At 47.5% G+C, this 57808-nt stretch overlaps 4 protein-coding genes and 1 long non-coding RNA gene across 11 annotated transcripts; 2 read left to right on the top strand and 3 right to left on the bottom strand.

Annotated features, from left to right (window-relative positions):
- Window positions 1-5332: 5332 nt before the first annotated feature.
- On the bottom strand, window positions 5333-11625 carry Spef1 (sperm flagellar 1). The gene is made up of 7 exons (XM_026385801.2): window positions 8953-11625; window positions 7690-7801; window positions 6957-7113; window positions 6719-6758; window positions 6534-6594; window positions 6213-6336; window positions 5333-6093 (listed from the first exon to the last, which is right to left on the bottom strand). Exons 1-7 carry the CDS (start codon window positions 9059-9061, stop codon window positions 5986-5988), a joined length of 711 nt encoding a protein of 236 aa, XP_026241586.2. The 5' UTR covers window positions 9062-11625; the 3' UTR covers window positions 5333-5985.
- A 79-nt stretch (window positions 11626-11704) lies between these two features.
- On the bottom strand, window positions 11705-14373 carry Cenpb (centromere protein B). Its single transcript, XM_026385800.2, has one exon. It carries the CDS (start codon window positions 14336-14338, stop codon window positions 12506-12508), a length of 1833 nt encoding a protein of 610 aa, XP_026241585.1. The 5' UTR covers window positions 14339-14373; the 3' UTR covers window positions 11705-12505.
- Window positions 14374-14785: 412 nt separating this feature from the next.
- On the top strand, window positions 14786-31604 carry Cdc25b (cell division cycle 25B). Of its 3 annotated transcripts, XM_026385789.2 has the most exons (16): window positions 22176-22707; window positions 23598-23707; window positions 24337-24388; window positions 26112-26153; window positions 26295-26331; window positions 26549-26671; window positions 26786-26908; window positions 27071-27202; window positions 27637-27717; window positions 27820-27996; window positions 28164-28259; window positions 28784-28846; window positions 28994-29092; window positions 29303-29436; window positions 30079-30190; window positions 30334-31604. In XM_026385789.2, the coding sequence occupies exons 1-16, from the start codon at window positions 22508-22510 to the stop codon at window positions 30472-30474; spliced, it is 1722 nt and encodes a 573-aa protein (XP_026241574.2). In that variant the 5' UTR covers window positions 22176-22507; the 3' UTR covers window positions 30475-31604. The 3 variants fall into 3 exon arrangements, with proteins under 3 accessions (XP_026241575.2, XP_026241574.2, XP_026241573.2); XM_026385790.2 differs by lacking the exon at window positions 22176-22707 and adding an exon at window positions 14786-14986 and having other exon boundaries at window positions 26549-26908; XM_026385788.2 differs by having other exon boundaries at window positions 26549-26908.
- Window positions 26579-45773, bottom strand: LOC113180665 (uncharacterized). 4 transcript variants are annotated; one of them, XR_013343697.1, is made up of 4 exons: window positions 45688-45773; window positions 44940-45177; window positions 28839-29064; window positions 26581-26651 (listed from the first exon to the last, which is right to left on the bottom strand). It is a non-coding gene; the product is annotated as an uncharacterized LOC113180665 (long non-coding RNA). The 4 variants fall into 4 exon arrangements; XR_003300498.2 differs by lacking the exon at window positions 28839-29064 and having other exon boundaries at window positions 26579-26651; XR_003300497.2 differs by lacking the exons at window positions 26581-26651; window positions 28839-29064 and adding an exon at window positions 36531-38176.
- A 229-nt stretch (window positions 45774-46002) lies between these two features.
- Ap5s1 (adaptor related protein complex 5 subunit sigma 1) lies at window positions 46003-50137 on the top strand. 2 transcript variants are annotated; one of them, XM_026385792.2, is made up of 3 exons: window positions 46003-46091; window positions 47437-47628; window positions 49042-50137. In XM_026385792.2, the coding sequence occupies exons 2-3, from the start codon at window positions 47453-47455 to the stop codon at window positions 49466-49468; spliced, it is 603 nt and encodes a 200-aa protein (XP_026241577.1). In that variant the 5' UTR covers window positions 46003-46091; window positions 47437-47452; the 3' UTR covers window positions 49469-50137. The 2 variants fall into 2 exon arrangements, with proteins under 2 accessions (XP_026241577.1, XP_026241578.1); XM_026385793.2 differs by lacking the exon at window positions 46003-46091 and adding an exon at window positions 46667-46735.
- The last annotated feature ends 7671 nt before the right edge of the window (window positions 50138-57808 follow it).

Here is a 57808-nt window from a genome sequence, read left to right as displayed (position 1 = left end):
CACAGTCTTCCAGCTCAGACTTTGGGAGTTTTCCACATTGTGATCTCAGCTCATCCATTCCTTCCCACTCGCTACCAATTCCCACCCTTCCTTCCCAATATCTACCCCCCCCCATCCCTGCAATATATTCTTTTTTTTTTTTTTCCAACTTGGCAGACAGTGGGCCCAGAGTAGTCTGCAGATGTATTTTGTTTAACCTACATGAGGCTTTAAAAATAATTCTTCCCCCCTCCCCCTTCCTCCTTCCCTTTCTTGCAAAAGAATCTGATTTCCAGACTTCTTTTGAAATAATAACATGGAGTCATTACAGCCTGGCACCAAATTCTGATGCTGAGTGGTAGTTACCACTTTAGGACACATCAATTTACCATAAATCCTATCAATCTCTATTTCTCATGTTTATTTTAACTCCTGGGTCTATGCCGACATTTGATTTCATGAATCCTTCCCCTCCTATGGTACCTCCCACCTGAAAAGTCATGTCTAGTATAGTAGACTCTCCCAAACACAGACTAGCTGCTCCCTACTGCCTGGGGCCATTTCCTAATTGTCAACTCCTTTCAACAAATATTTACTGAATGTATGATGGGCAAGTTACTGTGCCAGGTTCTGTGAAATGGAAGGTATCCCCAGCTTAGTGGGGAGGGACACCACATAAAAACAACTGTGGTCTCCTTTTCCTGCCAAACAATCCTCATACTTCCAGACCCTGGACTGTCTGGATAACTGGGAGGATCTACAATACAGACTTGCCCATGCTGGAGATACTACATGCTCCTGGGGAAGGTCACACAGTTCCAGAAAGTCTTCAGAAGAAAGCAAAACTTTTGGTGCCAGAAGGAAGTTAGGGTAGAAGTTACATGGCTGCACCATCTCTGCCCAATGAGCCTGTGTACCAAAAGAGGCCCTGCCAACGTCAGAGTGGTATCCAGGTCTGAGGGCTTCCTGTGCATAGAGTGTTAACTGAACTAAATAACTCTGAAAAGGAAAGCCACAGGCCCCTACCAGGCTCCCTAGAGATGGAGACAGTATGGGAAGGAACTAGGAGCAACTCCAGGTTAGAAGAACAGATGAAGAACATGGAAAACACCCACTCCAGCTCCAAACAGTAATTCTGGATGATGGGATGGGGGAATCAAACCCAGGGCCTCACACATGCTAGACAAGTACTCTATCACTGTTCACTGTTATGGTTTAGATGTTAGGTATCCTCCAAAAGCTCATGTGTGAGACAATGCAAGAGAATTTAGAGATTAAATGATTGGAACATGTGAGGTTTAACCTAATCAGTTAATTAATCCCCTGATAGGATTAACTTGGGGGTGACTGTAGGCAGATAGGTTGTGGCTGAAGGAGGTGGGCCCCTGGGGATGTGCCTTTGTAATTTTATCTCTGCTTCCTGGTGCCATGTTCCCAGCTGCTTTCCTTTGCCACACACTTCCATCACGGTGTTCTGCCTCATCCCAAACTCTGAGGAATTGAATAAATCATCTATGGACTAAGACCTCTGAAACTGTGAGTACCAAATAAATTTTCCTCCTCTAAAATTGTTCTTGTCAGGTCTTTTGGTCACAGAACAAAAAAGCTGACTAAAACAATCACTAAGCTCTATACCCAGCCTGACTCTTATTATTTTTAATAAAAAAACTGTGTCCTCTTTTGAAAGCTACTTGGCAGATTCTAATAAAATTGATATATGCCCACTTTTACACAGTAATTCCTCTCTTAATTATATACCAGAATACATCTATACACATATTCATGGTTGCATTTATAATAGCCCCAGACTAGAAATAACCAAATGTATATCAATAATAAAATGAATAGATAAATTGCACTATATTTGTACAATGATATATTACCAACATCATACTGAATACATGCAACAACAGGGATAATTCTCACAATATTGAACAAAAGAACAAAAAAATAATATATTCGGGCTGGGGATATAGCTCAAGCCGTAGCGTGCTTGCCTGGCACGCTCGGGGCACTGGGTTTGATCCTCAGCACCACATAAAAATAAAATAAAGATGTTGTGTCCACTGAAAGCTAGAAAATAAATATTTTTTAAAAAAGTTTAAAAATAATAATAATATATTGTATAGCCTAGTACATGTCTTTTAGTGAATGTATGTGTGCATTTCTCTTGCGTATTTATCTAGAAATGGAATTGCTGGGACATAACTGTGTTGTTTTATAATATGTCAATTTAGCTAGAGTAAACTGTTTCAAAAATTCTCTTTAATATATGTTTCCAATTAAGGTGGGCCATGTGGGCCATGACAGACATTTTTGCATGAGATTTGAAGAATGAAAGGAAAGCAGCAACAATACCAAATTTGAGGGGCTGGGGATGTGGCTCAAGCGGTAACCCGCTCGCCAGGCATGCGCGGGGTGCTGGGTTCGATCCTCAGCACCACATAAAAATAAAATAAAGATGCTGTGTCCACCAAAAACTGAAAAATAAATATTAAAAAAAACAATACCGAATTTGACATTTGCAAGCTCCAAGCAGGAGCTTTGTCGCCCACACACATTGTTGCTGATCTGCAGCTTTACCTCATTGACATGGGATAGCAGTTAGGCCTGCAACTTAACACCTTCCCTGGGTCCTCTTTCACTTCTCTGACTCCTGGGCCAGATGACAAAGGGGGCCAGCTGCTTTTGCAGTTTATTCACATCCAGATTAGAGGCAGTGAGAACTGACATGAGTTCCAGTTTGTCCTCAAGCCTTCCAGCTTATGCTTGTGGATTCCAGTGTGTTCTTTCATTCCCCTGCCTTATATTCATCTTCCCATCGGCCTTCTTGTAGACTTTAAGCTTCAGAATTAGGTGCAAAAACAAAAGTGTTACAGAGATTGGAGACTCTTTAAACAACTTCCACAATTATCTAGTCAAATCCCTATAAGAAATCCCTTCTACTACTGATTAAACCATAAATACAGATGCATAGGCATCTGTAGAAACTGCCAACAAACATTTCTGAAATGTAATTCTTGACACTCCCATTAGCAGAGTATGAGAGTTCTAGTTGCTTCACATCTTCATCAACATAAAAATTAGCATTTAATTTATAAAAATACTACACCATGCAAGTCAAAGCATGGCAACAGGCCACCAGTCTTCAGCCTCTACTATGAGCCATGTCCTTCTGCAGGACAATCTCATAGTATCAAGATTACAAATGCATATATTTTTAACCAACCAATCCTGTTTCTAGAATTTATCATACATATATACTCATGTACAATACTAAATATACTAATATATAAGATTATTCATTGTTGCATTATTATTAATATCAAAAGCCTGGAAATAAATGCTTTCTGAAGTAGAGGACTGACAAAGTAAATTTAGGATAGACAATAGAACTTTTTCTTTTTTTTTTTTTTTTTTTTTTTGTACTGAGGATTGAACCCAACCCAGGGGGATGCTCTACCACTGACCTACAACCACAGCCATTTTTATTTTTTTATTTTGAGATACAATCTTTTTTTTGTTTTTTAAATTTGTTCTAATTGGTTATATGTGCATTTTGACACGTGAAATAGGGTCTTGCTGGCCTCAAACCTGCAATCCTCCTGTCTCAGCCTCCTGAGTCATTGGGGTTATAGGTGTGTACCACTGCATTCAATTTAAATAACAAATTCTGGATACTCTTTTCATGCCTTTCTCTCCCACAGGATTGTGAACACTATTTTATACTTTTCTTGGTGTTCCTGGCATTTGGCACATCATATGCACTCAATAAACATTTGGGGAATCAATCAATGAATTAACCAGGGAAATTAGAATTAGTGGGGGTCAGAAATGGGAGAGACAGCATTGGCTGTCCAAGGGGAATTTTGGGAATGAGAGAGATATTTAAAGAAGAGTTATAGAGCTATAATGTAAGATGTAATCTACTTTAATATCCCCAAGAGACATTTAGCAAAATCCTCCAATTGCTTCTGGGATTTGATTTGTGGGTCATGGGAGATATGACTATGGGTTGGTACAGTCTCAGGTATGTCTGATAACGGGTGGAGGGGTCTCAAGGAAGAAGAGCCTCCTAGACCCAGCCCAACCTTTGTCATGGAGAGGCCAACAGATTCTTTAGGGCACAACCCAGTCACCGAACTTGTATTCTAGGGCCACTGTGCTCCTGCTAAGCAGAACCATAATCTGCCCAACTGATGTTTCCTCAGATTCTTCATATAAGCTATGACTACTAGTATCACATATAGGAGCCTATACATACGGTTAAGTGAATGGAAGTTTTAGAGAATGGAACTCTGGAAATCTAATGTTGACTAAAAAGAGTGTTAGAACTGTGGTCAGTGTGTGGGAGAAGCTAGTGGTTTGATCCTCAGCACCACATACAAATAAAGATGTTGTGTCTGCCGAAAACTAAAGAAAAATAAATATTAAAAAATTCTCTGTCTTTAAAAAATAAATAAATGTGTTGTTTTAAATCTCTAGAGGCAATTTATTATATGGTGATAACTAATACAGGTTATTTTTTATTGTTGCCATTGGAGCATTGCTATGAATATTGCTGTAACTTATCTCTGAGAACACAGAACACAACAGTTTTAAGTTTCCCCTGGGGATGCGCCTAGGAATGGAATTGCTATAACTCAGGATTTACAAATGTTCCACATTATTGGTAGTCAGCAAATCATCAGAGTTAAGGTCATACCAAGGCCCTGGTGTCTTGGTCAGTGTTGGGAATAAAGTTGGCCTCAGTCCATAGAACTTGGGCAGTGTGTGCACAGTCAGGAATCATACAGAAAGCCAAGATAAGGGGTCAGTCCATGGGCAGTTGAGGGCAAGGGTGTGGCCACAGTTGGGGAGAATCTGAGGCCTGGGTTTAGGGTTGGGTTTGGACAAAGTTGCAGGACACTGTGAAGGTATACATTTGGGGGTCCATTTAAGCCAGGATTAGAAATCAGGCTGTTATAGTTCACAAAAACTGACCCTTGGGCTGGGGATGTGGCTCAAGTGGTAGCTCGCTCGCCTGGCATGTGCGGAGCGCTGGGTTCGATCCTCAGCACCACATAAAAATAAAGATGTTGAGTACACCAAAACTAAAAAATAAATATTAAAAAATTCTCCTTAAAAAACCAAAAACCTGACCCTTGGTGATCTCTTCAATATACCAAGCAGTGAGTACACGGGACCCACCACCCATAAGATGAGACCCATTCTGGGTTCATGACACTTTCACTGAAGGGGGATACAGGGTGGCAGAGTGGAGGACAAGGTGGGGGTGGAGATTTGCTGCCTTCAGGGATCCAGGCAGAAAGATAAAGCAGGCACAGGAAAGAAAGCACAACACCACCTTTAATGAGGGCAGCCCTGTCACAGACACACCCCAGGCACACCCGACAGTACCCAATGGGCTGGGAGGGAGACTGCTATAGGTACCCACGGATGTGTCTCCTATTTCTGGCTATTCCCACTCATCACGCCTTCCTCTCCAGCTGCTTCGGTCTCCAGCCTCGAGATGGGTCCCAGGTGAGCACCCAGGAGGGGCATGGGAGCCACTCGGTTTCTAGGGGCAATTTCCCGTGTGTCTGAGGCCATGGAGAACTAGTCTGGATGAAGACATCGCTGGCCTCAGAGCTGGGCGGTGACCTGGGTCTGGGGGTGTGGACTGAACCAAGAGACGACTTCTTAGGGCCCAACACCTGGAGTTCCAAGGCGGGACCCCAGGTGTTGGGCACTGCTTTGGTGGGCACGCTGGGTCTCCGCACGTGGCTTCTGGGCTCTGGAAAGCGGTCCATTCTCCTGGCCCGGGTGGAGTGTAAGGAGGCGGCTCAGTCGCGAACTTCGGTTCCTAGGGCTCCAGTCCTAACGCCCCTATGCTCACTCCCATCCCCAGGGAGAGAGGCACAAGGGCTGAGCAGCTGGCTCCGCCCTCCCAATCTTGCGTCTGCTGTTGGGTGGGTGGGTCGAGACGTCTGGGCTCTGACCCATAGTGGGACGTTCAGGCGCAGCTCACCGCTGCTTGCGCTCCGCCTGCTGGAGCCTCCGGGAAAGGTCCTCGATGCGCACGTTCTTGAGCTGAAGCAGGTGCTCCAGGCGCCTCACCTTCATCTGCAGGACCTGGGTGGGCGTCGCACACAAATCAAACCTAGCCACTGGCTGTCCTGCCCCGACTCTGCAGCCCCTAACCCCCTAAGGCTTCCCAGTGCGCCCTCACCTACACGGTCTCCTGCCCTCACCTGCACGGTCTCTTGCGAGGCCAACAGCTCCTGCTCCTTTTCAGCAATCTGAAGGACGAAGCTTGGGTCGCCCTGCAGCGCCTGGCTATACCCAGGAGGCCGGGGCGCCAGCAGCCGCCCCATCCTGAGGTAGGAAGCATCTTAGCGGAGGCCTGGACCTTGGGCTCCACCCTCACCCTTCCAGTGTATTGGGCCGGGCGTTCACTATCCCCCTTCTCCCCTTTTCCCCCTCCCCACCTTTCCACACCCAATCACCGTCCCCCAGCCCGAGTGGGGAGATTACCCAGCCTGTTGAGATCATACTGCTTCCAGCTTCTTTACCTGAGCTGCTCTCCTCCTTGGGGTTCTGGTGCACCTTCCCCTCGTGTTTTCTGGGATACATCTGAGACAAGGCAAATGGAGGAGTGACATTGCTGTAGCTCTATTTTGTTTCCCCCTCCGATTCTGCAAGCCATAGGAAGGTCAGGAAGACCTTTCTGAGAAGAAAGGAGGAAAGGCCACCTTACCCACATCCAAGTAGCCACTGCCATCAGTGGGAGGCAGCTCCTGAAAGAATCCCAGTGGTCCACTGTGAGTCTCAGCTCACCCATCCCCCCAAAAGCCCCCTAGGCCCTTCCCCAGTTCCCCAGATCAGGTCTTTTGGCCAGGCACCCCTCCCCCACACTCATCGCAAAGGCGATGCTTCTCCCTGCCTGGGAACCTCTCCTCCCCAAAGCATTTGGAGAGATTCGAGCTGGGTGCCACCTGTAAGGAACCGGAGCCCTGCTTCCTGCGCCTTTGCCGCTCCTCCAGGCGCTGCTTCAGCGGGATGAGTACCAACTCCACCACACCCGGGGCACACTGAGCAATCTTGCGCATTACGTCGTCTGGTACCGAAAAGTTCAGTTTGTTTAGCACCTTCCTACAGGATAGACATAGGGATGGTGGACTGGGTCCTGTGGGGAATGAAATCAAAGTAGTGGAGAAGGGGCGGGGCACGGTTGTCTTAGTCCTGAGTGTGCAGCCCAGGGGGAGTAGAAGGGCTTGCCATCTGAGCCTCACCCTCCCCTGCCCGAGATTGGGTGTCCCAAGGTTCTTTGTCTCCTTCCCAATAGAAAAGTTCCTTGATTTTATTACCAGATGAATTCTGTCGTGTTAGCCCTCAAAACCCTACCGTCAAAACAGTCCCAGCCTGGACAGTTAAGAGCAGAGTAAGTGAACATTCTTCTTAAGATATTAAAAGTGAGGGTTGGGTTTGTGGCTCAGTGGTAGAGCACTTGTGTGAGGCACTGGGTTCAATTCTTAGAACCGCATATAAACAAACAAACAAAATATATATCAACAACTAAAATATATTTTTAAAAGAAATTAAAAGTGCAGAGATCATAAACAATAACAACAAACCCCATAGGAGATGAAGAGGCTGGGGCAGCTTTCCTGGGAACTCAGGCAGGTTGGGGCTGAAGAGTTCCACTCCTGCATCCTAGTATTGTTTTACCTGTTCAGGTGACCCCAGTTGCTGAGCTTCTGCTGGAGAGAGTTTGCAGGGACATAATTGTGCATCTCCACCATCTTTGGGAAATAAAATTTGATGACCTCTGCCACCAGGACTGTGGGAGTAACCGTGAAAGCAGACATGGAAGATGGGGGGATGAATAAGGGAGAAGAGGGTGGGAGAAGAGAAGGGAGGGATAGAAAAAGCAGCAGAGTGATTGAACCCAGTGGGGAGGAAGATGCAGAAAAGGGAAGGATAATAGGGAGGGAAACAAAGAAGAGACAAAGATCATCAGTCAGATTTAAGATTCAGCTGCATTCCTTTTCCGTTAACTCAGAGCATAGGAAAACTCAGAATAAGTCTCTTAAGAGCTCTTCAGGAGGATGGGGCCTTACCCTAGGAATTCACATGGACACACATACTGTAACACCAAAGTTCCAGAGAGAATCACAGACTCATACAAGCAGAGACATGTGATAAGATCCCACTACAGATATATATGTAGGGCAGAATGTATAGACATGCAAGACAAAAACACAAGTCAGCCTAGTGCAGTGGCACATGCCTGTAATTCTAGCAGCTTGGGAGGCTGAGGCAGGAGGATCACGAGTTCAAAGCCAACCTCAGCAACTCAGTGAGACCCTATCTCTAAGTAAAATATTAAAAAGGGGGATGTGGCTCAGTGGTTAAGTGCCTCTGGATTCAACCCTCAGTACAAAACAAAACAAAACCAAAAACAAGTAAAAAAAAAAAAAAACCCACAAGCCAGATACACATAGGTGCACATGTAGAATACACATGTAAGTACAGAGTCACATATGTACATGGCCTCCTCAAATATGTACATATAAAATGCATATTCCATCCTGAAACCCCAGAAGACATTACTGGAATTTATAATTTCTGTGACTGTGACTACATAATCTCATTGAAACACATACACTGCACAAATACATACATAGATACGTATCTTAGTCATCAAAGTCCCTGGAGGGAGTCACACACACACACACACACACACACACAAACTATGTGCACACCAGATAGAACAGGTGGACATACACATAGACACACATTGTTCACACATAGAAACAAATAGAAAACACACACAAGGGTACTCTTCCACAGTTGAAGTCCCAGGAGGTAGATCTCACCCATATACACACACACCACAGTTACCCAAATATCAAAAATACAGTAAGCACACAGATCCCTTACACACGTCCATACAGGTCAGAATATGCAGAAACACACAGGAGCGCACACCTCCATCACTGAAGTCCCGGGAGAGGTTTCTCTTGGGCCTGGACAGAGGGATGTTGTCTACCCATAGGTACAGCTGGTGCAGCGCTTCTTCATCCACACTGCTCGCCATCGGGGCCCAGCAAGGTCAAGCCGTTCCAATCGTGCAGCGTCCAGACCCAGCCTCACGACCCCTCAAACGCTTCCTCTCTCGCCACTGCGGGCGTCCGGACCTGCCTCTGCCTCCCTAGCCCAAAGACTTACGTCCCATCTGGGAGCAGCCATATTGTTTTCTGAAACCATGGCAACCATTGCCGACTCGCCTTGAAGCAGGGCCTTCTGGGAGTTGTAGTTTTTTCCAGCTACCCTTTCCTGGGCTCCAGAGTTGTAAAGAGTTAGGTGTCCTTATCTTCCCTTTTTCTCCAAAAAGGCATCACCTCTACACCCATACCACCTGCTGACCCATTCTGAGATCTGCCAAAGCCGAACAGGCCCCCAGAACCCTGGCACCAGTATCCCCAGGGCTGGGATCCTCTTTATGTGCCCTTTAGCTATCAGTCCTAAATGAAGGAAAGCATTGCCATAATAATAATCACCTCCATTTGGGAGTACTGTTAATAATCTGCTACCCATATGAGCTGTGAGATTGACTTCTGTGTGACAGTGCTCCCTTGCTGGCTCCCTCCCAAAGTTCTGTACTCAAAGGGCCACTGCCACTTCCTCATCCCACCAGTGTTCTGGAGGGACATTTAATAGGTAACCAAAACTCCCAGAGAAAGCACAGAGTTCAAAGTCAGTACCTTAAGCAAGTCATTCAACTCCATCACCCTATTTGCTCCTTTGTGAAATGGGGACAGTTCTCACCTACTTGTGTGTGTGTGGGGGTAATGAATAGGAAAGAACTTATAAAATGGAAAGATGTTAACATTTACAAAAGACCTGTATTTGTATGTAATTGGGGGTAATGGGAGTTGGTTACAGGTACAGAAGCAAGAGCTACATCTATCTGCATTCCTCATCTTTCAAAGAGCTATTCAACCATGGATTGGCAATTGATTTTAGTAAACAGCTCCACTTCAAACGCAACCCTACAAGAGTTAGGAAGATGGATCCCTCATTAATGAATAGGTACAGGGTAGCAGTAAAGGAGTACTTCTAGGGTCAGCCTGGGGAGAAAGCTTCCTTCTAACACAAGTGTGGCTTTGGGTATATCACCAAACCTCTCTATGCCTATTTGTCATGGTTTTTCCTATCTTGTGGGCACTTTGGAAAGTGTTTAAGCCTGATACACTGTAAGGCCCTATTAGTATCAGCAGTATGATCACTAATGAGATCATCTCAGTTCCAGCAAGAGGTGTTCTTGTTGACAAAAAACAGCTGGAAGTGATTTGCCTAGTTAGTACTTGAAGTAAGGGACCTGAGTTGGCCAGGGTCACTTGGGGAGAACACCACTGTTCCCTCCTACTCACTCCAGAGCACATGGGATGTGTGTGTGTGTTGGGGGGGTAGGTTGGGCTTGATTTTGGCTCCCTGGTCTCCTCCTCCAGAGTTCAGATAAAGGAATGGGGGTGATGCCAACGGATAATCTCAAGTCCTTTTTGTTGTCACTATGTTTCAAAGCCTTCAAGGCCTGGAGGGGAGTGCCAAAAGTGCAGAAGGCCAAAAGTGGAAGTCATTCCACCTTCTTGTTTTAAAGTGATGCACAATGGCCTTGCCTTTCTGGGAGGAACCACACCCAGTGCAGGCAAAGAATATCCCCCACCCAACATTCCAGGGTAGGGAGAAGAGGAACTTGGTAGCAAAGGGGTGGTGAGGGGTTGGGAGGAAACCAGAGGTGAAGTGCCAGTCCCAGGCAGGGTGGGAAAACCGGTTTGAGCCCCAGAGCTGCCTGCCCTACTCAGGCTCAGGCCCTCCCCTGGCTGGAACCTCTGGGGCCTGAGGGCTTCAATGAGGAAGGGTTATGGAGAAAAGTACTGGGCCCTGAAAACAGGAGGTGTAGGACAGAAAAGGGCCTGTCCTTACTTTTGGACAGGGGAGCCCCTGGAGGGCACTGCATCAACTTCTTGGTGGTACAATTTGCTCCTAGAAAATTTCACCTTCCTCCTACCACTGTCTGCAAAGGTGGCCACCAGGTTTGCAGAGGGCCATTAATGAAAGGCCTTAACCAGGTGCCACCAGCATGCCTATATCCCAACTACTCAGGAGAGTATAGCAGTAGGATCACTTGAACCAGGAGTTTGAGAGCAGCCTGGGAAAGACCTCAAAAAACAAAACATCTCTCTAAGGCACCAAAGGCAAATCAAAGGGTTCTCCATATGCCCCTCCAAACTCCAACTTGACCCACAAGAGCTGTCCCAACAAACTTTCTGTTCTAGTCCAACTCTTGCAAGGATCTTCTTTAACCAGCCCTGGTGGGTCTAGTCCTCAGGTGCATATTGTCTGATTTAGCCCGACAGACTATTGGCTCCCTCTTTCCTGCCCCCAGCCAAGAAACCAAGAGCTTTTCTCTAACCCCAAAGCAGTGCAGGTGTAGGCTTCCTCAAATCTACCCTTAGATGGGTACACTGAAGACCCCTTCTTTCCCAAGTCTCTATAAATAACTCTTAGACATGGATGTTGACAGCTCCTGCTGCCCCTCATCCCAATCAGGGCCACCCACCCTCTCAACCCTTGCTTCTATGTCCCACCAGAGAGAGCAAGGACCAAAGGGAAGAGGGAAAGCATGTGTCCCCCAAGACAGACGCAAGCCCAGACCATGAAGGATGCACCCTTGGCTGTTAAAACGTTCACCCCCACAAAAGGGGAGTGGACAGATTTATTGAATTCAAACTGGGAAAGGAGCAGCTGGATGGCTGGACTCTGGGCCCAGCCCCAGGCCCCTCTGCCCAGGATGGGGCCCTGCCAGAGAGGGATGAGAGGCACAGGGCCTGCAGCTGCCCACAGGGGAGGTACCCAGTATCACTCCCCTGAAGGGCCTCTTGGAAACCTCCAATCTGAAAAGAAAACCAAGGGCCAAAGTCACAAGGACTGGGCCAAAGGAAGGGATTAGGGAGGTGGAAAGCAGGCAGAGGCAAGCTTAGGAGCCTGCCATGAGTTAGACTGTGCTTCTTGAGGCGGCCCAGGGATGGGGGTGGGGCTGCCAGCCTTGTGGGGACCCAGGCTGGACCTTCCTCTGGAGCCCTTCCCAGAATGGCTTTGAGGTCCCCCCCACCGAAGACCTGGTGTGGACGGCAGGGGGAGAGGCACTCTCCGGCCGGGAGCTTCCAGGGCCCATCCCTGGCTGCCACTATGGTCTAGTTCACTGATGGCACGGTGTGGTAGCACCGGACAGCTCCCCACTCACCCCACCTGGTCCCCTAGCCCAGGGGCAAATGGGGAGGAAAGGATTTTGAGAAAGAGGCAATAAGCAGGCAGTGAGGCAGACCTCAGCCCCTGGGCCTATCTCAGGGCCAGGGAAACATTACTAAAGGCCCTGGGGCTCCCCCCTTCTGGCTCCATCCACAGTGGTTGCACAGAGTTCTCTGCCCCAGGACTGGTGCTGCCCTTCTGGGTCAGGCAATGGCTATGCCCAGGGGGCTCAGCTTTGATGTCCAAGACCCCGAACTCCCGCCTGCCTGGCGTGGTTCTTCCTAGTCACGTGGACCAGATCATGTTCCAAGTGGAGGATGTGGCTCTGCACACGGTCATCAATGGGGAAGGAGGTCAGGTACCTCTTGACCATGGCAAAGTAAGCCATGGCCTCCCCAAAGCTGGGTACAGGCACCTCATCACTATCCTCATCATCATCTTCGTCATCTTCATCCTCCTCATCCTCATCCTCATCTTCCTCCTCTTCCTCACTATCTGACTCTGAGTCCTCCCCACCTTCCAAGAAATGGAGGGTAGGGCACTGTGCCTCCTCCTGGGCACTGTAACCCCCAAAGCTGCCTCCAGCCTCCACTACTCCCTGGGCCCAGTCCTCGGCCTCCAAGCCCTCAGAAGAGCTTTCCTCCTCTTCCTCCTCTTCTTCATCACTATCATCAACATCACCCTCCTCCTCTACCTCCTCTTCCTCCCCCAACTCCTCTCCTTCTCCTCCTTCCTCCTCCTCCTCCCCTTCTTCTTCTTCCTCCTCCTCCTCCTCTTCCCCTTCACCCTCCTCCTCCTCTTCTTCTTCCTCCTCTTCTTCTTCCTCCTCCTCCTCTTCCTCTTCTTCTCCCTCACTCTTGAGGGAAGTGGTGATGGTGGCATTAGGGCCACCTCCAAAACCAGCCTCCCGAAAACAGGTGGCTATGTCCGAAGGCTCCACTGCCTGCCACGCTGCAGCCACAAAGTGCAGGGCCTCCATGAGGCCCAGCTGCAGGCCTGAGCGATCCTGGCCCTCTAGGGCGGCCATGGCCTTGAGCAGCATAGCCTGGCGATAGTGGCCTTTCACCTGTTGGACCACTCCTCGCTCCAAGGGATGCACAGTGCCCGGAGGGAAGAAGGCCAGCTGCACGTGCCTCAGGCCTGAAGTGTCCAGGGACTGGGCAGCCAAGCGGCCTGCCAGCAGCAGGACCCGGCGAGACTCTGCAGCCATTCGGGTGTCCAGGGCTTTCAAGTACTTGGCCAGTGCCTGGGTGGTGACACCACCCTTAGAGTTGGCAGTGTAGTCGCAGGGCAGGCCACCTTGTCCCGCACGAGGCTTAGCTGATTTGCCGGCCACCAAAGGGGGTAGCTTCTCGCTGCCATCGGCATTGGCGCACAGCAAGACGCTTAAGCGCTGGGTGGCTTGGCGCGCCCTTCCATCGCCTCCGCACAGCCCCGCCGCCTGGTCGGGCAGAAAGTCATACCAAAGACTGGTCTCGGTGGCGCTGAACACGTCCTGGGAGGCGTATCCCTCGGCCACAGACGGCGGTTGCTCCTCCCGGGCGCGCCAGCCAGGCGTACTCCCACCACTGCCCTCCGAGGGCACAGCAGCCGGGCTGGCAGGTGCTGCTGGGGTCCGGGGAGCACTGTTTCGTCCCCGGGCACGGGCCACACCACTGCAGGACACCACACCATGGCGCCGGCGGAAGCGGTCCAGCCAGCCGTTGGAGGCAGTGAAGTCGTCCATGCCCAGCTCCTCGGCTATACGCAGAGCCTTCTCCTTGAGGATGATGCCCTTGACGGGCAGGCCAGCGGCGCGGATCTGCTGGAACCAGGCTATGAGCAATCCCTCCAGCTTGTCATAGGGGGACAGCTTGTTGGTCTTGCGGCAGGTGGAGGCCACACCGTACTTGCGCTCCGACGCCAGGATGGCGCGCTTGTTCTTCAGGATGGTGCTCAGCGTGGACGGCGGGATGTTGAAGCGCCGCGCGATCTCGCCCTTGCGCAGGTCCGGGTTCTCCTCCACCTCCTGGATGATCCGCGACTTCTCCCGGAACGTCAGCTGCCGCCGCTTGGGGCCCATCCCGGCGCGCCCCCCGCCCCGGGGCCCGGCACCGCCGCCGCCGCCCCGGGGCGGGGGGCCCGGGCCCGCGGCGGGGGGCACTTGGCGGCCTCTCCCGCGCGCCCCGCCCGAGACAAAGCGGCTCGCGGGGCGGCGGGCGGGGTGGTGACCCGGCCGGGCCGGGGGCACCTCCTGGGGCGGCGCCGGGCGGCTGGCGGCAGGCGACGAGCACGGGTGAGAGTGGGAGGCGCGGGCGCGGAAGGCAGGAAGTGCCGCGACGCGGGGATCTGAGAGCGCGGCGATCGGGGCGGAGCACACGGAGCGGGATCTCGCGGGAAGCGCGGGGACGCCCGGCGCCGCCTCCCGGTCCTCCGTGCCCATCCCCTTCCCGCCGCCCCGGACCTGCCACCGGGGGCGCTGCGGCCTGCGGGACCGGCCAGTGCTCGGGCCTCCGGGTGACCCGCCGGTAACCGCACAGGCGGTGACGCGCTGCGCTGCCACTGCTCTCGGTGGAGAGCGATTTGCTGCATAAAAAGCAAAATAACTCCTCCCGTCGCCTTAGGTTTAGGGTGAAAATGACCCTCATTTTTTTTTTCGGAAATTGAAAAATACCCGAAGCTAAAAATCGCTAAAATCGCTTTTCACACCAGCACCTGGAGAGATGCGCAGGTAACATTTTGATACATTTCCTTGCAATCTTTTCTCTAGGCACAGTTTTTTTTTGTTTTGTTTTGTTTTTAATGGATAAAACGCATCATGCTATCTAGAACGTATATCTGGCATCTGTTTTATCTAGAATCTAATGATGATAATTTTACCATATCGAACATGCTTTTCTAACGGTTGTATATAGTTCTAAGTGTGGATGAGCACTAACCCACTTAACCCATTGTTACACACTTAGGTTATATGTATAGACAACACCATAGTTTTGTTTGATGATCCTAATGATATTTTAAAAGATCTAGTAATCCCACACTGTAAAGATAAATACTGATAATAACTCAGTGTTTCGCTGCCTGGGCTTTTCCACGCACATAGCTATACATGTACCTTTGCACCTATAGAAATAATGTCTTGAATATACATAAGCATTTACACACATAAATCCATGAAACCTCCTCCTCCAGCACCAAAATACATAAAAATGATGAGTTCTTAAAACAAGTTCATTGCAGTGTTTTAAAACCTGGGGTAGAACAGCAACCCAAGGAGACAGGTTGAGAACCTGAGACTGGATGAAGGTTCCAGTGAGTGGGTGTAGACAAGAAAAGAGGACCAAAGACAGTGCCCTGGGTGCTACAAGGTTAAGGGGGTGCAAGAAAGGACCATCAAAAGAAGCATATGGAGCTGTTGAAGCCACAGGGGGAAATGGTCTGAAAACCAAGGGAAGAAAATACAACTTATTAGGATTTGAGTCTTGTGGATTTTTTTATTAATTTATTTTTTTAAATTTAATTTAATTTTTTTAACTGAGGATTTAACCCAGGGATCCCCAGCCCCCCCCCTTTTGTATGTGTGTGTGTGGGGGGGGGATTGAACCCAGGGCCTTGTGCATGTGGAGCAAATACTCTACCAACTGAGCTATATCCCCAGCCTTCTTTTTTTGTTTTTTATTTTGAGACAGAGCCTTGCTAAATTGCTGAGGCTGGCCTTGAACTTGATGATTATCCTGCCTCAGCTTCCCAAATTATTGGGATTATAGGTGTGCACCACCATGCCTAGCTGTGAATTTTCTAGTTCTATCCTTTGCCTATATTTCTTGTGTTTGTCTTTCTTTTTTTAACATTTAGTTTTTAGTTATAGGTATACACAATAACTTTATTTTATTATTTTTACGTGGTGCTGAGAACCGAACCCAGTGCCTCACGAATGCTAGGCAAGCACTCTACCTCTGAGCCATAATCCCAGCTCCAATCTTTCTTTTCTTTTTCTTCTTTCTTTATGTGTGCAGGTACATGTGTGTGCTAGTAATCAAACCCAGAGCCTTGTGCATTGCTAAGCCCATATTGTACCACTGAGCTATGTTCCCAGCCATTTTTCTTTACTTTTAGGAGCTCTTCATATGTTCTGACATAAATTGTTTTTGTTGTTGTTTTCCCCTCCTGGGGATTAAATCCAGGAGTACTCTACTACTGGGCTATATCTAGAGCCCTTTTTATTTTTTTATAGTAAGACAGGGTCTGTCTGGCCTGGAATTTGTGATCCTCCTGCCTCAGCTTCTTAAATTGCTAGGATTATAGGTTTATGTCACCACACCTGGTTTATGTATATTGTTTTGTGGTTTTGTTTGTTTGTTTAGGGGGATAGTGGGGACTGAACTCAGGCACTCAGCTACTGAGCCACATCCCCAGCTCTATTTTGTGTTTTATTTAGAGACAGGGTCCCACTGAGTTGCTTAGTGCTTTGCAGTTGCAGAGGCTGGTTTTGAACTTGAGATGCTCCTGCCGTAGCCTCTTGATCCACTGGGATTAGGCGTGCGCCACCGTGCCCAGCTGTATATTATTATTAATGGGACACATTTGGTATAATATTTTGTAGCTCATATTGTGAACATATTTGCATGTTAACAAATATCAACATAGGTGAATTTCATGCTTCTTTTACTCTAGGAAAACTTTGTTTAAAATACCATTTTCCAAACTAGGTATGGTGGCACATGCCTGTAGTCTCAGTGACTTGGGAGGCTGAGGAAGGAGGATCACAAATTTGAGGCTAACCTCAGCAATTTAGCAAGGCCCTAACCGATTTAGTGAGACCTTATCTTAAAATTAAAAATAAAGCTGGGAGTGGTAGAACATGCCTGTAATCCCAGCAGTTTCGGAGGCTGGAGCAGGAGAAACTCAGATTCAAAGCCAGCCTCAGCAACTGCTAAGCAACTCAGGGATACCCTGTCTCTAAACAAAATGCACGGTAGGGCTGGGGATGTGACTCAGAGGTCAAGTGCCCCTGAGTTTAATCCCCAGTACCAAAAAATTAAAAAGGGCTGGGGATGTGGTTCAGTGGTAGATCATCCTTAGGTTCAATCCTCAGTACCAAATAAATAAAATCTCAAAAATTTTTAAATGCCATTTTCAGGAGCCCAATATGTAATCATCCAATATTTGACATTTTGCATATTGAGCCCATCAGACGTCAAGCATCAGGCATCCCTGCTCAACTGCCTTTTAAGTACTGAGGATTGAACCCAGAGGTGCTCAACCACTGAGCTACAGCCCCAGTTGTTCAGTTGTTTGTGGGTTTTTTGTTTTGTTTTGTTTTTTGTTTTGTTTTGTACTAGGGATTGAACCCATGGCAAGCACTCTACCAACCAAGCTGTATCCCCAGCCCCCCCCTCCAGTTATTTTTATTTTAGGGTCTTTCTAAGTTGCTAAGGCTGGCCTTGAACTTCAATCCTCCTGCCTCAGTCTTGGAAGTGCCCATTCTCTTTAAAGGCTGCAGATACTAAAAATACAGAGAAGCTACCTTTCATATTGAAACACAATGACTCAATACACATACTTCCATGTATACTTTTATCCTCTTCTGAAATGAAATCTTTACAAATGGATTATTAAGGTCAGAGACCAACCTTGATCTTGACCTATGCAAGATGCCTGGAGACTGGAATAGGTGAATGACTTGGTCCCTATTCTTTGGTAGCTCACTCAGTTTAAGGAGATAAGTAAGATGCAGGAAAATGGAAAAGGAGATTTTAATATATACGCTGTTTCTCTCAGTAGTAGCCCCATCTTAGGAATTTATTCTATAGATAGGCAGCATCCAGGCACCAACAGATGTACTTGCTGTTAATCATTGTCAAAGCCAATAACCTAAATGTTCAGCATTAGGGACTTGAGTAAGCATAGGCCATATGGTACTCATATGGATCCATCTCTAAGTGAAGTGAAGAAAGAAATGTATGGAACAATGTTTCATATATTGTTTTTGTAGTTTTAAAAATACAGGCATACACATGCTTGTAAATGTATATTCCTGCATTGTTCATTAACCCATGTGGCTATGGAGCCCTTGAAATGTGGCAAGTTCAAGTTGAGAAATGCTGTGAGTGTAAAATGCACATTGGATTTTGAAGATATCCAGGTTTTAAAGCTATCCATTGGATTTTGAAACTGTCAAAAAAGTATGTAAAATATCTCATTAATAATTTTATTGACATGTTGCCAGTTTCAAAGTAGTCTCCTGTGTTTCTTTTTATTTTTTATTTATTTAATTTTTTTTGCAATGTTGAGGATTGACCCCAAGGCCTTGGGCATGCTAGGTAAGCACTTTACCACTGAACCATATCTCCTATTTCCTTTTTTTTTTTGATTGTTTATTTTTGTTTTGTAGCAGGGATTGAACCCAGGGCACTCAAGCACTAAGTTACATCCCCAACCCTTTTTATATTTTATTTTGAGACAGGACCTCTCTAAGTTGCTGAGGCTGGCCTGGAACTTTCAATCCTCCTACCTCTGCCTCCCAAGCTGCTGGGATTACAGGCATGGGCTACCATGCCCAGCATTTTATTATTTTTTTTAAATGTTGTTATTACTAGAAAATTTTAAATCCTATATGTGGCTCACATTCATGCCTGCTATTACATTTCTACTGGCTATAAACTATCTTCTGTAAAATATGTAACGCATTTATAATAGTAGCTGCCTGTGGGGAGGGGTCCTGAACATTGGTCCTGCTTCACTGTCTTTTTGTAACATTTAAATATTCAACTTTGTTTGAATTTGTGGTGCCATGGTAACCATTTTGGAGGGGCAGGGATACCCAGGATTGAACTCAAGGGCTCTCAGCCACTGAGCTGTATTCTCAGTCTTATTATGTATTTTATTTAGAGACAGGGTCTCACTGAGTTGCTTAGCCCCTCCCCATTGCTGAAGCTGGCTTTGAACTTGCAATCCTCCTGCCTCAGTCTCCTGAGCCTCTAGGATTACCTAAAACCCTTTAACATAGCTGGGTGTGGCTGCCCATGCCTGTAATCCCAGCAACTCAGAAACCTGAGGAAGAAATATCACAAGTGGGAGGCCAGACTGGCAATACTGTCTAAAAATAAAAGTGACTCAGGAGGCTGAGAAAGGAGGATCACAAGTTTGAGGCCAGCCTCAGTAACTTAGCAAGGCTTTAAGTAACTTAGTAAGACCCTGTCTCAAAAAATTAAATAAATAAAAAGCTCTGGGAATGTGGCTCAGTGGTAAAATCCCCTCTGGGTTCAATCCCCAGTACCAAAATAAATAATTAACTAATTAAAAGAAGTGCTGGAGGTGTAACTTGGTGGTAGAGCACTTGTCTAGCATGTGGGAGACCCTGGGTTTGATCTCCAACACACACACACAACAACAACAACAACAACAACAAAACATTAAACATGCCATTAGCCATGACAGAAAAATCCACAGGGAGGGGAAGTCCCACAAAGGTGAAGCTGTGTGGTAGCTGGCTTGGAGAAACAGAAGGGATTATGGAAATAAGAAGTTTATGCACCAATGAAAAAATAGGGGAAAACTTTATAAAATAGTATCATAGAGATACTACATCTCATTAAAGTTGCATGTTACTATCAAAAGTAACTGACAAGCCTAAAAATGCTTTATTTGGTAGCATTCGTTACAAATTAAAACAACAACAAAAGAAGTATGTTTGCTCCTCTTCTGCCCAGGCCCCAGGGGTCACATCAGATGCTCTTGAATGAGTTTACAGTTTGATGTGCTTAGTGCCAGGGTATTTGCTTCCATGGGGAGATGGAGCCTTCCATAGCCCACAGGTGTCCTGAACAGAATATGGCTAGATTTGGTCCTGTTACTATGCTGGTTGAAAATATTTCTTTTAACTTAATTTTATGGACTGGTTTTTGTTTTAACTGAGCACATACTCCATGATCTAATTGGCAAAAGGAGATTCAGCTGGACACACAGAGCTGACATGCAGGCCTCCACCTGTGGGATGTCAAAGGATTCCTGAGATTTTCAGAATCCACACAGCAGGTGGTTTCCTCTTCAAATACCCTGTGGGGATTTGTGTGGGAGGGGGTGGGGAGGTGGAGACCTGCTGTGTTGACTCTCTAATTGCAACCCTCAGAGCTGTTACACTGCCAGTCTTTGGAGTAGAAGCTGTCCAAGAGAGTGGAGCATTCCCGTCCACTAATGTAGATAGGAGCTAGCTTCTAGAAGCTAGGTTTCTAGCTTGAGTCCCAGGGAGAATGAAGGGGGCGGGGGCAGCTATCCCTGCCTGCCTCAGCAGTATAGCTCCTGGCACAGCAAAGGAACTGATATTGAGAAGTTCCCAGTTCCCACCTTGGTTGCTCCTCTCACAGGCTAGGATCTTTCTTTCTCCTTTCCTCTCATATTTGCTGACCACCTGGTGCCCGCCCTCCCTTTTGTCACCCCCACCCAGTGTCCTAGGACAAATAGTTGGGATTGCTAGGGAAAGTGCTTTCCTGCTTTCCTGAGCTGTGCCCCGTCCCAGCCAGGAGCCTCTCTTCCCTGGGGAGATAGGATGCAAAATCTAGCTTTTGAGTGTAGCCCTCCCAGCTCCTTCCAGGGAAATAGGCTTGGCTGGAAGGTGATTAGATAATTAGAAGATGATCATTGTAAACTAATGACAAATTCAGCCTCCCTCCTCATCAAAGAAACTCCAATTAAACAATATGGTGTCATTGACACCAAATTAGCCAAGTCATCAGTGGGAATGAGATACTTCTTTGGTCGCTGACAACCCCCCAAATTCCAGAGGCAGAAATCCAGGCCTAAACAGGTTCGGTGGCACACGCCTGTAATCCCAGCTACTGGGGAGGCTGAGGCAGGGGGATAGTGAGTTCAAAGCCAGCCTCAGCTACATAGCGAGATCTTGCCTCAAAATAAAAAAATAAATTGGGCTAGGTTGTGGTTCAATGATTAAGCGTCCCTGGATTAAATCCCCGGTACCAAAACCAAAAAAAAAAAAAAAAAAAAAAAAAAAAACTCTGGGACTGGGGCTGTGGCTCAGAGGTAGAGCACTCGCCTAGCACGTGTGAGGCCTTGGGTTCAATCCTCAGCACCACCTAAAAATAAATAAAATAAAGGTATTATGTCCAACTACAACTAAAAAACAAAATATTTTTTTAAAAAAGAAAAAACTGTGAATGGTATTTATGAATATAATGCACTCCACTACTGTCATGTATGTAAGAAATAAATTAAATAAGAAAAAAAAAATGAAAGAAATCCATGCCTAGGCCAACTGTGGCGTTGCCAGGAAAAACTTGGGTCACATCCAACCTGGCGGCCTCCGCTCCTCAGTTCCGGTGAATTTGTGGTGCCCTGTAACCCTTTGCGGGGGGGGGGGGGAGGGGGACGGGTACGGGGAATAGAACTCAGGGGAAAGGGGGCTGGGCCTGGGAATTACGTTCTGCGGCTGCTTGGCACTGAACGTTGCGTGGACAGGTAGGCTACTGGGGTCAGAGGCTCCTGGGAGGGAGCATATCCTGGCTCCACCTGCCCAACCTTGTGACCTTGAAAAAATTAATGAACTTCTCCATATCTCAACGCTTCTGTCGGTAAAATAGTACCGGGAACGCGGACGCGCAGCACAGCTGTGTTTGGCAAACTTCCCTGGAGCCAGGTGGAGCATCTCAAGGTCCCTACCGGGTGGTCGTGCGCAATGTTACACCTCGGGGGGTCTTCCTGATGCCCCCCCCCCCGGAGGTCTTGGCTTCCTCTGGGGTATGTTGCTCCAAATCAAGTTCCAAGAGGTGGAATTCTGGAAATTAGAATCCTGGTGCCAGGGATTGGGGATGAGTGGGCGTGGCATAACCCCCAATTCCTGTGCCTGGGAAGTGGGCGGGCTGGGCTTGTCCAGTCTAGGCGATGCTCACCCGGCGGGCCCCGCCCTCGGTCCCGCCTTCCTCTGACCGGCGCCCCCATTGGTGGCGTCGGGCGGCGCGGCCGCTGTTATTTTTCGAATATATAAGGAGGTGGAAGTGGCAGCTGCAACGAGAGGTTTCCCCGGCTGCAGCCTGAGTCCCGCGTCCCTCCACCCCTCCCCACCCTCCCCGCATCCCTTTCCCCTTGGGCTCCCTCGCTCCCGGTCCCTTTGCTCTTCCTCCCTCCCTCCCTTACTCCCACCCCGGCCCGCTCCCTCCCTGGCCCCGGCCAGCTGTGCTGGGCTTCTGTTGGTCGCCTTGACCGGGCCCTGCAGCCAGCTTTTGCCTGCCCCGCCGCGATGGAGGTGCCCCAGCCCGAGCCTGCGCCAAGCTCGGCTCCTAATCCTGCCGGCGTACGCGAGAGCGCCCAGCGCCCAGGCCACCTCCCGGGCCTCTGGCTGGGGACTCATGGTCTCCTGGAGTCCCCGGAGCTTGCGGTCTCTAAGTCTCCAGTCACCACCCTGACCCAGACCATGCACAATCTCGCCGGGCTCGGCAGGTAGGACGCCCTGAGAAAGCCGGGCGTGGAAATGAAGGAGGCCAGGACTAGGATCCTGGGACACTGGGCACGGGAGCCCAATCTAAGAGGTGGAGTGGGGAGGCTTCCCGACAGAGCAGAGGCACCCTTGCCCCGGCTTCAGGAGTCCAGGGCAAGGGCATTGAGACAGAGACTGTGGCTTACACCCTCCAGGTGACCTGATGTGGACCCTTTTTCCCCTCCCCCTCCCTCGTTTCGTCTCTACCACGCTGTCTCCCTAATCACTGCCCCAACAGCCACCATTTTGCCCCAGGCAGGGAATCTAATTCCGGGCCTAGAGGGGGAACCTGAGGGTGGCATAGCTGTGGACCCTCTGTTCCCTGCACCACCCCATTCTGCCCCCAGGGTTAGTGATTAAAGAAGGATCCTGCTCCCTAAGACAGTGTGTAGGGAGGCAGGAGGGTGCTGGTTGAGATGCCGGCAGCAATAGAGACCTAGGTCTTGGCCCTCCTTCCTGGAAGGAGCATGAATGGATGTGATTCTGAGAGCTAGGGAAGCTACTCTCTAGCTACTTTGCTGTCTCCCTCTCCGACCCCTCTGGGCCCCAAGCCCAGCCTCCTTGCTCTTGTCCCTGGATTGATTCATCTCTCCCTGCACCTTGGAGAATTTTTCCTAAAACAATCAATCCAGACAAGACAATTAATAGATTGAGCCTTGCTGATCTGAGAGGAGGGGTAGACCTGATGGGATCACCTCCCACAAGTTCTTCTCTCAGTGAAGGGGCTCCCTGGGACATTGTAGAGGCTGGATGGGCCCTTCAGAGGTGGTGGGATGCGGGAATAGGGGCCGACCAGCCCTTGAGTTCTACATATTTATCTTTCTCCTTTCCTGGGTCCCTTCTCCCTCCCCAGCGAGAACCCAAAGAGTCTGCCCTTTCGAAGCCGGCTGACACACCTATCCCTGTCAAGGCGGGGATCTGAATCTTCCCTGTCATCAGAGTCCTCTGAATTTTCTGACGCAGGTGAGACCCAGGGTCCCTGGGGAGGTCCCCAAGTACCAGGAGAGTGGGGGAACTGCTTGGGCCTCTTGACTTCCCTGCCCTTCAGATTAACATCCTTCCTACAACCTGAAAGGCCTAGCAACCTCCCCTAACCTGCCCACAAAGTTGGAAGACATACCTCTGATGAGGCTCACCACACCCAGTGCATTCTGTGGAGAGGGTAAGAGGGTGGGGCCCTCTGCGGAAGGTGAGATCTTACCTATTTAAAACCAGGCGCCGAAGTCTCTAAACCGCAGCCCCACCTGGAAGGCATTTACAGTTGAAAGTTGGTCTTTTAGAGCATTCTCTTATAGTCTGGAATGTTTTTCTAAAAAGCTGTTGTGTCTTCCAAAGTATTTTAAACCAATTTAAGAAAAATGCTTAGAAAAATATACGTAGAGGAGTTTCCATAGCGAACAGGGAGCCAAGCCCTGTGCCTTTTGATGGATAGTGTGTCACCCTCCGGAGCAGTGGGTAGGTTTTTGTTTCATTGTTTAAAATAAAGTGTCCAGATTTAAAATAGAAACACGTTTATTTTTCTCTTCTTTGGATGCTGTGGGGAAAGTATACAGAAAATACTACTTTCAGATCAAGGTGTTCTGTCCCCTTAGGTCTCTGCATGGATTCCCCCAGCCCTATGGACCCCCAGATGGCAGAACAGACGTGAGTAGAGAAGTGGGGTGGATCCCTACTACCAAGGACTCACCACTTACTTTTGGGAATCCTAGTTCTACTAAACTCAGTGGAGAGGCCAGGGAAAGTAGTCAGATCCCTCAACATTTGTCTGGGGCTAGTTGACCTTCCCAGACCTTGCTCCCTGTTTCAGGGAAGGGTCTGCTCTTATGGAAACCAGATGAGAGTGGGCTCAGGAATGGTAGGCAAAGCGTTCCCTGGGAGCAGAAGATGGCTCCCACTAGCCAAGTCTGTTTTTCAGTCCAAGCCCATATGTCCCCTTTGTTTGCCCATACATATTATATGTGTGTGTTTGAGAAATACCCACTAATTCAAAACTTTAATTTGCTTTAGGCCAAGTTGCACACTGTTGGCTGCAGACTGATTTGGCCCTTGGCCCATTAGCAATCTCTAGTTTCATGACACACTTTACTCTCTGTCCAAACCCTGGAAGTCAAGAGAGCTGGTGGTCTCTGCTCTGGACGAATACCTCTCCCTTTGTTAGGGGTTGTGAGTAGTGCCTTCCAGAAGACAGCTGTTCCCATCCAGCTGTTAAGGCACAGGCAGGTGAAGCAGCTGCCAACCATTAGTAGGGGCAGCTGGGTATCCCCAGCCTGAGCCGGGGTACTGTGGCTTTGGGTTTAGGGCAGTGACTGTTTCCTCCCTTAGCTTTTGATCCGACTGGGCGGGGTACAGGGTTTGTTCACAAACAGGAAACAGAATTGAGTGGGGGTGGAGGGCAACACAGAGCTGCCCTTGCCTTACCCCTAAGGACTAGGTGCAAACTGGAAATGAAGCCGATTAATTGGTCATCCTGATGCCAAGTTGGCTGAGCACAGCCCTCTCATGAGGGGACAGGGACACCCCTTGATATTTTGGCCCAGAGTCCCTCCCCCCCTGCACCTGCCTTGACAGTTAGTTTCTCAGAAAGAAGCTGCTGTGTGTGTGAGTGTGCACGCACAGATGCACAGAGTTCCCCATGGCAGGTGGTCTCCAGTAACATAGCTGGGGGGCGGGGCCTATATACAGAAGCTTATGCTTTAGCTTCAAAAGGAACATCTGTTGGAATTCCTTGCCTGCTGGCCTCTTCTAAGGCAGGAGGAGGGGGTGGAACAGAGGCTGGGTCCTGGAAAATTCCATAGGAGGGAGGAAAGGATGTGACCCTGTACATTTGTCACTAGGGGGTCTGCTGTGGCAGACTGGGGCTGGTCCAGGGGGCCATTAAAGCAGGCCCCTGTCCTGGAAGGAGCCAGACCAGCTCCTCACTGGGGGAGGAGAGCCCAGCCTTGCTGGCATCCACCCCTGACTAAACTCACATTGCTGGATGCCCATGGCCGTCATCATGGGGTGGATGGATGCCTTCCCTGGCAGCCATATGGCCCCACTTAGGTGATTTGCATACAGGTGGAAGGCTTGTATGCAGGCTGGCGAGACTGTTGCCTTGGTGATATCTCAATGACCCTGTGACCTGCCCCAGCTGTCTCCTTCATTGCTTGTCTTTGGGCCCTCTTCCATTCAGGGAAGCCTTTAAAATTCCAGGCTGCCTCTCATCTCCCCTTCCTCAATACCTGGGCCCCACTGACAGTGGGCCTCTTCCTCCCCCTCCCTTTGCTCTGGCCTGAGCCCTGGTCCTTGGGCCTTATAATTTGTGGCCTAGTGCTGGGCGTAGGTGATGGGATGTAGAGGAAGATGGGCCACATCTTCTGTCTTCTAGGTTTGAGCAGGCCATCCAAGCAGCCAGCCGGATTATTCGAAAGTAAGTGTCCCTCACCCTCTCTGCCCATGACAGGCTGGCCCCCAGGGATGTCAAGGGATCTAGGGGAGGGATGTCTTCCCTGCCTTTAGTCCCTGTCCCCAGGGACTTTTAGCTGTGACTTTTCCCTGTTTCCTTCTGCAGTGAGCAGTTTTCTATCAGACGTTTCCAGTCCTTGCCGGTAAGTGTCCTCTGAGACCCAACAGAAAACATAGGGGTGCTGACTGGGTAGGGGCACAGGCATCCCAGGGCTACCTCCCAGTTGGTTGGGGAACATGGGGTTTCATATGTGGCTGAGCAGGCCAGGGGAGTTGGAGGAGGGGCAGAAGAGAATAGAGTCTAGGCTGGTGGCCAAGAAATGCAGCCTTCAGTATCTGCTGCCCTTCCTGGCTTCCTAGGCACGGCTGCTGGGCCACAGCCCTGTGTTACGGAACATCACCAACTCCCAAGCACTGGAAAGCTGGAGGAAGAGTGAGGCAGGTGACAGAGCTGCCGGCAGTCCTGGGGAAGACAAAGAAAATGTGAGCTGCTTCTGGAAGGCCCAAGTGGGAAACCTCCAGGGAAAGAAGGGGGCATGCATGCCTGGTGGTTCTCTGGCATCCGGTGATGCCCCTCCTCTTGCATCTCGCCCACAGAATGGATTTGTCTTCAAGATGCCATGGAAGCCCACACATCCCAGCCCTGCCCATACTCTGGCACAGTGGGCCAGCCGCAGAGAGGCCTTTACCCAGAGGCCAAGCTCAGCCCCTGACCTGATGGTACATAAGGAGAGCTGACCCTTTGGAGGGACCTTAGGATGTAGCTTGGGGGAAGGAAAGGGTAGCATGGGACCCCCCTAGGCACTGAGAAGGAAGGGGTTGAGGACTGATTCTGGTCCTCCCCACCACTGAGTAGCCTGTGCGTGTTTGTCACTCTGGCAGTGTCTTACCCCTGAGCATAAGATGGAAGTAGAGGAGCCCAGCCCCTTGGCTCAGTCCTGCTCTCTGACCCCTGCTGAGGCATCTACTGAGGAAGATGATGGATTTGTGGACATTCTGGAGAGTGACTTAAAGGTAAACAGTCTTGGCCTGTCAGGTCCCTACCTCTCTCCCTGGGATGGCCCAAAAGAGAGGCTCTGAGCCCCAGCAGCAAGCAACATGACTTCATTTCAATGTCAGAAGAAGTATTTGAGGTAACTGAGTCACAGTCTGATCTCTGGCCAATCAGAGAAGGGCAAGTGACTGGTGCCACAGTGGAGGGGAAGCTGGGCAGGGTGAAGGGACGTGCGCAGCTCAGTACAAGCCCCAACAGCAAGTAGGTCCCTGCAGCTCTGGGGGTTTGGGGGGGTGGGGGTGCTGCTCTGGGTAGAGAAGCTTAGCAGGGTCTGGGAGGGCTGCTGGCCTGGTGTTTGCTGAGGGGACAGAGAAAGTTGTGCTGGAGGATTCAGGCCTGAGGGGTTTGACTTGTGCCTGTAGTTGTGACCATGTCCTTGCTGATTTGACCTTAGGATGATGAAGCAGTTCCCCCAGGCATGGAGAGCCTCATTAGTGCCCCATTGGTCAAGACCTTGGATAAGGAAGAAGAACAGGTATGCCTCTGGGGTGGCCCCCTCTGGGGTGGCCCTGCCCTCTGGGTAGAATTTGGGATTAGGGATTGAATATTCTGACCCCTGACCTGCCACCCTTGCCAGGACCTCATCATGTTCAGCAAGTGCCAGCGGCTCTTCCGCTCTCCATCCATGCCCTGCAGTGTGATCCGACCCATCCTTAAGAGGCTAGAGCGGCCCCAGGACAGGGACATGCCTGTCCAAAATAAGCGGAGGAGGAGTGTGAACCCCCTGGAGGAGGAGCAGCAGCCTGAGGAACCTGTGAGTGCCTTTCTCCTGGGACTGGGCTGTCACTATCACCTTGATGTTCCACTCACTTGGTCGTTCATGGCAGAGGGTAAGGTACAGCTGGTATTCTGGGCATGGTAGCACCGAGAGAACAGATAGCCTCATCCTTGACCCCTGCATCCTTCTGCCTTGCCTCTTAGAAAGCCCGTGTCCTCCGCTCAAAGTCCCTGTGCCATGATGAGATCGAAAACATCCTGGACAGTGACCATCGTGGGCTAATCGGAGATTACTCCAAGGTACCAGCACAGCATGGGGCCCTCAGGAGGCTTACCCTATTACTAATTGGGGACCCCTGCCCCTGGAGCTACTTCTGTTCCTCCTCTCTCCCCAGGGACTCTCTTTTCTTTGTCCTTTGTTATCTTTGCATCCTATGTTCCCATGCAGACTTCTCCCTCTGGCTCTTCTTGGTCTCCTGACTTTACCCAGATCTGTCTAGGCATCCATTGTACCTCAGCCTTGGAGAACATTTCCCACCTTATATCCATGTCGCCCCTCCTCCTGCCTCACTCCTGGACATGGTAGGCCTATGGGGCAGGAAGCAGAAAGTTCATGTTTTCTATTCCCTCCTTCACTTCCCCTTGGAAGGTTGTTCTCTGGTTATCAGCCCCAGGAGGTGCCTTTGGGTTGCTATGGGAACCAGAACTGAATTTGAAGGCCAAAGCAGGTGTGACCTCTGGACTTGGGAACAAAGCTCCCTTCCTTTTCAGGCTCCTGCTTTTACCAATTTTACTTTCTCCTTTCTTTTATCCCTTCCCTTCAGGCCTTCCTTCTACAGACTGTGGATGGCAAACACCAAGACCTCAAATATATCTCACCCGAAACGGTAAGCAGGGTTGAGTCATTTTCCAGGGGCCTTTTGGACTACTGTTGGCTGTGACCTCCTCTGGGGATGGGCTACATGTATGGACCAACAAAAGGGCGAGGCCAGTCCCTGGCTGCCAGCCTGACCTTCTGATGGCGCCACCTGCAGATGGTAGCCCTGTTGACCGGAAAATTCAGCAACATTGTGGAGAAGTTTGTGATTGTGGACTGCAGATATCCCTATGAATATGAAGGAGGGCACATCAAGGTGAGGTGGGACACTGGGCAAAGGCCTGAGGACCCCACGTGGCTCAGGCACCCTACTGCAAGGCTCAACCAGTAGAGGGCCCATGTGTGCCTTCTCATGGTAGGGAACTTGCCCAAGAAAGATGGGGTCACCTATCTGGGAACAGCAAGGGGGAGGGGGTCTGCCTCCCAGGTGCAGGGCTGTGGCCTCACCCCTAGCATCTCTTGACAGACTGCTGTGAATTTGCCTCTGGAACGGGATGCTGAGACCTTTCTGCTGCAGCACCCCATCATGCCCTGTAACCTGGACAAGAGAATCATCCTCATTTTCCACTGTGAATTCTCATCTGAGCGTGGGCCCCGCATGTGAGTCCCAGCTTTGTCTGCCCAGCCTGCTAGTGCCTGCCCTTGGCCTTTCCTGCCCAGGCTTGTAGGTGCTGGAGCTGTTGGAATGGCCAGAGGGGTGAGCCAAGCCTTTCAGCCTGTGTCTCTGGTCCTTTGCTAGTCTGTTTCAGGAGCCCTGAATATATCTCTTGACTTGTGTCCACTCATCACCTCTCTGCTTCCTCTTTCCTGGGCTAGGCCACAGATTTCTCTACTGAATATTGTGCAACTGCTCTCTGGAAATAGAGCTTACCACCTCCCTCCTGCCATCACCCCAGCCTCTTCTTTGCCCAATAAAGACCAGCAGACTTATCCTCTACTGGCTGATATTCCTGTGCTCAAAAACTTGTATGTGGGCTGGGGCTGGGGCTTGAGCTCAGTGGCAGACCACTTGCCTAGCATGTGTGAGGCATTGGGTTCAAGTCTTAGCACCACATAAAAATAAAATAAAGGTTACAAAATTTTAAAAACAAAACCTTCTGTGGCTTTCCCAAGGCCTTCAAAGGAACAATTTTTTCTTGAATATTTCCAAACAAAGTATAAAGATGAGGGAACAAGTCCTCTCATCTAGACCCCACCACATGGCCAGCTCTGATCCCCCCATCCCCCACTGTAATGTTCCAGGTGCCGATTTATCAGGGAACGAGACCGTGCAGCCAATGACTACCCCAGCCTGTACTACCCGGAGATGTATATCCTCAAAGGCGGCTACAAGGAATTTTTCCCACAGCACCCGGTACATGAATGGGGGTGGCTACATCCTCTGGGTGATAGACTGCAGGGAAAAGGCTTGGCCAGGTCATAGTCCTAAGAGAAGGAGAAGGAAGGGCTGGCTTCCCCTTTCCTCCAAATTGACAGACCCCTTCCATCCTGCCCTAGAACTTCTGTGAACCCCAGAACTACCGGCCCATGAATCACGAGGCCTTCAAGGAGGAGCTGAGGACCTTCCGCCTGAAGACACGCAGCTGGGCTGGGGAGCGAAGCCGGAGGGAGCTCTGTAGCCGGCTGCAAGATCAGTGAGGAACCGGTGCCAGTCCTGCCACCATCCTGGCCCTGTGAGGCCCTGGTGCCTATTGTACCATGGGCCTTCTAGAGGCCTCAGGTGCTATCCAAGGGAAAGACAGCATGGGTGTCCCGTCTGTCTGCCCCTGTCCCTGATTTCCCTTGTCTCACTCCAGTCATTTTCCATACTCTGGTGATAACACCACCCCTGGAAGACCCCAGCCTGGTGGGTTAAAACCAGGTCAGAGGAAATATTTTGTGTTCAGCAGGAACCTTTTTGCTTTTCTTCCTTCCTGTTTGGGTCAACTCTTTTGTCTTCCTGGTCCAGAAAAGTCCCTTTATGTATGTCAGCTGAGGCTGTTGGGAGAGCCTTGCCCCTGAGGACAAGGATGGGCCAGGGCTGCCCCTGCCTCTGCAAGAATCATGGGTGTGTCTGCACGTTGCCCCTTTCTTTTTCCTGTCCCTCTGTCCAAGCACCTCCAGTGTAAACATAAGCTCTTACTCTTTCCTGTTGCAGTATTACCTGCGTGCTTGATTTGTTTGTCTAACTTTTACCTGTCCCAGGACACAATCACTGGCTGTGTAGTCTCCCCCTGTCCAGTTGGGGTTAGAGATTCAAACAGCAGTTACCCCCTGGTCCTGGCTTTTGTTGCCCCAGAAAGGGATGTTATTATCTTTGGAAGTTCCTGAGGAAGGGGCTAAGGCCTGAATCGGGAACCTACTGGAGGCCCCAATGCTGTGAATCCTAAGGCCTGACTGGTCAGAACTTGCTGCTGTCCTGTCATGGATGGATGGATGGATGGATGGACTGTGGGTGGGTGGATGGCCATGAATGCATGGTGCCTTGCACACACATGTGCATATAAATTGAGTGGAAGCATTTTGGTGAACATGCTAGCCTGTGGCAGGAATGTATATGTGAACAAAAAGTCTTTACAATTCATTTGGAAATATTCAAGAAAAAATTGTTCAAGAAAAAATGTGGAAGCAGCTAAACCAAGGACTGAGCAACCTCTGGATTCTGAATCTCAAAGTGGGGGAAGGGTTGTGCTTGAAGGCCCCATGAGACATCTGTTAAGGCCTTGGTTCAATAAAGCACTGAGCAAGTTAAGAAAGCAGCACTGTGATCTCTGGAGCCCTTGACAAAACCAAAGCTGACCACAGTGGTGGGACTGGGGCAGGGAGCAGGCCAGCAGAGGCTGGAAGGCTTTCTAGTAAGGTATCTCAAGTTCCCTTTCCGTCTTCTCTTGAAGTCTTCGATTTCTTGTATCAAAGACACTCCTGCCAGAACTTTCCCCTCTCCCCTCATCTGACTACCCAAGCATTTCCGAGCTTACCTTCCCTAAACCCTACACCCAATGGTAAGAGTGAGTGACCCCAGCATGCCTCAAGAACTGTCAATGGGATGGGCTGGAGTTGTGGCTCAGTGGTAGAGCATTTGCCAAGCATGTGTGAGGTACTGGGTTCAATCCTCAGCGCCACATAAAAAAAAAGTGGATGAAATAAAGGTATTGTGTCCATCTACAACTAAATAAAAATTTAAAAAATCATTGTCAATGGGAGCCAGGTGCAATGGGGCATGCCTGTAATCCCATTGACTTAGAAGGCTAAGGCAGGAGGATCATAAGTTCAAAGCCAGCCTCCGAAGTTTAGTGAGGTCCTAAGCAATCCAGTGAAATCCTGTCTAAAAATAAAAAAGGCTGGGATGTGGCTCAGTGGTTAAACACCCCTTGGTTCAATCCCCGGTATCAACAAAAAAATTGTCCGTGGGGCTGGGTGTGGTGGTACACACCTGAAATCCTGGCTACGGCAGAGGCAGGAGGATCACATGTTTAAGAGCAGCTTCAGCAATTTAGTGAGGCCCTTTCTCAAAAAGGGCTGGGGATGTAGCTCTGATAAAGCACCCCTAAGTTCAATTCCCAGTAAGGAGGAAATAAAAAGAAATTGTCAGCAGGACCAGGTACAGTGACATACACCTGTAATCCCAGTGACTTCAGAGGTGGAGGTAGGATTGCCAAACTCGAGGCCAATCTGGGCAAGTGAGACCCTGTCTCAAAATGAAAAGCTGAGAGTTCTGGGCATCGTCATACTGAGACTTGCTTGCTCCACCCTCCCCCCTGGTTTCATAGGAAGGCAGCTGGACGCAGGTCGCATAGCAGATAAGCAGATCAGGCATTCCAGCCTGCCCAGGATTCTCACCCTTCACCTCTCACCTTGGTCCTAGCAGCCAATGGGGCTGGAGGGCTGACCTGACCTGTCACTTGTGAATGTCCTCTTCCTGCATTATCCAGATCAGGATACCTGAACAGGAAGGAGCATGGACCCAATATCTACAGCCCCCCAGGCCTGTGCCAGGTGCTGATGTCGGTGGCCACTTCTGTCCCCCTGAGCCACCATCAGAGTCATAGCGGCAGTCATGAGACACTTAGTAAGATGCAAACGCTTTTAGACTTATAGCCTCTTCAGCCTCCCTGGAGGACATTTAGCTCATTTTGCCAGAGAGGTGGGAGGTGGCCTCAGAGAGACACTTAGACAAGTCAGGAGAAAAAGTCCCCCAAGAGAAGCCCAAAGTGGGTTCTGGCATCCACCTTGAGGGAGGCAGGGACCTGGATCTGGGCAAAGGGCGCTGTGGGTTTGCCTCTTGGCTTTTGACTCAGGCCAGGACCTGCTTCCTATGGAAACTTCAGGACACCAGGAAGAGTGCCCCATCTCCCTTCCCCCATCAGGGAAGCTTTAACTTTCTTCCTGGATGCTCTTAAAGAGAAACAGATCAGGCAGGGAGGCTGTTTAAAATCCTGGGCTGCCAGCCAGTTTTGAAGGTTGTTTTGCTGGGGCCAGGGCGGGGCAGGAATTCCAGCCTGCCAGGAGCCCAGGAGCAGCCACGTGCTGTGCATTCACATGGTTAAAGAGCTGTGTGGAGTTGGGCACTAGCACAGGGAGCTGGGCGTTGCTGGCCCAGACAAGGCAGCAGGCACCAGTCGGATCTAGGGGGGGTGGGCATGGGGGAAAGAATTTCCATCTGATTCATGGTCTGAGCTGCACACTCAGTCACTTTTTTTTGCAATGACAATGTTTAAGGACACTTTTATTTTTTTAAAGGAAGAATATCCAGCATTTCCTCAAAATCACACATCATCAGCATAGACTCTGGACCTGAAGAACCAACCACCACGTGGGGTAAGGTTATTTCTAGCATTTTAGGAGGTCCCTCATGTTCTTCCCATGACTCTCACTCCATAGGTAATTCCTATTGTGACCTCTATCATGGTAGTTTGGTTTAATGAAATCATAGAGTTAGTACTCTTCTGATTTTTTTTTTCATTTGGCCTAATGATTTTGATGTTCATCATGTTCTCATTTAGTGAGAATTTGTTGCTAAGTAGTTCATGATATGGATATGTATCCTTTAATTGGATTAATTCATTCTACTCTTTTTTCTTTTGTATTTATTTATTTATGGGACTGGGGATCCAACCCAGGGTCTCACACATGCTGGATAAGTGCTCTACCAACTGAACTATATCCCAAGACCTCTTCTGTTTTGAAATGTTTTTTTAAAAAAATTAAAGTATAGTGGGGGCTGGGGATGTGGCTCAAGCGGTAGCGCGCTCGACTGGCATGCGTGCAGCCCGGGTTTGATCCTCAGCACCACATACCAACAAAGATGTTGTGTTCACCAAATACTAAAAAAATAAATATTAAAAAAAATTCTCTCTCTCCCTCTTTCTCACTCTCTCTCACTCTTTCTTTAAAAAAAAAAAAATAGGGCTGGAGATGTGGCTCAGCGGTAGCGCGCTCGCCTGGCATGCGTGCGGCCCGGGTTTGATCCTCAGCACCACATACCAACAAAGATGTTGTGTCTGCCAAGAACTAAAAAATAAATATTAAAAAAAAAAAAAGAGCCCTTTCTTCTAAAAAAAATAAAGTATAGCTTGATGTAGTGGCATGTACCTGTAGTCCAAGCTACTCAGGAGGCTGAGGCGGAGGGATTGCTTGAGCCCAGTGTTTCAAGGCTGGCCTGGGAGTTCTGGGCATCGTCATACTGAGACGATGCAACATAGACATATCTCAAAGAAAAAAAGCAAATACAAAAAAAGGAGGAGGAGGAGGAGAAAGAGAATAGGGAGGAGAAGGAGGAGGAAACACACATACACACAAACACACAAACACAAACACACACACACACACACTCCCTGTCTTTTGCCATGTGATGCCCAGCACTGCCTCAGGACTTTGCTAATAAGAAGACTATCACCAGATGTGGCCACTGACCTTGGACCAGAACCATGAACAAAATAAACAAAAAAAAAAAAAGAAAAAGAAAAAAAATTAGCTGGGCACAGTGGCACACTCCATAATCAGTAATCACAGTGATTTGGGAGGCTGAGGCAGGACAATGGGCAGTTTGAAGCTACCCTTGGCAACTTAGGGAGACTTTGTTACAAAATGAAAAATAAAGAGAGTTGAAATGTAGCTCAGAGGTAGAGAACATCTAGGTTCAATTCCCAGTACTGGGGAAAAAAAAGTGATTAATATGTAGTAAAATTCACCCTTTTGAGCATATAGTTCTGTGAGATTTGTTTTTGTATTTTTGTTTGTTTGATAGTGGAGATTAAACCCAGAGGTGATTTACCACTGAGCTACATCTGCAGTCCTTTTTATTTGATTTTGAAACAAGATTTTGCTAAGTTGCTTAGAGCCTTGCTAAATTGCTGAGGCTGGCCTCAAACTTGTGATCCTCTTGCCTCAGCCTCCTGAGTCACAGGGATTACAGGTGTGTGCCACTGTGCCCAGATAGTTCTGTAAGTTTTGACGAGTGCATACAGTTCTGTATTCACAACCACAATCAGGACATGCAGAACACAGTGGGGCACTCCTGTAATCCCAGCAATTTGGGTGGCTGAGGCAGAAGGATCCTTGGCAACTTAGTGAGGATCCTTGTCTCAAAACTAAAAATAAAAAGGACTGCAGATGTAGCTCAGTGGTAAAGCACTGGTAGAATGCCCCAGTACTGGGGGGAGGAAAAAGAAAAGATATGGAACACATTCATCCTACCCTATTGGAAATTGAAAATAGTGCTGGGAGCATACCAAGAAGTACAAGCTGTTCAGCTTCAGTACTTTCCACACAGTTCTCCAAGGTCCTTACACCAACTCACCTTCCCACCAACAATTTCTAAGAGTCTTGTTCCACATTCTTGTCAAAATTGGCAAATTGTAGCTGGGCACAGTGGTACATGCCTATAATCCCAGTGACCTGGGAGGCCAAAGTAGGATGATCACAAGTTCAAAGCCAGCCTCAGCAACTTAGTAAGGCTCTAAGCAACTTAGCAAGACCCTGTTTCAAAAAAAAAAATTAAAATGGGCTGGGAATGTGGCTCAGTGGTTAAATGTTCCTGGTTTCAATCCCTGGTACCAAAATTTTTTAAAAACAAATTTTAAAAAGAACGAAAACATTTTAAAAATTGGCAAATTATAATTTCTATCTCTTAACAGAGAATGTGAATTCTGTATATAGCAAAGAACTCTGGCAAATGTTGAGTGCTGAACCCATATACTATTATGTGGCCTCAGCAGGTGTTTGAGTGATGCAGATTCAGTCTTTTTCTGACTCCTATATTGAAAAATGAGACAATATTTGCCTTAGTCTTGATTTTTTTTTTTTTTGAAGATACTGAGGATGGAATCCAAGGGTACTCTATCTCTGAGTGAGATAGAGATATCTTCCAAGCCCCCCCCCCTTTTTTTTATTGTTGGTTGTTCAAAACATTACATAGTTCTTGATATATCATATTTCACATTTTGATTCAAGCGGGTTATGAACTCCCATTTTACCCCGTATACAGCTTGCAGAATCACATCAGTTACACTGCCATTGATTTACATATTGATATACTCATGTCTGTTGTATTCTGCTGCCTTTCCTATCCTCTACTATCCCCCCTCCCCTCCCCTCCCCTCTTCTCTCTCTACCCCCACTACTGAAATTCATTCCTCCCCCTTGTATTGTTTTTCCCTTTCCCCTCACTTCCTCTTGTATGTAATTTTGTATAACCCTGAGGGTCTCCTTCCATTTCCATGCAATTTCCCTTCTCTCTCCCTTTCCCTCCCACCTCTCATCCTTGTTTAATGTTGGTCTTCTTCTCGTGCTCTTCTTCCCTAGTCTTTTCTTAGTTACTCTCCTTATATCAAAGAAGACATTTGGCATTTGTTTTTTAGGGCTTGGCTAGCTTCGCTTCAGATAGAGCCCTAATATCCAGAGTATATAAAGAACTCAGAAAATTAGACAATAAGATAACAAATAACCCAATCAACAAATGGGCCAAGGACTTGAACAGACACTTCTCAGAGGAGGACATACAATCAATCAACAAGTACATGAAAAAATGCTCACCATCTCTAGTAGTCAGAGAAATGCAAATCAAAACCACCCTAAGATACCATCTCACTCCAGTAAGATTGGCAGCCATTATGAAGTCAAACAACAATAAGTGCTGGCGAGGATGTGGGGAAAAGGGTACACTTGTACATTGTTGGTGGGACTGCTAATTGGTGCAGCCAATTTGGAAAGCAGTATGGAGATTTCTTGGAAAGCTGGGAATGGAACCACCATTTGACCCAGCTATTCCCCTGCTCGGTCTATTCCCTAAAGACCTAAAAAGAGCATGCTACAGGGACACTGCTACATCGATGTTCATAGCAGCACAATTCACAATAGCAAGACTGTGGAACCAACCTAAACGCCCTTCAATAGACGAATGGATAAAAAAAATGTGGCATTTATACACAATGGAGTATTACTCTGCATTAAAAAATGACAAAATCATAGAATTTGGTGGGAAATGGATGGCATTAGAGCAGATTATGCCAAGCCCCCTTTTTATTTTTTTAAGACAGGGTCTCACTAAATTTCTGAAGTTAGCCACAAATTTGCAATCCTCCTGCCTCAGCCTCTCTAGTAACTGGGATTACAGGCCTATGCCACCATGACTTGCTTTGATTTTTTTCTGTCAATTCAGATTCTTTAAACATCAGTGATTTAAGCCGAACATGGTAGTACATGCTTGGAATCCCAGGTGCTCAGGAGGCTGAGGCAGGAGGATGGTGGGTTCAAAGCCAGCCTCAGCAAAAGTGAGACACTAAGCAACTCCATGAGTCCCTGTCTCTAAATAAAATAGAAAATAGGGCTGGGGATGTAGCTCAGGGGTTGAGTGCCCCTGAGCTCAATCCCTAGTATCAAAAAACAAAAGCAAAGACAAACAAACAAAAACACCCGAATCAGTGACTTAGCCAGGTGTGGTGGCACATGCCTATAATCCCAGCAACTTGGAAGGCTGAGAGGATCACAAGTTCAAAGCCAGCCTCAGCCATTTAGCAAGGCCCTAAGCAATTTAGTGAGATCCTGTAGCTAAATAAAATTTTAAAAGGGCTGGGGATGTGGCTCAGTATGGTTTTTTTTTTTTTTTTCAAAAAAAATTTTTTTCCAACAAAAAGGAGAAAAAAATCAGTGACTCTCTATAGAGTTAATTAGCTCTGTGTTAACTGGCTTGAGTCCTCTGTTGACAACAGCCCATGACAATCTAGAAAGCATGATTTCTGTAAGGTCTTCATCCCTGTTCCCTGAAATTGAACAGAAGGACATCCTTCTTTCCACAGGCAATAAAGCTGTTGGTGTGGTGCAAAAAGAAGTTTAGATGGGAAGGTCCATAGACACGTAGAATCTGGAATTAATCAGGAAAAGACAATTGAGTAATGATGGAGAAGTGGCTGCTTTGCAGCTGTCAAAGTCATGCCTGGAGAGAATGTTGGATGATGTGAGAGTATTCACAATGTAGTGCTCAAAGAAGACAGTTGATTATGGGACAGAAGGTAAGAAGCATCCCCACCCTCCCCACACAGGAGTCTGTGTGGCTGCCAAGGAGTGTAGGGAGGGTGGCCCCAGCCCCACCCCACCCGCATTGGCATGTACCCCCCAAGGGGGGTGACCACAGCTGCCAGGCTCTGAGTCAGTGAGGCCTGGGGCAGCGGGGAGGGAAAGGGGCCTCACGTGGCTGGGCCCACACTGCCTCGTGGAGCCTCTGGCTTTCAGCCCTGCAGGAAGCGTGGCTGTTTGAAAGGACGAATCACACATAGCCTAGTCCTCCTGGGGCCCAGCCAAGGCCACTTCCCTGAAAGGAGGGATGCATGGGGGAGGAGGGGTGTTCCTGTGTTGAAAATGGGAGTACCAGGAAAGAAGGCCATCCAATCCAATCCTGGAGTGGAAAGCAGCTCCCAGGGTTGAGTTGTAGAGAATTAGCCGAGTTGGGGTTGGGGAAGGGTTAATGACCTTACAGAGATCTGTGGGAAGAGGGACTGAGTCAGATCTTGTGGTAACCATGACCGGATATGGGAGAAGGAGACACACAGGGGAAGTGCAAGGGGCAGGCTGAAATCTATTGATATGTACACGTCCCACGATGCCACGTGCAATATCAGGAAAGTTACTTAATCTCACTGGGCCCCTACTTCCTCATCTGTAAAATGGGGATAATAAAGACTGTATTTCAAAGGGTTGCAAACTGGATCTAATGGTTTGGTGTAAATAAAGCACTCAGAACAGGGCCTGCCTACAAGTGCCACAGGAGAGTCTGCTACAGCTGTTACTACACACGAAGGGCCAGTGTAGAAAGTAAAAAAAGATCGGGATGGTTAAAAGGAACAGCCTAATTAATTTAATTAAAGGGGCTGTTGTGGAGGGTCCCTCCCCTTCCTGCACATGAACAGGTCCCTGGGTATGGGTTATAGGAGAAAGCCCACCTACAGTGTGCAGAGGCAGGCAGCGTGGGCTCCAGTCTGGGTAGAAGCTATGGATGGATGTTTGGGGGAGACAGAGGATGGGAAAACTTGTGAGAGACCTGTAGGAGGCTCTTAGCACAGGGTGATGCCAACTCTGAGACGGCTCAGGGAGGTGGGGTAGAGGGAGGCACAAGTCTTGTCTGACTTTTGGGCAGCCAAAATCCACCCAATATTGAGCCTGTCTTGATTCTCAAAAAAGAACACCCCCTCCTCCTCTTAGTTTCTCATAGTTTCTGCCTTGGTCTTTGAGAAATGCTAGTCACCTTTAACATGGAGTCAGTCAAAAAGTCTACTGCCTGGCCAGGCACGACAGCACACACTTGTAGTCCCAGTGGCTCGGGAGGCTGAGACAGGAGGATGGCAAGTTCAAAGCCAGCTTCAGCAACAGCAAGGCACTAAGCAACTCAATGAAACCCTGTCTCGGGCTGGGGATGTGGCTCAAGCGGTAGCACGCTCGACTGGCATGCGTGTGGCCCGGGTTCGATCCTCAGCACCGCATACCAACAAAGATGTTGTGTCCGCCAAGAAGTAGAAAATAAATATTAAAAATTCTCTCTCTCTCTCTCTCTCCTCTTTAAAAAAAAAAAAAAAGAAACCCTGTCTCTAAATAAAATAGAAAATAGGGCTGGGGATGTGGCTCAGTGGCCAAGTGCCAGGGTGCAACCCCTAGTACCAGGAAAAAAAAAAAGAAAAAGAACTAACAGGGCTGCCAGGTGGGGGTGCACACCTGTAATTGCAGCAACTCGGGAAGCCAAGGCAGGAGGATCACAAGTTCAAAACTAGTCCCACCAACTTGGCAAAGCCCCTAGGCAACTTAGTAAGACCCTGTCTCAAGATAAAAAATAAAAAGGGCTAGGGATGTGGCTCAGTGATTAAGCACCCTTGGGTTCAATCCCCAGTACCAAAACAAACCAAAAAATCAAAATAAAAGATAAAAATGGGTGGGAGATGTAACTCAGTGGTAAAAGTACCATTGGGTTCAATTCTCAATACTAGGAAAAAAAAAGGAGGGAGTAGAAATGAGCCAACTGGGGGCTGGGGATGTGGCTCGAGCGGTAGCGCGCTCGAGTGGCATGCGTGTAGCCTGGGTTCGATCCTCAGCACCACATACAAACAAAGATGTTGTGTCCGCCAAAACCTAAAAAATAAAAATTAAAAAGTTCTCTCCCTCTCTCTCTCTTTAAAAAAAAAAGAAAAAGAAAAAGAAAAAAAAGAAAGAAAGAAATGAGCCTACTGGACCTGGAAGTTGGTTCTGATGTCTGGGAAAGGCAGCAGAGATTATCAAGCCTGACTGTCTATCAGCTAATCAAGACCCAGCTTGAGTAGATGAAGAGTATAATTCATTTTCCCAATTGAGTCAATTCAGTCCCTGCATAGGTATCCTAGCAGCTCAGTAGTGGGTGCCAAGTATGATTCAAATAGGAAAGCCCCAGGCCACCGGCAGGTCTCACCCCTACGTGGGTGTAGGGCAGTGGAGTGTGGGAATAAAGGGGTTGGGGGAAGGGCAGGGCTTGAGGCAATTCCCCAACTCAGAGAACCACTGAGAGAGTAAGGCTAGGTAAGGGGGCATCTAAGTTGTGAGTGCCTCTGCTCACTGTCAAGAGAGGGAAGGGCCCCAGATGGGTTGTTTCCTTCTTGATTTTCAGCATGCTTTATTAAATTGTACTTTTGTTCCTTCTCACCTTCTCTGTCACATACGTACCTGATCCTGTATACTGGCTTTGCCTCAGATTCTAGGCTAACCACTCTAAAAGGAACCTGTAGCCCACTGCTACAACCCTCAGTCTCCACTGTGTTGTCCTCAGGACGGGTCTTGTAACCCCAGGACTCCCAGCCTGTATCCTGCCCCTGTCCCCTGCTTCTGAGCTGCTACCAGACCTAGAAAAGCCCACCTGTCTTTCCAATGCTAATCAATGCCCTTATCTGCCTCTGGATTAAGGGTTGTCAACATGTACTGATCTATTGAGTACCCATTAAGACCAGTGGCTTCATTACATAAATATGTGTGCTCAGCAAGAAGACTGTGGCACCTCTGGGGCCCATGTTCCTTCCTGCCTTACTATCCTCAGCATAGTGGGTTTTACGTTATTTTATTTTTTATTACTGGTGATTGAACTTAGGGGCACTAGACCACTTAGACACATCTCTAGCCCTATTTGTGTATTTTATTTAGAGACAGGGACTCACTGAGTTGCTTAGTGCCTCACCATTGCTGAGGCTGGCTTTGAACTCACAATCCTCCTGTCTCAGCCTCCTAAACCACTGGGATTACAGGTGTGTGCCACCATGCCCTGCAGCACAGTGTTTTTGACTTCAGGGGTCACAAGTTGACTGTGTGCTACAAAAGGTCAAGGAATGGTATCATATGAACTGGGTGTGATAGTGCATGCATATAATTCCAGGTACTCAGGAAGATGAGGCAGGAAGATGGAAAGTTCAAGGTCATCCTTATCAATTTAGCAAGATTCTGCAACTTATCAGGACCTTGTTTCCAAAAAATAATAAATTTAAATAAATAAAAATAAGGCTGAGGATGCAGTTCAGTGGTAGACAGTCCCTGGTTCAATCCCTCATACCATCATATAAAAAACCCCAAAACAAAACAAACAACCCACCCCACACAAAACTATATTCCTTCCTTATCTGGAAAATTCTGGGAGGCATTTCTGACTGACCTCTGGTCCACTTTGGGTTTGCTCTGACCTACTCCTCTTGTCCAAAATGTCCTTCCTGCCAGGTGCAGCTTCTGAACTCCTTCCTACCTCTTCAGAAAGCCCAGTTCAGATGTTACCTTTGAGTAATATTCCCAGACTGCTCCTCCAGGCTTCTTCCCATTCTTGAGCCTCTTGGACCTCTCTGCCTCTGTTTTATCTGTTCCACCTGTCTGCCCAGAGCCTGCCCTGGAAACTCTTGCGTACCCAGATGATATACCCAGCAGAAAGAGCAATTGAGCACATGAATGAATAAAATGTATGTCTTCCTTTTATTTCAGACCATGACTATCCTTTGCAATATTGGTCAAATTCTTCCTCTCTTCTGCAGGCTGGCTGCTGTGGGAAGCAGAGTTCATGCCTTAAAATAAATGCTTTCCACTGGGCACTCTGCTGTGTGATGGGGGCCACATCAAGGAGCCATTTAGTCATCTGCTAAATGAGAGGCTATACTTAAAAGTTTCTTTTCATTGTGCTGGAGATGCACTTCAGTGATAGTGCTCTTGCCCAGCATGCTCTATCCCCAGTACATGGAAAAAATAAATTCGTATTTTAAATCTCCACTATTCCTAACTCAAGCCTGCATTCTTCTAGTGCAGAGGAAGGATTCTATCAGACTTCAAAGAAGATATTTTAGTGAAATTGTCACCATCTATGAGTCATATAAAAATGAGTACTGTATGAGGGAAGTGGACCTGCATCCCTAAACTGGCTGAAATTTTCATTTTTACTGAAGTTTCTGTTGAATTAAATATATGGGAAAGTGTTCATATCTTAAGTGTCCAATTTGGTTAATATTTGCAAGGTGAATGTGCCAATATAATCATCACCCAGATTGAGGCACAGAATGTGACTGTCTCCCAAAGCTCCCTCACGTCCCTCCAGTCATTATCTCTCAAGGATAACTGCCATTCTGACTCGTAACTGTGCAGAACAATTTGCTTAGATTTGTACACTTTTTTCCCTTTATCTTTTTTCTTTTGTGTGTGTTGCTGGTGATTAAACCCAAGGGCATTCTACCACTGAGTTACATCCCAGCCACCCACTTTTTTTTTTTTTTTTTGCTTTGAGACACAGTCTTGCTAAATTGCGGAGGCTAGCCTCTATCTTGCCATCCTTCTGCCTCGGTCTCCCAAAGTGCTGGGATTAGAGTTGTATGCCACCATGCCTGGCCAATTTACACCCTTTCTGCTAAAGAAATCACATGGGGTCTACTTTTTTTTTTTTTTTTTTAATACCAGTAATTGAACCCAGGGCCCTTTACCACGGATGGAGTCATATCCCCAGTCCTATTTATTTATTTATTTATTTATTTTTAAATTTTGAGACAAGAGTCTTGTTAAGTTGCTAAGGGCCTTGCTAAATTGCTAAGGCTGCCTCAAACTTGTGATCCTCCTGCGTCGGCCTTCCAAGCTGCTGGGATTACAGGCATGCAGCATGGCACCTGGCTTATGTCTACATTTTTGTGACTATTTTTTTTTTCACTCAACATTATGTCTGTGAGGTTATCCATATGTATATCAGTAGTTTTATTTCATTGTCATATAGTATTCTACCAAACAAGAATACACATGTATTTATTCATTTCATAACTGACAAGTATTTGGATAGTTTCCAGCTTGAAACAATTAAGAATAAAGCTACTGAGAACATTTCACATGTCTTTTGGTGACTAATGACTCCCAGTTCACCCAGGTATATATCAAGAGTAGAACTGCTAGATCACAAAGCAGTGTGGTTGGCTGAGTAAGTATTGCTGGCTGGGTAGATATTTCCATGGTGCCCAAGTGTGTCCTGGATATAGAAGAGGCCAGCGGCCAAGGAGAAGGGCTCTCCTATAAGCAGCCCTCAGCAAAACCATCAGGTGAGACTTCCCTCTCTGCTTTCCACCCCCACGGCCACTCCCCAGCAGGCTGAGGAAATCCTCCATGATATCACTCCTCTGAGTTCTCCACAGTCCTACAGAATAGTGGTTCAGGCCAGCCTGTCTCCTCCATGAACCCTATACAAGGTCAGTCCTGTAGTGATCTGCAACTTGGTGTAGACTCACTGCCTAAGGAGTAGACAGAAGTCAGAAACCTGTGTTCCAGATGCTAGGTGGGCCCCCAAATAAAGCCCTCTGCCAGTTCATTGCTGTAATCAGCTGGCAAAACATGAGGCCTGACTGAGAGTGATAAGAACTGAGCCCAGGAACTCAGCCAACATCACTCCACATCACTCACCAGCTCAGTGGCTGAGGCCCCGAACTATCTTTGGGCCTATCCCTCCACATACAAATTCATTTAAGTGTTATACCTGTGGTCAAAATGCTCACATACCTTAGCCAGCACCGCTCCCCAGGGTCCTAGGCCAAAGGACCCAGAGTGTATTTTCTCAGGGGATTCTGACTCCAGGACCCCTGCTTGGGCCACTGTGCCCTATCCTCATTTCTTTTTTCTTTTTTTTTTGGTACCAGAGATTGAACTTGGGGGCACTCAACCATTGAGCCACCTCCCCAGCCCTATTTTGTATTTTATTTAGAGACAGGGTCTCACTGAGTTGCTTAGCACTTAGCAGTTTCTGAGGCTGGCTTTGAACTAGAGATCCTCCTGCCTCAGCCTCCAAAGCTGCTAGGATTATAGGGGTCTGCTACTGCACCTGGCCCTTCATTTCTTATCACAGGAAGGGTGTTCAGGTCCCTTCAGTCCTGCCTTGTGCCTTCTCCTGGAAAGTGAAGATGGAAGCCACAATCCAGGTATACCCCATGGGAGCAGGTGTACACTACTGCTGCTGGGAGACCTTCATAATGGTTCAAGGGGCCAATGGGCAGTCTGAGAAGGAAGCCTTCCCCAAAGTTTGGGTCTGAGTATATTTGGAAGGGGGAGGGGAGGTGATTCCAGACTAAGGGAATCTACAGCCAGTAGAGAGAGGCTCTGCAGCATAGAACACTGGGACATACCTGGGGAGGCTCAAGCCGTTCACTTGCCAAGAAGTGAAGGAGTATACACCTTCAGTTGCGGGGAACAGTGCAGGGCAGACGATAAGGCCCAGGCAGACCCCAAATATTTCTGGGCCATGTCTCTAGGTTGAGGTCTTTACAAAGCTCTGGAGGCTGGCACCTGACAGTGCCCATTTCAAGTTTAATGTATAAATCTCTTCATGATGGCCTCCTTCCAAGGAGTCAAGCAGGGATCCTGCTGAAGGTGGACATGAAAAGAAAAAAAAAAAAATGGTCAGCCCTACTAAGCGCTGGCCCCTGCTGTCATTATATTATGGGATTTCACTGGGGCTCAGCGGAAGTTGATCTGCCAGGAACACGCAGCTGTGACAGGACTGGGATCAAAGTTCAAATCTTTCTATGCCAAACTCAGCCCCAGTCTTAGCCGGCTGAGGGAACCCTATATATAGGCAAAACTGCCTACATATACCTATTTCCCTGCAAATTCATAATTTTTCAGGGCCTTTGATCCTCACACAATGGTCAGTCTAGGAAGTAAACCAGCCACCTCGAGGCCCTGAGGCGTAGCCACGAGCCGCACTAGGTTGGCAGGCAGCCAGGGAGCCTGCACTCCGCGCTCGGGCTACTCTCCGCCTCCTGGGAAAGCACGCGCACTGGTGGCCGTTGGGGCGACGCGCCCCCTCGCGGCAGCCCGGGTCGGTGGCCAGGGGCGGGGCTAGGTCAGGACTTTCAGCCTGGCAGCACATACCCGCACGGCTTCAACGCAGAACTCAGATCCCCGTGTGGAGAACAGTGAAGCCCGCTTGCGCCCCGGGCCTGAGTGTCGGAAAGTACCTGGAACCCAGAGCAACGCACGCTACGCAAGGGCCCCGCCTACTCCGACCGGCGGCGCTCTTGCGCGTGCCTGCCGCCGGCGTGCGCAGGCGCCCATGAATCGTGAGGCCGCCATTGCTTGCCCACTGCCGTGTTGGGCTCCCATTTCGAAGTCCGCCGCCCGGAGGGAAGGCTGAATGCTACGCTTCGATAACAGCGTCCTAGTGCTGTAGGGGCAGCACGTTCAGAACTGAAAACCCTCTCAACGCCAGGCTGATCGGAATAAGAAACTACAATTCCCAAAGTGCATTGCACCGCAGGGTTGCGGGAAGTAGTGACGTAAGGCTCCTCGGCCGCTACCATTATTCTGGTGGGGGGCTGGGGGACGCGGGCTGATGACGCGCTCTGGTTGCCTCTGGCGGGTCACCGGAGGTCAGCGCTAGGGAATAAGGGTTCTGGTCTCCAAGTGCCTTCGGGATATATACAATTCCAGCCCTCAAACTGACTTTCTATTTAGCCTTAAGGATGGCTACCTGCTGACTGTACCCGTTGCCTTTCAACCCTCAGGCCAGCCACTGAACTAAGGAGATATTATTATTGTTATTATTACTTATTTTGAAATAATCAAATCCCGTATACTTTTGTTTGTTTGTTTTGGTACTGGGGATTTAATCCAGCGGCGCTCTACCACTGAGTTACAGCCCCAGCCCTTTTTATTTTTTATTTTGATAGGGTCCCCCTAAATTGCTGAGGTTGGCCTTGACTTTGTGATCCTCTTGTCTCAGCCTCCTGAGTTGCTGGGATTATAGGTGTGTGCCACCTCTCACAGTTTCCCGAATATTCATTGATAAGACTAGCCAGTCTTCACATCTTTTATCCCCTTTATCATTTCTTCTTTTCTCCGTATACCTATTCTGCCACACACACACCCCTCCCGGTTTGATTTAGCTGCATTTGGTGCCTCTTTACCTCTGTACTTAAAGGTATGTCTCTATGTTTTTTTTTTTTTTCCTGAAAACAGGGACATATTCCTACATTCAAAACCAGGTAACATTGACCAAGACCATCTTCTAACCCATAGTCCGTATTTAAATGTTTCCAGTTGTCCTAGTAATTCCCTATGTGGAAATTGTCTTTTTTTCTGGCCTAGGATCCAGTTCAGGAGCCCATGTTGCATTTAGCTGTCAGGTTTCTTTAGTTTTCTTCAGTCTAGGGTGGCTCCTCAGGTTTTCCTGGACTCTTTTTCTTTTTCTTTTTTTTTTTTTTAAAGAGAGTGAGAGAGAGAGAATTTTTAATATTTATTTTTTTTTAGTTCTCGGCGGACACAACATCTTTGTTGGTATGTGGTGCTGAGGATCGAACCCGGGCCGCACGCATGCCAGGCGAGTGGGCTACTGCTTGAGCCACATCCCCAGCCCTTTCCTGGACTCTTGAGACCTTGACTTTTTTGGAGATTCTTGGCCAATTGTTTTGAAGAACTAGGTTTAGGGTGTCTGTGATTTCTTCACCACTAGATGTTCTGACTAGGCATCACAGAGGCTGGGGTGGGTGTTGGCTGGGTGAGGGGGGTTCAGTGTCCAGCCACATTGGCCTCTGGACCCACCTCAGATGCTGCTGGGCCACACCCACAGGTGCTTCCCAAGCTGGGGTTTCACTCTCACCCAGGTCTTTGGCTTTTCTGTAGCACCCACCACAGAGCCATGGTCCATGCCTTCCTCATCCACACCTTGAGGGCCCCAAATGTGGAGGACACAAGCCTTTGTCGAGTGCTGTACTCCTGTGTCTTTGGTGCTGAGAAGTCAACTGATGATCCTCGACCACATGGTGCAGAGAGGGATAGGCTTCTCCGCAAGGAGCAGATTTTGGCGGTAGCCAGGTAACCACAGTCCAACTCCAGGCTTCATTGAGCACGTGGCTGATTGTGATAGGCGCTCTGGGGGCATGCAGCAACACAGGAGGATTAAGAAGCAGGGAGGATATCTTGGAGTGGTTTTTCCCAGAGTCTTCCACAGGTGTTAATAGTGTTAATATGAAAGAGGGTTGAAGAGGGCTGGGGATTTTAGCTCAGCCATAGAGCATTTGCCTGGCATGCTCAAAGCCCTGACTTCAAACCTCATCACTGCAAGAAAAGTTTAAGGAAATAATGTTAATGGTTTTGTAATCATTATTATAGTGAGCACTTATCGAGTCTGTATGTGCTAAGCATTTATGTTTTGAGCATTTCACATTTATTATTCATTTAATTGTCATAATAGTTTTTTGAGGTAGCTACAGTTATCCCCACCTTACATACAATGTGCAATGAGGTGCACAGTGTTTAAGGAACTTAACCTGCCAGGATTATACAGCTAGAAAGTGACACAGCTGAGATTGGAGTGTAGGCAAGCAGACCACAGTGCAGATTCAACATACTTTGTAGTGCAGGACTTCTCAGGGCCTTTATTGTGCTGTAGGCTTTCTGTATCTCTAAGAAAGAAAGAATATGTATACCCCAGCCATATTTATATTAAGGTCCTCCCGAATGTTTGGATTCAGAGCACAATTTGGAAAACACTGTTCCTTGAACCTTCCCATCCCAGACTTAGTTACCAGAGTTTTTCCCCTCTGCATTCTGGGTAGGAAATTGCTACTCTGGGCAACTTTTACTGATTCCTGCCCGCCTCTTGTTCTTGACTTCCCCTCCCTCCCTGTAGCATAGAAAACCAAACAGATATCTTCACTATTTTATTATTTTGGTGCTGGGGATTGAACCCAGGCCCTTGCACATGTTAAGCACATACTTTGCCACTTAGATATACCCCAGCCCCAACAAATGCTTTAAAACCAGGCTGTGCATGACTCAAATTAGAAGGCAATTTAGGAAGGATCACAGGGAGTTTTCAATGGAAGGATGGAACTTTATTTTTACTTGGAGAAGGTTGCAGGAGGGGATGAAGGTAGAGAGGTTGGGTAGCCCAGGTTGGGCGATGGCATTTATTTTCCTTAGCAAGGCCTCTATGAAGCAGGTGGGACAGCCTCTTCTTCCCCTGGGGCCCTTTTTTTTAGCTGAAAAAGCTGTTTTTAGAACCTGCGTTCTCTTGGCCACATGTAGTAAAGTGGTCTAGGGCCCAGAGGCCAGGCCTGGATTCCAAGATGAGGTTATACTTTCTTGCTCTGTGGCACTGGAGAGGTCACTTAGTCTCTCTGAACCTCAGTTTCCTCACTTGAGATATGCGGGTAATGGTAGCTCCCAGAGTAGTCATGAGGATGACAGAAGTTGGGCCTCACCAGACCTGTCACTTCTTCCCAGGCAAGTGGAGTCAATGTGCCAGCTGCAGCAGCAGGCATCTGGCCGACCCCCAACGGACCTGCAGTCTCCATCTTCAGACGAGCCTGTGCCCCTGCAGGAGGCTCCACGAGGTGCTTTCCGCCTGGCAGCAGGAGACCCTTTCCAGGAGCCGAGAACTGTGGTGTGGTTGGGAGCGCTCTCGTTGGGCTTTGCCCTGGTGCTGGATGCCCATGAGAACCTGCTGCTGGCCGAGAGTACCATCCGGCTTCTGGCCCGCCTGCTCCTGGACCACCTCCGCCTGCTGACCCCTGGCTCCAGCCTCCTGCTGCGAGCTGACCGCATTGAAGGCATCCTTACCCGCTTTCTGCCCCATGGTCAGCTGCTTTTCCTCAATGACCACTTTGTCCAGGGTCTGGAGAAGGAATTCAGTGCTGCCTGGCCCCGCTGACCCCTCACTGGAATGGGGCTCACTGAGGGGACAGGGAAGGAATATAGAGATTCCACACACAGCCAGGGGAAGCTTGGCATTTGCCTCCTGCCTGATCTGTTTCTTGCTCTGATGTGCTGCCATATCCAGGACACATGGATGGGACAAGCTGGCAGCAAGGGGACCAGTGTGAGGGTAGAAGTGGGACTGTGTCTATTCTCAGGTCACCAGAATCACAGAACATCCTGAACCTAGAACTGCCGTCGTGTGACTTACTCAGACCACTGCATTATGTATGTCCGACCTGACCTAGACTCTGCCTTCCTAAAGCCCCACTAGCCACTAGTGCTGGGGGATTAGGGGGCGCTGCCTAAAACAGCACACCTTCTCCTTCCAAAGCCTCAGTCATTGCAGACTCCCTTCATGGTGGGGGTGGCTAGGCCCACAACCTGGCAGGCCCTGGCCCCTACCTTTGCAAATACTTAAGCAACATCATTGGAGATTTTGTTAGCAAGGGCCTCCTCTCAGCTAGCTCCACCTCAGTTGAGAAACACTGTTCAGCAGGGCATCCTGTAGCCCCTTGTGTGCCAAGCCCTAGCCGATCAGGTGGGGTTAAGATGTAGCATTTGGGAAGTCTGTGCTGGTTGACCTTGTCTTTCTCATTTTGTATTAAAACTGCTGGTTGTGTGACCTCGCCCTTTGTGAGTTTGATAGACACATTCTTTTACAAGTGAGTGCCTCTTCGGATGGCCTGTGAGCTAGGTGTCTACTTCCTGCTCAAGGGTCTCCCGAGAGGTTTCTTGGGCGGCCTCTATATCTTGCCCGCCTCCTTGACTGCAGCCTTCACTGGTGGCAGGTCAGTGTGGGCCTCTGGGAAGGAGAGCCTGAGACAAGTATGTGCAGGTGGCCTATGTGAGAGGTAATCCTAGGCAATAGGAAGGGGAGGCAGCCCATCAGGTGTGACTCGATGGGGAGTTTCATGCTCAGTCTGGGGGCCAGTGTGTAAGTCACCTCTTAATTACCTCACTTGAGGGTTGGGGGCCGTGGGTGTTTGCCCACTTGCTTTAGTCTTTGCTTGTTGTCACAGGGTGTGTAAATTCCTCGGCTCTTTTTGCTCTCAGAGAGTGGTGCTGAGCCTGCCTGCCAAAAATATATGGACGGGCCACTAAACACCAGTTGTTAGGAGGTCTTTAATCAGCAGCTTCTGGTGTTGGCTTAAAATTATTCAGTTAAAAAAAGAAAAATCGTTATCATTTTCATGATTGGTCTGCTACTGTAGAGACAAGGCTTTCTTGGTGTGGGCAGAATGGCCTTCTGGGTGGTCAGGGTGCAGGTGGCATCCCCATCTCATGCTTCCCATGCATCAGTTGCCCTTGGTCACCCAGGATGAGTCCACCCACATGCATTTAGGAGGCAGCACCGTAATCAGCCCTTCTGTGTCTGCAGCCAAGGCCACCAGGCATACTGTAACCTTCTACTACCAGGGATAATCTTGGTGAAGTGGCTTTATTCTCACAAGAACGGGCCCTCTGGCCTCAGGGGAAGATCCCAAGCTTGCCTGATCTGAATTCTTTCTATTCAAACTGAACTTGAAGGAGAGATTGGGACCCTTCTGTCCTGGAAGTTGGAATTGGGCATGTTCGGTGGCCTTGGTTCCCATCTCCTGGAGCAAACTGATACATAGAGAATGGAGGAGACTGAGGCCACACCCTGGGGCTGCTGAGCCCCTGGTTCTTGTTCTGGCTGCCCAGTTACTACCTGGGTTTCTGTCACCCCATGAGCTCACCCAGTGTCCTTTCTACATTTTTCCACTTTGTTTTTGGATTGAACCCAGGTGTACTTTAACACTGAGCTACATCCCCAGCCTTCTTTATTTTAATTTATTTATTATTATTATTATTTTTACTTTTTTCCCCAGTGAAAGAAAGTTTATTTTTCCCAACAACAACAATTATAAGTATAGATACTTGCCTAATTGTTCCAGACTGACACAAACACAGGTATTGGTCAAACAATAGCACATTCTGTTAAAGGGATAATTAGTGCTATGGTCTGTGCCCACAGAGAAAATATCCCCAAATCATATGAATATATGGTAGGCATTATCAGGGAGCTTCTATGAACAGCAAACTTTATGCCACAGACAAAAGCAAGGCTCTAGGTAGAAATCAAGAATCTTTTTGTGATTGTTAGCAAGAACCTCAATGCAAACTTGCAACCACTTTAGGAAGAATTACATGGAACACTTACAAGAGAAAGAGCACCAAGTTAAATTGGTCTAGATATGAAGAAATCTCTAAATCTTGTGGGTTTTCATTAATTCTGGGTCAGGAGAAGTTTATAATAAATATTAATTTATAAGTAGTGGAATTCATAATTAATGGGATAATAATTGATACTATATAAATTTAGAATTAAGTTTTAATAGTGTTTTTGAAATCTGTCTCCATATTTTATTTTAAAAATATTTTTAGTTGTAGTTGGACCTTTTGTTTTATTTATTTTTATGTGGTGCTGAGGATCGAACCCAGGCCGCACACATGCCAGGTGAGCGCCCTACCATTTGAGGCATAAGGGACGCTTGGGATGGTCCTGGATCATCACATACAAATGAAGATGTGGTGTCTGCCGATAACTAAAAAATAAATATTAAAAAATTCTCTCTCTCTCTCTCTTTAAAAAAAATTAAGATTGCTGCATAAATTGGGCACAGTGGCTCATACCTATAATCCCAGTGGCTTGGGAGGCTGAGACAGGAGGATCTCCGAGTTCAAAGCCAGCCTCAACAATGATGAGGTACTTAGCAGCTCAGTGGTTAAGTGCCCCTGAGTTCAATCCCTGCTACCAAAAAAAAAAAAAAAAAAAAAAATTGCTAGAGAAGTAAACTTGCTTCACCTCCAAGCCTTCTGACTGTCCTCTTCCTGTCCTAGGAATCTGGGTCAAGCCACACACCCCTTGACCTCTTGAGAACTGGAGACATTTAGCAGCTGGTGTTGAAGCCAGGGCACAGAAAATGCTCTTCGGACAACAGGAAGATAGCAGGAAGGAAGTGGAGTCCTATATAGAGGAGGAAGTCACAGGTTTCAGGCCAGGCCATGGTGTTGCTAGGTGGTGTGGATCACTGGAGGCATAAGGGATGCTTGGGATGGTCCTGGATCATCACACCTCCTTCAGGACAGTGTTATTTTCCCTAGGCCTGTGACACAGCAGACTATTGTCCAGCAACCCCCAGGGCTCAGTTCTTTTCTTTAAACAATCATTCATATATTTTGTTGTAAACTCAAATACTATTTATCAGATGCAACACTCAGTGACCCCTTAATCAAAGCCCTGCGTATTTATGCCATTAAATTGACCTTGATTCTTGCATTTTTGAATAGTTTTTTTTTTAAAAAATGGGATTGAACCCAGGGCCATTTTACCAATGAGCTATATCCCCAGTTCTTATTGCTTATTTTGAGACTATGGTCTCGCCAAGTTGCTGAGGGCCTCACTAAGTTGTTAAGGCTGGGCTGGAACTTGGGATCCTCCTATCTCAGACTTCTGAGTTGCTGGGTTTACTGCCCAGCTAATATACTTTATTTTCTAAAAGCAATTTTACATTCACAGAGAAATTGAGCAAGAAGTACAGAGAGTTCCCATATAATCCTTGTCCTCACATATGCATACCCTCCCATTATCAAATCCTGCCTAGAATGGGTATATTGTTACAATTGTTCAGTCTACATTGACCCATCAGCATCACCCAAAGTCCATAGATTCCCTTAGTATTCACTCTTGATGTAGTGCTTTCTAAGAGTTTTGACATGTGTGTAGTGACATGTATCCATCATTGCAGTACACAGAGTAGTTTCATTGCCCCAAAACTCTCCTGTGTTTTGTCTATCTGTCATCCCTTCTCTTCCACTAACTCCTGGCAACTTCTAATCTTTTTGCCATCTCTCTGGGCTTATCTTTTCCAAATGTCATGCAGTGGAACCATACTAGCCTTACACAGTGGCTTCTTTCATGTAGTAATATGCATTAAATTTCTTTCATGTCTTCTCTAGGCTTGATTGCTCATTTTTTAAATTGCTGACTAATATCCCATCCTATAGATCAACTAGAGTTTATCCATCCACCTACCAAAGTACTCATGGTTGCTTCCAAGTTTTGGCAATTACAAATAAAGGTGCTCTACATTTTTGTGGGGCTATACAATTTCAATTCATTTGAGTGAATATCAAAAACTGTACATTCAGTTTGTAAGAGATTGCCAAATTGTCTTCCAAAGTGGCAATACCATTTTGTCAGTAACAGAGTTCCTGTTGTTCCACATCCTTACCAGCATTTGATGTTGTCGTATTTAGACTTTGTTCATTCTAATAAGGGGCAATGGTATCTCATTGTTTTAATTTGGAATTCTCTATTGACATAATGTAGAACATCTTTTATGTACTTAACTTACCATCTGTATACCTTCTTTTGTGAGGTGTCTGTTCATATATTCATATATATATGTTGTAGTTGTACACAAAACCTTTATTTTATTTATTTATTTTTGTGTGGTGCTGAGGATTGAACCCAGCACCTTGCACACGGTAGGCGAGCGCTCCACTGCTAAGCCACAACCCCAGCCCAGGTCCTTTGTTTTTGTGTGTGGTGTTTATTTTTTTTTGTTTGTTTTGTTTTGTTTTGTTTTGTACCAGGGATTGAACTCAGGGCCACTTAACCACTTGAGCTACATCTGCAGTCCTTTTTATTTTGAGACAGAGTCTCATTAAGTTGTTGAGGCTGGCCTCAAACTTGCTATTCTCCTTCATCAGCCTCATGAGTAGCTGGGATTACAGGTGTGTGCTACAATGCCTATCTCTTTTGCCTCATTTTTAATTGGGTTGTTTGTTTTATTACTGTTGAGTTAGAGTTCTTTGTATATTGTAGTTAACAGTCACTTATCAAGTATCTCTTTTTCAAATATTTTCCCCAGTCTGGGGCTTGTCTTCTCATTTTTTCACATTGTCTTTCACAGAGCAGAATATATATATATATAGTATGTGTGTGTATTTAGTTGTCAATGGACCTTTATTTAATGAACTTATTTATTTATATGGAGCACTGAGAATCAAACTCAGTGCCTCATAAATGCTAGGAAAGTGCTCTACCACTGAGCTATGAACTCAGTGCCAAGCAGAACTTCTTGTGTGTGTGTGTGTGTGTGTGTGTGGTCCTGGGGATGAACCCAGGGCCTTGTGCTTGCAGAGCAAGCACTATACCAACTGAGCTATAGCCGCAGCCCTGGAGCAGAACTTCTTCTTCTTTTTTTTTTTAAACATTTATTTTTTTTTTAGAAGTAGTTGAACACAATACCTTTATTTTGTTTTATTTTTATGTGGTGCTGAGGATAGAACCCAGGGCCTCATACATGCTAGAGGACCACTCTACCGCTGAGCCACAACCCCAGCTCCTGGAGCAGAACTTCTTAATGTCATTAAAGTTCTTTCTTCATGGACCATACCTTTGGTGTTTGGTATTTAAAAAATCATCTCTTGGGCTGGGATTGTGGCTCAGTGGTAGAGAACTTGTCTAGCACATGCAAGACCCCCTGGGTTCCATCCTCAGCATCACATAAAAATAAATAAATAAAGTAAAGGTATTGTGTCCAACTACTTCTAAAAAAAAAAATCATCTCTAGGGCTGAGCATGTGATTCAGTGATGGAGGGCTTGCTTTGCATGTGTGAGGCCCTGGGTTCAATCCCCAGAAAACAAAACAAAACAAAAAAACCTTAAAATTCATCATTATATATTTTCTGTTATTAGTCCATTGTTTGTTACTATAATGAATGTCCTGAGATCAGATACCTTTTTTTAAAAAAGAGGTTTCTTGCCCCATGCAGTGGTGCATGCCTGTAATCCTGTGGCTCTGAAGGTTGAGGCAGGAGGATCACGAGTCCAAAGCCAGCCAGCCTCAGCAAAAGCAAGGTGCTAAGCAACTCAGTGAGACACTATCTCTAAATAAAATACAAAATAGGCCTGGGAATGTAGCTCAGTGGTTGAGTACCCCTAAATTTAAATCCCTGGTACCAAAAATATAAAAATAAAAAAAGAAGAAGAAGAAGAAGAAAAAAAAGAGGTTTATGTATCTCATAGTTCTGAAGGGTTAGGGTATATAATGCTCAGTGGTAGAATTAGATGAATCAGATCTGGACTGTCCCCCAAAGGCTCATGTGTTGAAAGCATGATCCCCAGTGCATCAAGGCTCAGAGGTGGGGTCTTTTAGGCAATGATCAAATCATGAAAGTTCCAACACATTCATCATTTGGTGGATTAATCCATTAATAGCTAGAAGAACTATTGGAAGGTGGATCTAGATGGGGAAATAAGTCACTGAGGATCTGCCCTGGAAGGGTTCTCTCTTTTCCCTCTCAGCTTCCTGGCTGCCATGAGCTGAGCGGCTTTACTCTTTTCTCTCTTTTCTTTCTTTTTTGGCAGTGCTGGGGATCAAACCCAGAGCTTGGTGCTTGCTAGGCAGGCACTCTGCCGCTGAGCTACATTTCCAGCCCTGTTATACCTTTCTACTATGCTTCTGTCTTCGAGCTGGTCAGTCATGAACTGAATCCTCTGAAACCATCATCCCAAATATTTCCTCCTCCAAGTTGTTCTTGCCAGATATTTTAGTCACAGTGATGAAAAGCTGGCCAACACAATCTCAGCTCTGATGAAGGCCTCATGTGGATGGCACCACAATTGTGGGAGATATCTTATCTCCAGAAAGGTAACCAAAAAGCTGGGAGAGGCCAGTATTGGCCTCCCAGTAGGTCTCACCTTTTAAAGATCCATCACCTCCCAGTATCATTACAGGCAAACTCATGGGAAGCAATTCAAACATATTCAGACCATGAGACCCCTGAGTCTCTTGACCATCCCCTTAAGAGGGTTTTCTCTCTTCTGGTCCTCATCTGAGGGCCAGGTTATGTGTTAATCAGCTTTTTGTTGAATGCAGCTAAAATCTCTAACATCTTTAAAGGAAATACCTGATAATTTTTTTTAATTTTTTAAGTTATGCATGGATACAATGTTTTTATTTTGTTTATTTATTTTTATGTGGTGCTGAGGATTGAACCCAGTGCCTCATACATTCGAGGCAAGCACTCTGCCACTGAGCCACAGCCCCAGCCCCTGACAATTTTTTTATATTAATTTTTAGTTGTAGTTGAACACAATATCTTTATTTTATTTATTTTTATGTGGTGCTGAGGATCGAACCCAGGGCTTCACACATGCTAATGAGTGCTCTACCACTGAGCCACAACCCCAGCCCCATACCTGACAGTTTTTAAAGTAAAGATGTATTTGGCCCAAGGTTTCAGAGCTTTCAGTTCATGGTTGTCTGGCTCTATTGGTTTGGGTCCGAGGCAAGGCAGAACGTCATGGCAGAAATGTGTGGCAGAAGAAAGCTGTCTAGCCCTTGGCAGCCTGGAAGTGGGGAGGGGGAAAGAGAGGGGCCAGGGACAGGAAGTAGTTCCTAAGTGCAAGCCCAACCATGCCCTACCAGCCTACAGTTTTTACTATCTCCCCATAGTCCGTTCAGTTATCCACTGATGATGTCAGAGCCCTCATAATTCAGTTACTCCCCAAAACCCATACCCCTGAATATTGCTGCACTGGGGACCAAGCCTTCAATACATTAGTGTTTGGGAGACACTTTATATCCAAATCATAAAAGGTTATAATGTTATGGGCCAGGCTATATGGGTAATGACCAAACAGACTCCATCTTACCCTGAAACTCCACGTCATGGGAAAGCCCCATCTTTGTACCCATCAATTGTTGCTTAGCATAGCATATTTGGCAACACAAAATGGCAATTATTTTTCAAATTTCTTATTAATTAATTAATTTATTTTAATTAGGTATATATGACAGTAGAATGCATTTTGATTCATTGTACACAATTGCAGCACAACTTTTCATTTCTCTGGTTGTACACTATGTAGCAATGTAGAGTTGCGCCATGTGCACAGTCCTACATGTACCTAGGGTAATTCCACCATCTTTTCTGCCCCCAAGCCTCCTCCTCACCCCACCCTCCCCTTTGCCCAAAGTCCCTCTATACAAAATGGCAATTCTTATATAATGTTAAATTGTTCTCTCTTTGGTTCCCAGTTTTTTTTTGGACAATGTACCCCATCAGAGATTGATTGCCTAAATGTTAGTAACTGTTCTTTAACTTGTACTCAACTAGGGACATTTTGACCTACTCCCTCTTCTGCTTATGATTTTAGATCTCATGACATTTGTTTATGGTTTTGAATCATAACAACAGCCACTTATGATTAATATGATTTTGGTACTCAAACCCCCGGGAGGGGATCAAAGGGTG

This window comes from Urocitellus parryii, chromosome 6 (genome assembly GCF_045843805.1).
Source record: "Urocitellus parryii isolate mUroPar1 chromosome 6, mUroPar1.hap1, whole genome shotgun sequence".
In the NCBI taxonomy this organism is placed as follows: domain Eukaryota; kingdom Metazoa; phylum Chordata; class Mammalia; order Rodentia; family Sciuridae; genus Urocitellus; species Urocitellus parryii.
Note: the sequence above shows the minus strand (reverse complement) of the source record. Positions and strands in the feature narration are given on the sequence as shown.

What these genes read in the sequence shown, in the direction of transcription:
- Cdc25b (XM_026385788.2), top strand. Translation starts at nt 22,508, where the DNA reads ATGGAGGTGCCCCAGCCCGAGCCTGCGCCAAGCTCGGCTCCTAATCCT. An exon ending in AATCTCGCCGGGCTCGGCAG is followed by an intron (nt 22,708 to 23,597) that starts GTAGGACGCCCT and finishes CTCCCTCCCCAG; the next exon opens with CGAGAACCCAAAGAGTCTGC. An exon ending in AGCAGCAGCCTGAGGAACCT is followed by an intron (nt 27,997 to 28,163) that starts GTGAGTGCCTTT and finishes CTTGCCTCTTAG; the next exon opens with AAAGCCCGTGTCCTCCGCTC.
- Spef1 (XM_026385801.2), bottom strand. Translation starts at nt 9,061, where the DNA reads ATGGCGAGCAGTGTGGATGAAGAAGCGCTGCACCAGCTGTACCTATGG. An exon ending in AGGGCTCCGGTTCCTTACAG is followed by an intron (nt 6,759 to 6,956) that starts GTGGCACCCAGC and finishes GGATTCTTTCAG; the next exon opens with GAGCTGCCTCCCACTGATGG. An exon ending in CCTCGCAAGAGACCGTGCAG is followed by an intron (nt 6,094 to 6,212) that starts GTGAGGGCAGGA and finishes ACGCCCACCCAG; the next exon opens with GTCCTGCAGATGAAGGTGAG.
- Cenpb (XM_026385800.2), bottom strand. Translation starts at nt 14,338, where the DNA reads ATGGGCCCCAAGCGGCGGCAGCTGACGTTCCGGGAGAAGTCGCGGATC.
- Ap5s1 (XM_026385792.2), top strand. Translation starts at nt 47,453, where the DNA reads ATGGTCCATGCCTTCCTCATCCACACCTTGAGGGCCCCAAATGTGGAG. An exon ending in CAGATTTTGGCGGTAGCCAG is followed by an intron (nt 47,629 to 49,041) that starts GTAACCACAGTC and finishes ACTTCTTCCCAG; the next exon opens with GCAAGTGGAGTCAATGTGCC.